At 42.4% G+C, this 72,089-nt stretch overlaps 1 protein-coding gene across 1 annotated transcript; it reads right to left on the bottom strand.

Moving 5' to 3' along the window:
• Window positions 1–5,205: 5,205 nt before the first annotated feature.
• DUSP16 (dual specificity phosphatase 16) lies at window positions 5,206–54,840 on the bottom strand. Its single transcript, XM_063447632.1, has 7 exons — window positions 54,740–54,840; window positions 11,913–12,463; window positions 11,493–11,634; window positions 10,449–10,612; window positions 9,717–9,876; window positions 9,327–9,450; window positions 5,206–8,116 (listed from the first exon to the last, which is right to left on the bottom strand). The coding sequence occupies exons 2-7, from the start codon at window positions 12,141–12,143 to the stop codon at window positions 6,997–6,999; spliced, it is 1,941 nt and encodes a 646-aa protein (XP_063303702.1). The 5' UTR covers window positions 12,144–12,463; window positions 54,740–54,840; the 3' UTR covers window positions 5,206–6,996.
• Between the last annotated feature and the right edge of the window lie 17,249 nt (window positions 54,841–72,089).

The raw sequence follows: 72,089 nt of genomic DNA on the forward strand, positions 1-72,089 counted from the left end.
CCATACACAGCGCCGGTATTTCACTGTATTTTCACTCTCACACAAAAAATAGCAGAACAAGCTGCAAAATCCAGTGGGGGTGGAAGGGGCAAGGGCCCCCCCTTGCGGACGCCCATGCGCTTAACTCTGGGGTTTGCATGTAAGGGTATCCAAACTTGATATAGAGAATCATTACCCCAGTGCTTCCCTACCAGAAGATCTATCAGAGTTTGGCATCATAATGCAGAACATGAATGTTTTCAGTTATTGAAGTCTTTACATGGAAGTATTATGGATTAACAAATGTAAAAACATCACTGATTCTCACAAAACAGCTTGGTGGTGTTGTTATGGGGTGTCAAACACACCTCCCATTTTAAGCAAGCTGGTTTAGAACAGTTTGACACCTTACCTGTGATCACCGGGCGCTGGTCCCTGCCTCTAATACAGACAATGGAGTTCTGGAAACTCATAAGAAGGAGCTTCTACTAGCTCTCCTAAGATAGCACTGACTCATTCGCTGAGAGCAATAACTTAATATAATATCTTCCGGTTCTCTGTTGGTTTGAGTGGTGGTACCCAGTGTACAACTGTAAAGAAATCAAACAATTCCCAAATTGTTTGACTCCTTACAATGAGGTTGGGGGGGTTCCAGGTCACTCTTGGCATCATAAGCACTGCAATGAGATATAGTGGTTATGGTGCATGGAGTGTTCCTCTAATCACATTAATCCTATCACTTTATGTATGGAACGGGACAAGGGAACAAGAATATTGTATTGATCACATTTAAATACATTGCAACTTGAGTGAAAGTATTCCTAACTAGGAATATAGTATTCAAGTAGAGATTGTAGCCGTATCACTCCAGTGAGGCAGATGTAAAAAAATAAAATAAAAAAAACACCCCATAAAATTCATATCTTTCAATATCTTTTTTTTTTTTGGACTAACATAATCTAAGTAATTAATGTTACTTTTCACTCTCCTCTTCTAGCACCAGCTTTTGCACTGTTTGAAGTATGAAAATATTGGGAGACACACTCAATATTTTATTTATTTATAGGTTGGGCCAAAATTCAGAGTAGAGTGTAACTTTTTTTTTATTAATGATCCAATTTCAATGAGATTACATACATTAAATGCTTAAAGAATGGAGATTAGTTTGAGTAGGTATGGAAGATGACATCTTTTAAATGAGCTCCATTTGCCACCTTACAAAGTCAGGCTCTTTAGATTGCATTGTTAATAACATCAGTATAATGTTTGAAGCTATAGCGCTCAAATTTCTGCATGGATATTCTCCTTAGGGTGCACAAGTGTGTGCGGTTTGTTCACATACACCTGCTCCGTCAAGATATCCCCTCAGGAAGTAATCGGGAGATACAGTTGCATAAAGTATGTGAACCCTTTGGAATTATATGGATTTCTGCACAAATTGGTCATAAAATGTGATCTGATCATCATCATCTAAGTCATAACAATAGACAATCACAGTCTGCTTAAACTAATAACACACAAAGAATGAAATGTTGCCATGTTTTTATTGAACACACCATGTAAACATTCACAGTGCAGGTGGAAAAAGTATGTGAATCCCTAGACTAATGACATCTCCAAGAGCTAATTAGAGTGAGATGTCAGCCAACTGGAGTCCAATCAATGAGATGAGATTGGAGGTGTTGGTTTCAGCTACCCTGCCCTATAAAACACACACACCAGTTCTGGGTTTGCTTTTCACAGGAAGCATTGCCTGATGTGAATTATGCCTCGCACAAAAGAGCTCTCAGAAGACCTACGATTAAGAATTGTTGACTTGCATAAAGCTGGAAAGGGTTATAAAAGTATTTCCAAAAGCCTTGCTGTTCATCAGTCCACGGTAAGACAAATTGTCTATAAATGGAGAAAGTTCAGCACTGCTGCTACTCTCCCTAGGAGTGGCCGTCCTGTAAAGATGACTGCAAGAGCACAGCGCAGACTGCTCAATGAGGTGAAGAAGAATTCTAGAGTGTCAGCTAAAGACTTACAAAAGTCACTGGCAAATGCTAACATCCCTGTTAGCGAATCTACAATAAAGTAAAACACTAAACAAGAATGGATTTCATGGGAGGATACAACAAAGGAAGCCACTGCTGTCCAAACAAAACATTGCTGCACATTTACAGTTTGCACAAGAGAACCTGGATGTTCCATAGCAGTACTGGCAAAATATTCTGTGGAGAGATTAAACCAAAGTTGAGTTTTTTGGAAGAAACACACAACACTATGTGTTGAGAAAAAGAGGCACAGCACACCAACATCAAAACCTCATCCCAACTGTGAAGTATGGTGGTGGGGGCATCATGGTTTGGGGCTGCTTTGCTGTGTCAGGGCCTGGATGGATTGCTATCATCGAAGGAAAAATGAATTCCCAAGTTTATCAAGACATTCTGCAGGAGAACTTAAGGCCATCTGTCTACCAGCGGAAGTTCAACCGAAGATGGGTGTTGCAACAGGACAATGACCCAAAGCATAGAAGTAAATCAACAACAGAATGGCTTAAACAGAAGAAAATACGCCTTCTGAAGTGGCCCAGTCAGAGTCCTGACCTCAACCCGATTGAGATGCTGTGGCATGACCTCAAGAAAGCGATTCACACCAGACATCCTAAGAATATTGCTGAACTGAAACAGTTCTGTAAAGAGGAATGGTCAAGAATTACTCCTGACTGTTGTGCACGTCTAATCTGCAACTACAGGAAACGTTTGGTTGAAGTTATTGCTACCAAAGGAGGTTCAACCAGTTATTAAATCCAAGGGTTCACATACTTTTCCCACCTGCACTGTGAATGTTTACATGGTGTGTTCAATAAAAACATGGCAACATTTCATTCTTTGTGTGTTATTAGTTTAAGCAGACTGTAATTGTCTATTGTTGTGACTTAGATGATGATCAGATCACATGTTATGACCAATTTGTGCAGAAATCCATATCATTCCAAAGGGTTCACATACTTTTTCTTGCAACTGTAAAAGGTCGGGCAAATTTGGCTGTCAATTGGCGGGAATTTAAAAAAAAATAAAAAAAATTGTAAATCTGATCGGAGACCAATGATGGTGGGAGGAGGTCCATTGTGGTCCTGGCTGTATGGGCAGTAGTCCCATCCTGATGAAACCACATTTTCTCCATGTGTAAAAATAACGGACCTGCCATTTTAAAAATACAATTTCACTATTTTTACTCGTTCCTTTGTGAAATTACCCATAATGAATCTCCCAAGACTCCGTTATATGTGCCTGCAACAATACAAACTATTTATTTACCTGTCAAATGAAATTTGGCCCATATATATATATATGCACACACAGATTTTTTTTCCCCCTGTATTTTTTTTTTTTTTACCTCTGAATTAAGCATCCACCCTGTCCTATTGATGTTGTTCAAAGAGGACTGTAACATATATCCAAAAGTGTTTATGCAATTTAATCTCTGCTAAAAGAAACAAAAGGGCAAGAAGAATCTGAGTTCATTCAGACTAGATAAGTCTAAGCACCAAAACCACATTACCGTAATAGTTGTGGCGTATAGCTCATGCCAATGCAGACTCTGTGCTAAATTCTCTGCCATAAAGGAGTAAAATCGACTAAATTTATACAGCCCTATCCCCAATAAATTAACAATGTATATTAAAAACAATATGTGGAATTGGTCTTAAAAAAACACTGTAGAAGTGAACACTGTGTTAATGGCCTGCTAGTAAAAGACAACCTCTAATGTAAAAGTCTAAAAGAAGAAATTAAAGGCTCCAGGCCTGCATATCTGAGTATTTTATTTCAATTATAGAATGTATGAATTTGATATTATATATATTCCTAATATTTGCTGGGTAGTTTGTAATAAAAAAGCTTTTAAATAAGTTAGTGCTTGGCAAAAAAAAAAAATGGATGGATCAGCACAGCTGCAGAACTTGCAAAAAGACGTTTAATTTTTAGGGATATGGCCTTTTACATTTCTCACACTATTCCTTTTGATTTATTTAAAATGTCCTTTTTGGTACATTAAACAAACATGCATTTTTTTTTTTTAAACCAACACCTTCCCTATAAGTTATGAATTATACTAGGTTACAATTTGCCCGAACAGCAATGCTTTGATGCATGGGTTAGATAAGCAAATTATGGCTTTATTGTAATGTAAATCATCATTTAATATTTGATATCAGGGATTGTATTTAGCTTTATCTTCCATGTGTGGGCGAGTGTGGATCTAAATAAATACACACAATTACACCAGCAAGATGATATGAAAGAAGTTTGCGCACAGTGTTTGGAAGCATTTTTTTTTTTTTTAAATCTCCTGTTTCTCTGACACTGTAGTCTCCTGAAAAGGTACAATTGGGGTATTTAGTGTATATAAGCTTGCTTTATATGTTTCCTATTCCCTGCAAAGTCCCTTTAAAAAAAATCAACACCTCTAAGTATTGGGAGGCATAATATAGACCGCTATTCAAGTCAGTCAACTATAGCTACCTATGTGTACATTAGTCCTAAAGACCTCTCTCAGAAGGGTAGAAATTGTGCACTGTGACACACTTTCAGTGGTTTACCATGTGTTCACAGAAACATGACACTGGGGGAGAGATGAAGAGGTCCCTAATAGGATAGGCAAACAGGATTTAGGACAATTGACCGGTTTAAAAAAGCTCTGAGTACCGCAGAGTGAAGTTCATGTGGACTTATTTTACAGTGTTAACACAACTTTGAAGTAGAATGGGAATCATGGGAAAGTGAGTAGATTATATATATATATATATATATATAATCAAAAAATTACCGGCACTCATGGGCTTCTTTCATCCAGTTTATTTTAGGTGAAGGTAGTCAGGTCGACGTTTCAGCTCCCGATCGGAGCTTTCATCAGGTTTTGGTGTCCTGATGAAAGCTCCGATCGGGAGCTGAAACGTCGACCTGACTACCTTCACCTAAAATAAACTGGATGAAAGAAGCCCATGAGTGCCGGTAATTTTTTGATTTTTTATGAATTTGGGACTTGGCACCTGGCAGTATTACTATTTAGAGTTGGAGTGCAAGAGTTTTTTCTATTTGCTTATATATATATATATATATATATATATATATATATATATATATATATATATATATATATATATATATATATATAATAAAAAAGAGAAGAGTAAAACATACGTTACTCAAAAATGGGCAGCTTACATTACTTGGTTTAAGCAGCAGACGCAATTTGGTTGTATAAACATTACTTTCTATCCACAAAACCACATATCAATAGTATTTACTTGAGCAAATTCACCATAAATCATCACAAATAAAAATGTGAGAGTTCCTCTTTACTGCTTTTTTTTTCTTCTTTTCACATATTCTTCAATATATTGATGTTTAAATCCCCAACAGGTCTTGTGTCTACAACGTACATACAATCACCGCTTATATTTAAATTAATTAGATCTAAAAAGACAAATTGTTTTAATGATTTCTCAGAGTGCATAAGTCTTGCTACATCCATTCTGATAATTTTCTCAAAAAAAAGAAAAAGGATCTGGTGAAGGTAAAAATATGAAAACTGGTCCAATTGTAGGCAGACAAAAAAAACTCTAGAATATAGTTATTGGATTTTTAGTGTACATCACAAAACAAATACTTAAATTACATTTATCCTCTCAGATTTACAATGTCAATGATCAGAGTGTTAACTGCAGATTATTCCGGCAAACATTAATAAAGTAACTAAATAAACCTGTTACATCAGCAAGAGCCAATTCACTCAACCATCATTAAGTATATTATAGGAAAAGATTGAACTCCGGTAAAACTTTACAAAACTGTTATCTAAAATAAAAAAAATAGCTCATAGGTAGATTTTGTGTTAAGGTGGCTCTGTCATCCAATAAAATTGAGCAAATCAGAATGATAAAATCTTTGCTTATAAAGACTTTGTTGGAATTTCATTGAAATTTCAACGCAGTCAAAAGATACAAAAGAAAATAGAGACTAGCTTATGGTTTATGGTAAATCCTTTGATAAAAAAAAGGCAGAGCTACCACTATAAAGTTTTTTAATTCCCACAGCCATCACTTGAGACGGCTAGGAGAATAAGGCCTTGTCTTGCTCATCTTGAGATAACATTTACAGAGGTTCCAGCGTGACCCCCCCACAGACATCAGTGTTGTACTCTTGTGCATGTCCCGAGACATTGGCTCCTGGCCAATTAAGTGCCAGGAGTTAAGGATCGAAGATCAGGTAAGTATAACTCGTCTACTGCAACTCTGGGCCCAAGCGGCATTTTTAAAGGTGATCAAGCAACTTTAAAAGTATGATTCCAGAGAAGCAGATGCAAATATTAAGGCTTGTGCTTATTAACACCTAACTCCAAAAATATGGAGGTGTTTTTAAATGTGTTTAGTAAAAAACTCTATTTTGTCATAATAGATTCCACACAGAGGAAAAAAGTTCCAGGAAAATCTTGCATCAGAAATCTAGGACATATACTGAACATTTAGCAAGTCTGTCATCATAATATTGTAATAAGGGATACATTTCATGTATATTCATGTAAAGAACCATTGAGGTGACAGAGCCACTTTAAGATTAGCCGGGGTTCAAATTTTATTATACGCAAACAAACACACAATCTGTCTCATGACAAGGCACACTGCATTTCTCACTACATTTATGAAAACTGTGGTTGGCATATGAGCTCAAGTTGAGGTGTGAAATTTATGGGGGTATTCCCTTGAGGAAAGAGGCCTCGGCTGTGCCGGCAGACAGAGGTAAGTGTGCAGAGTTGTGATGTGCTGCCTTGCAGCAAAGTACTGTAAATAAAAAATATATATAAATTGATGGTGGCTGATATTACAGCAAAATTGTTAAGTGAATCCTTGATTCAGATTTACAGGGAACATAAATGATAGAACAAAAAAAGAATGAAAAAAAAAAAAAAAACACAACAGACCAGAGAAGCGCAGCTTGCTGGCTTCAATTCCATCAAACCCTGTCTTTAGGCTCAAGACACCTCTATGATTTCCATGCTGCCAGAAAAGTTAGACTGGCTGCCCACTTTTCCTAGATCTTCTCGTGACCTACTGTCCACCAGCCCTTCCCCAAACTCCATCTGACAGCTGCGGCGCTTGAACTGTTTTTCAAAGGGACTTTCCTCGTGCCAGCTACGCCTAGAATCCCCACGGACACTAGGTTTTGCTCTCCTGCGCACTGCGCAAGAGGGTTCTGTGGGCAACTGTCCGCAGCTATAAGCTGTGAAGGCTCCTCCCCCATACAAGGCAGATGCAGAATAGAAATGGGTGGAAGAATCGGAAGTGAAGTACCAGCTGCCTGTCAATGATGTGGCCTGTGTTGCCAAGATGTCAGAATGCCAGTCTTTTAGGCCCATGCCAGACTTGGCCAAGTGCTGCTGGCTACTGGACAATCCAAACAAATAGTTTGTTTTACGGTTGTCCTCCATGCTCCCACTCCGGAACAGAGGGCTTGTCAATGACCTTTGGGAGAGGACACTACTCTGTACTGCATGTTGCGGCTTCTGCCTATGCTTGCTCTCCGATTGAACACATACAGTGGGTTTCTCTGCAACATTCTTTGCTTCTTCACGGTCAGGGCTTGTCTCAGGAGTCTGCTCCGACACCTCCTCCACCGGAGAGAACTGGCACATTTTGCTGCCACTGTCTATGGATGCAGAAGATTTGTAGAGTTCTTTTTTCTCCTCTGCAGTGGAAGATATAGAGACAACGCTAGCTAATCCACAATAAGGCACAGATTTGATATCCAGCGAAAAAGAACGCTTGATCTTATTGCTGTCCTCAAGTTTCTCTCCCGGTGATACATGAAGTCCATTGAGGCCCAAAAGAAGGGGAGCCTCTTCTGTATATACTGGCTGCTTCCTGGAGCAATGAGGCTGCAGCTCTGAGGTAGGGTGCATTAGCAGCGGGCTTGGAGGTTGGACGGTCTCAGCAGAGCTCAACTGCTCACCGTTACCCATATCCAGCTGTAGCTTTAGTTTACAGGCAGGAGTTGCCTGCACCGTCTGTGCTTTGATTTTCTTCTCAAAGTCTAAAAGCTGTCCAAGGAAGTTGAAATTTGGAGAGATAGTTGGCCTTTTCTCCTTCACAAACCTGTGGGCAAAGACAACATTCAGTTAATTTTCAAACTTGCAATGGGTCTTCACCTTTAGTAACATTGGATCATCTACACACAGCAATACAGGCTAAAGGAAAAAAAAAAAAAAAACCTCAAGTAACAACTTACCTCCGTAGCCAAGTTATCCCTCAGCCTGATCTTCCCGGGTTGGCTAATGATGCCCAATGACACTTATGGATGTGGAATTAAACATCCAGCAGCAGAGGGGTTAATCTCCATATGTGTAGTGTTTGATATCAAAACACTGCAAATCCTGACTCCAGGCACCAAGATCACTGAAGTGGTCATGGTGTTTAGAGTACCACTAACTCCAAACTGACAATCCAGTTTCTCAGTGGTTTAACAAACTTATTCCCTACAAATTAAGAGGACTAGTGTAAGCACCGTTAACATGACAAGCCTCTGACTAAGGGTGTAGACCAACTCTTCTGGGTTACACCATTTTTAAGTGGTTTGCCCAAAACAAGGGTTCTCAAGGTACCTGCAGCCCAGGACCCCACTTGCCTATTGTAAATGCAGAAGCATCATTTCAGCATTAGCAATATCCCACACCTGTGACATTATGCCTGCAGCCTAAAAGCTCCATCACTGCTACAACAGCATGTAGTGGTTATGGTGCCTAGACTGCCCTTTTACCCTTCATATGCTCTATCTAAAACAAAGATTGCATATATTGTTTAAAAATCTGTATACAATCTCAGAAAAGCAGCTCTTTAGTAAGATAATTTCACATATGTTTTACTGTAAAGAACCCTCTTCCTTGCCCTAGGTGAAATCTCCCCTTTCAAAGTCTAAATGTGTGACCTTATGTGCTTTGCTGTTAATATACAGGTTATAATAGAGTTTTGTGTACTGGCCCTGCATGTGTTTGTATACTGTTAACATATCAATCTGAATAAAAAAAAAAACACAAAAAAACAGTTGATCTTTTATAAATTATATTTTCATCACATGAATTCGTATTTTTTTGTTTCTTTTACATAACAGTAACTCACTGGCCTATGTAACTCTACATATCTCACACGGTATAATTCTTCCCATTATATTTACTGTGTTCCCCAACTCTGCCCCTTTCAGGGTATACATTGATTGCATGCTCTTCTTCTGGAAGGATTGCAAGAAAAATAATGCACATTACATTTTTAGATAGATAAAATATTTCAGCATGCTGTCAAGCTATTTTACCTATAGGCCTCGTCCAGGGACATATCCATCCTTTTCATGATGTATGCAATCGCTATGGTTGCAGAGCGAGAGATACCGGCCAAACAGTGGACTAAAACACGGCCATTAGAGGCTTTGGCTTTTTCTGCAAGGACAGACAACCAAAAGGATCAGGCGGACAGGAAGAAAGAAGCATTCCTGTTCATAAACCACCAAAAATAGCTAATAGCCAAATCACTAACAACAGTAATTTCAGACATTTTGTGCTGGTAAGTCATGAAAATAAACTCTAGGTTTTTTCTTCAGTTGACCAGTTTGTATTACAATTTATGTGCATAAACAAAAAAAAGAAAAATAAGACAGATAGACAGATAGATAAATGGGATTGTATAAACAACGAGTTGCCCTCACCTATAAAGTCAACGGATTTGTCCAGCCACGGCAGGATTTTCTCACAGAAGCTGTCATTTACTGGCACACGTAGAAAATGTGAATCACAGATGAAGTCGGGTTTGGGGCAAGTGTTACTGGCATTCAGTACAAAGCCAATTTCATTCTGCTGCATCAGCTCCTGCATACACAGAACAGATTTGGAAATGGTTAATCTTCAGGAAATAAAATAAAGAAAAGGTTAAGCAGTTAAAACCAATGCTTAGCCTTTTCCTTATTTAATTAACATAAAGCATTAGCCGGAAATCAAAGGATTTGACATGTTTTAATGTGCACATGCTTAAAGTAATCCCTTAAATAAAGAGATTCATGTTATTCATCATAAGGTCCATTCGCTAACTGGCTATATTTACCAGGTATTCTGCACTGTAAATTATAGTGTTATAAGAGGAATTTCAGATAATTTTCTATGAAGGTGCCCCTTGCAATATTTGCTCAGGTTGTAATAAGCTTTTTCTGAGGTCAGCTGCGATGGCTTTTATTCTTAGAGAGAATTGTGGGTTTATTGTCACTAACAAGCACATTTTCACAAAGCAGGAACACTAGAAAGTTTGCTACAAACTCTGAGAAAAACAAAATGTTAGAGATTCCGTTATTTCCATGCATGCAAAATAAATACAGAATACTGCTAAACTAATCAGTTATAAAAGGTCTACACGTGTGGCACTGTATGGAAACATCAGGATGCCTTACCTTATTTAGAACATCACGTTGGCAGCCTAAGTAGAGATGAGGAAGAATTCGTGTTGGACCAACACTGGACACAGGAAGGCAGGGCTGGGAGATACATGTGGGTACAATGGAAGCCTTGCCTTCACACAGCCCAGGGAAACAGGACGAAAACTCAAAGAATCCCCCTGTAGAAACAGATTATTAAAATATAACGAAACAGACAACCCCCCCCCCCCCCCCCACGCATCTACATATAGTCAAAGGTGGACTGAAACGTCAACTACTGGGTTTATTACTGCTGTGGATACAAAAAGGCAACACTGCAAGCAATTGAAAAGAAGACCAGTGAGTGCACATTTATTTTTTGGTTTTACCCATTATAGAATCTATATTTTATTTTTTGATGCACCATAACATTTGTTGTATATGTAATGTTGAATTTTCTGTATTTACCAGATTGAAATTGATATAAGAGGATACAGGTTTCTAAATTATGACTCAAATTTTCTTACATTATTTTTTAATACAGCCAAATAAGGTACTTTAAAAAAAATAAAAAAATAAATGTAATAGTTTTAACTAATAGACATTGGATGAGGGATCGCAATAAGGATGAAAAGGGAAATCTTTTCATCCATTTCAATCATGGAATTCAGTCAGCAAGCACTTTGCATGCTATCTGCTGGTGGAAAACATCACTTACGCCTGCATTTCATTTCAGTGTTCCCCTTTCTTGTTTGAATAGTGGGATAATGTTCTCTTTATAAACCAATCAGTTCTATTGAAAATTGGTTGGATACAACTAAATAAGGTACACTAAAGACAGGGATGTTTAGACAGACAGTGTACTGATCACCGGTCCTATTACAAGAGCTTAATCGGTCAGCTCTTTAATTATCCAAAAGGATCTGTTCCTCTTGTGTTCAGCAAAAGTTAACACCAGTACTCAAGCTTCCTTAGTTACATTTAAAGACTAATGTGATTTACCTAGAGCCTGCCTAGGACCTCCTTAGCCACGAGATCAATGAAATACAGGAGACGGCCCAGGCGGGCAATTTATTTTACCTGACAGAAGATGCACATTGCAAAACATCTTCTCCAGTTTTCCCAGCAGCACTGAGAGGAAACATTCAGGTGGTAGGGATGAGGCATCTACAGACGTCTGATCATATACTACTATCTGCTGAGTTTGCCAGTCCAGCTCCACCTGCAAGAAATAAATCTTTAAAAACGATTGATCTTCCAAACAATGCACCGAAGAGTAAAAAGGAGCAATTACGACCGTTGACCACAATTTTCAAATGGTACAAAACGTTTAAATTAAGCAACTTTTTTGAATGAAAACTCTTATTTTCCCAAGGGCCGGAGTAGTGGCAATTTATTTAGAATATCAGTATGTTATTAGAATTTTGGCATCTGCTATATGCCTGGCGGTCTCCATCTTTTCTAAAAACTATCAAATACACTTTTTGATCTTTCACTCACCTTTTGCTTGGCAGAGTGCTGGATCAGCTCTGCAATTTGGACTTTATCCTGCTGTAGCCTTCTTTTCATCAGTTTGGAGCAATTGATGTTGATGGCATACAGGATATGAGCAGTGTTGTACTCTACAAATGGCCGGCTGTCAATAAGAAGAACCTTTTCTGCTCCTCCTTCCATCCAGGTCACCAGCTTTTCAGCTGTTAGTAACCGACATCGGGGGGTTTCCGTGGCCATCACGGCACCTCTGCCCTATCCACTGATGCTGGGATGAAGTGATGGAGGCTCTTACAGCATTGTTCAGTTCATGGTGTCATCAAGTTATCAGGGCATCCTGCTCATAACATGTAGGCAATAGAATCACCAAAAAGAAAAATTTTCTGGTATGGAATTTCTCAGAGTAGCGCAGATAATTTCTTCTCACTCATTGGGAGGGAACTGAAGGGTCACAGATCCAACGTAAAAAAAAAAAAAAAAAAAAAAAAGTTGGTCCTTAGAAGGGGCAGCCTTAGTTCAGGTCTTCATAATTTCCTTTGTTTTTTTTTTTTAATCAGACTCTGCATAGGAGACAAAAGCAGAGGGGATATTTAAATAAAGTCTGATAAATATGAAAACAAGAGAAGAAAGGTAAAAAAGCCAAAAAGAGAGAAACCAAGATGTAAAAAAAAATAAATAAATAAAAAGTGTGACAAACCGAAAGAGGGAGAGACAAAAATAAAATAAAAATACACACGAAAGCAAAACAGAAATAGAATGAGGTCATAGTTATGTTTAGCCACAAGGGGTAAGCCCAGAACAACTTGAGAATTTACTTGCTCACGCGACTTTAACTCATTAGTCCTTGGAGCATGGTACAAATCTGACGGGGAGTATGGCAAGTTACTGAATAATTCATAGAGCAAGAGAATTTGCAGCCCTCTAACTATAAACCACAACTCCCATGACCCCCTGCTAGTCATAGATTATCTCTAATGTCTTGGTTACCTGTATCCACATCTTATGAAAACTTAGCAGACTCCATTCAACTCGCTGTCTTGAAACCACCAGCATTTTGTGTAATTAATCCCTCTGCCTGCCTCACCCCCGTTCAAATTTTGAAACAGGAAGTGACTTCTGGCTGGAGTTTGCTTCAAACTGCGGGGAATTTTTTTTACCAATCACACAAGTAGTGAATAATGTCCCCTACCTTTTAGCTGTAAAAGTTCAAATATACTTTACTGGAACAAGAAAATTTAATGGAAGATCTGCTCTTTTAGAGTGAGTGGGGAAAAAAATGAAAGTAATAAATTCAACATCCACTAAAATGTATAGGTTGATGCGTGTTGAGTTAACAAATTGAATAAGTGCTGTAAATGCAAGATTGTGCGCTTTACAGGCAGAGTTCTCTTTTTTACTGGTACACCTATATTGTATTGTGTGCATTTCCAAAATTATAGTGTTACAGCAGAATGTTTACATTTTACAATTAATAAAGAATTCTCAGCACTCACCACAAAAAGCTAGATTTATAAAATTGTACTGTAACCCATTGCAAACGTCTTTACATGTTCTTAATGGTTATATTGCCAAGTCCTCTGGCAGTGTCCATTTAGTGTTAAACCATTTTCAATAAGTTACAATTGAATGAGGGTCACTGGCCACCAACAGCCCTGGCCCCTCGTGGATGTATAGCTAAGGGAAATTTCCTTCTAGTCATACCAATTCATCCCAATAATGAACACTAGGCTGAAAGCAGTAAGCCCACACTCCAAATACAGCTGCCCAAGCAGAAAATAGGTGATTCATGTTTAGCATTAAAATATTAAAAATAGTTTAAAAATGAATGAAAGCTTCACGCCAGGGGACGCCAGACATTATAACCACTTTAATGAGACGACTCAGTTACAGGGTTTCTTTAATGGTGCAAAAGAGGGTAAAACTTGCTTTACACATCTAGTTGCACAAACTTGCTCTACACATCTAGTTGGATGGTCCCATATTGGGACCTGTTCCTCCATCTTGAGGTTTCCCGCCTTTGCTTTTGTACTTCTGATAACATGATGAAAATATATCACAAAGTGCATCTATACTGCAAAGTCACTGCTTAGCATCTATGCTTGTGTGTATGAGCTTCTACTAAGGTCATGGCACAGGCAGTATGAGTTGTCTGAATGGTATGTCACATGTGCCAGGTTGGCACTTCTTTTCAGGGTACCTGCCACCAGTGATGGTGCAAGGACTTTTGGCTGCACAGACAAATATGCATTTTGCTGCCCCCATTACCTGTGTAGGCCTGTGTTTCTCATAAACCACTTTTGTGTCTCTGTTCCTCAATTTGCATATCGTATCCCCTTTTGTCCCTCTTATTTCTTCTTTTGCATTTCTTAGCCCCTCATTTGTGTTACCCCCCCCCCTTTTAAATATCCAATTTCCCCCCTTCTGTGTATTTTATTCCTTCATTTGGTCTTACCCCAAACCCCTTTTGTGGCACTTGCCCCTGGCAGTAGAGGACCTCTTTTATTCTCTACCCAGTCTGTCAAACCGAGTACAGGACAAGAAGATACTCTATCACAGTGCGCAAGGCCACCCAACACAAGAATGACCTGTAGGGGTGGGTGCACATTTCTCCTGCCTATCACCCTCTGGCTAATACTCGACAGAGAGGAGGCAGTATCCTGCCTGCCACTGCTCTTCATCAGGCATGTGCACTGCTTCACAGGCAAGCCGCTGACCCAGCCAGCTTAAGCCCACTCCTTTCTGGATTTCATATATTTAGTGCTATGTATTTGAACAGACTGATTGTGTGATAACGCATCACTATATAAACAAAACTAGAAACTATTCTAATGGGATGGGCTAAAAAACCCTAGTCTCCAATGTACCAGATACTTTTCAGTAAAAGAATGTATGACAGGTAGGTGTTTCGATGAAAGCCGTTTAACCCCTTAAGGACACATGACATATGTGGCATGTCATGATTCCCTTTTATTCCAGAAGTTTGGTCCTTAAGGGGTTAGGACACTTACAAACCTTATCAGCATAATGTAATGTAATGGCTTTGTTTTACGATACAAAAGGTTGTTACTTTGCACAGGAAAACAAAACTACAGTGACTAGATTTACTAAACAGATCACCACAAGAATAAAAGATACTCTTTAAAGGTGTAACACAAACAAAGGCTGTGGTCACATGGCATCAGGATTGTCAAGAGTGCCAGATACCAAGTGAAAAAACAGAGGCAAGAAGATGTGAGTGAAAAAAAGTGTTTGAGGAGTCTATAAAATACAGATTTGACTACTCCTTTAAAAGATCAATAAAATGTTAAGGTTTCAGGGGTCAGGCTTGTTGTTTGTTATTACTGATCTATGCAGAGCAACAGAATGCAATAGATGTGGATCCCTTTAACTGTAGAGGGTTATGCTCATTTCTGCTTCTGGCTATAAACATTTACAACCGAAACTTAAAAAGCTATTAAAACCTTATTAACAAGTGTTTACTTTTGTTTTGAATCAACACAAGAGGTGACTTGAATGGCTTCCACTCAAAGCTGGCCTCTTCATATTTATTACCATGTAAAACAGGATGGCCACATGTCCTCTTTAAGTGGGAGAGATAATTGACAGTATGTACCAAAGAGCTGTATAACAAGAGATGCTGACATTGAAAATTTTAAAATGTAAAACCTCAGACTGCTTATGTACACGAAGGGTTAAAGGAAGAGAGAGAGAGAGAGAAAAAACAAAAAAAAAAACAAATGAGGACAAATGATCTGGAATCCAGCAGTGTGAAACATAAAAATCTTTAAAATTTAATTAAAAGAATCAGGCAGCTGTAACAGCAGGTGCAACAAACACTGTAAATCAAATATACAGCAACTGCTGCGTCAGAACAGCCCGACACATTTCGTACTAGGAGTACAGTAGCATGCTTATTAAAACAGGTTTAATGACTAAACAGCACAAAGAAAATTATTTTGTTAAAGTTAGAGTGTGTGTGTATGTGGGCGAATCTCTGTTATAGTAAAAATTTTAGCGTGCATTTAGCAATTTCAAACCATAATTGACCAAATTAAGTTTTCTACTTTGTTGTAAGGTCCTTAATCTATCGCAGGAGTGCAACACTCAAACTTAAGGTGGCTAAGTTAACCGGTGCCCCCCGAAAAAATATAAAACTTATCAAAATACCCACAGACTGAAATTCCAAGTCCGTTAAAAAGACAAAAGTAAAAAGTTTGTCTTATGTATTTTTTCTACTCTTGACAAAAATGCAACAAAAAACGCAGAGCTACTGGTGTCAAGCCCTCGGCCGTCTCTATTAAGAAAAAAAACAAAACTCCTATGATCTCTTGGCATCCTCCATAGATATTTATTTATTACTGGCATTTATAAAGCGCCAACAAATTCCGCAGCGCTGTACAAGTTGGAAAAAGACGAACACAATAAGAACAGACCGATATCAGTGTAGTACTCTTGCACATGCGCGAGAGTACAGCACTGATGTCGACTCCTGGCAAATGAGTTGTCCAGAACTGAAGAGTATCCCATGGAAGAAGATGGTTGTGGCAAGGGACAGGCTAATGTACTTACAAATCATCTTTCCCTGCACCCCTGCAGCCACTGCACTGCCAGCAGCAAAGTCACCATGTGGAGCTATTGCAAAATAAGCCCAAAAAAAAGTCAGCCAATTAAACTCAGCCAACAGTAAGAATCTCAAAGCAGATTCAGTGCAATGTATTTACTCTGAGAAGGAACTGCAACTTACAGAGCATAAAATACTGGTACCAGCATCTCCGTCAATTGCACAATGTGGTTATCTCTACAGTTGCTGTCAAAGGAGTTTACAGGACCAACGCCACTGCAACAGATCATGCTGAGCTCACAGTGCCAGGTTATAGATAAAGTTATATCCTGCATACTGATGAACTCATAAACCATTTCTCTCTTTTTCAGGAACTGAGGACAAGTAGAACGTGTTTCCTGAGCCGGTTGAGTTGGTACACTGAACAAGAGGGGCTTCTCGATGAGGAGGAGCTGGAGAGGCTCATTCCTTGCCCTCCTACATAAAGAATCTGTGGCCAGCCAACCACAGTTCTCACTCTTTTCCTCCACTACCAAGAACATCACTGTAAGATTGTATGTTTGTATGTGTGTCTATGCCTGTGTGCACCTATCTGTGCCTGTGTATGTCTGCCCGTGTCTATGTGTGTGTATGTGTCCCTACGTAACAGAGTGTGCCAAGAGGAAGGAAATAATATTTTGGGCTAAAGCCCCCATTGTTTTCTGACCAATAAGGTTTTAGATCAGTCAGAAACCATTCACCAAGTACAACTTAGTGGCTCCGATAGAGAATAATAGGAGTCATTAGTTGCTTCTTAGTGAACGGCCTTTACAAACAGCTGGTAACTTCCTGTCATTACTTGTGAAATTTGGCATTTGGTAAACAAGCTGCTACTCGCCAACAAGTGACAGGTTTGGAAACAAGGCCTAAGTTTAAAGTTTGACAAAGTTCTCAATTTGTATTTATTTTTTTACAATATTTCATTTTCAGGCTGGCTTAGCATCATGCTGGTGTTTGTTCTATATGGCTAAAAGGAGGATTGGTCTTCTCAATACTCCCCCTAAAGCAGGCACCAGCTAGTATATAGTTTAGGATTCTATGTTTCTTTCCGTGGCTTGGTGCTCACATTGAAATCTGCTACATGATCTACAATATGGACTGCATCAAACAGCTATCCAATGGGTTGCCATTCCTAATGAATATAGATAAATATTCTCCTATAAACCTACGGTAAGCGCAATTTTAATGTTTGCAATTTCAATGGCCATTTGATTTAAAGGATCACTATAGAGTCAGGAGCACAAACATGTATTCCTGACCCTATAGTGTTAACACCACCATCTAGCCCCCCTGGGCCCCTCATGCCTCCATAAATATAGTAACAATCTTATTGTATTCAAGCCTGAAGCTGTAAATCTGCATGCTGTTAGTCTCGGAAAAACAAGCAGTCTGCTGACGTCAGACGTGGTAGCCTGATCCAATCACAACGCTTCCCCATAGGATTGGCTGAGACTGACAAGGAGGCAGATCAGGGGCAGAGCCAGCATGATTCAAACACAGCCCTGGCCAATAGGCATCTCCTCATAGAGATGAATTGAATCAATAAATCTCTATGAGGAAAGTTCAGTGTCTGCATGCAGAGGGAGGAGATACTGAATGTTTGGATGCATTTTATCCAGGAAGGATCTCTAACATCCATCTGAGTAGTGGCCAGTGAAGTGAACACTAGGCTGTAATGTAAATACTGCATTTTCTCTGAAGGCAATTATTCTACTCACCAGAACAAATTCAATAAGCTGTAGTTGTTCTGGTGACTATAGTGTCCCTTTAAGAGATGAATGGCATAAGAAAAAAACAAAACAAAAAAAAATGTCATCATATTAGGAGTCCATTAGAGTGAAGGCTGATATTAGAATACTCTTCAAAAGACTCATACAATACGAAATGGTTTTAGACATTGACTTTTTACCCATGTCTTGACCATAGAAAAGAGGTTGTCCCAGGGCTTGCTGCCCTGATCATCTAAGTACAAGACAAACACTCATATTGTGCAGCAGTGCCTGCTGGGACATATTGTATAGGAAGGAGGCTACATTAATGAAACGCGGGGTAAAGGGACTTTATCCAGTAAACAACCTGATTGCCGGAACCAGTAGGTAGTATTTTGTCGCAGTAGAAGGAAGGATTAATGTAAGTGCATATGACAGTGATGTCTAACCTTAGCCAAAAACATGTGGGGAGTCACCACTTGTCCAGAAGGAATGGGAGCAGGATAGAGTTGTTGTTTTTTGCTCCCTTTACTATGGACAAATATATAGTTAGCTTACTTATAGAAAGGAGGCTGTTAGGAATAGTTTCTAAACACCAAGAAGGGAAAAAGAATAAAATGAAGCAGGTCTGCGCTGAATCTTGACATTAGTATTGTGGTAAGATGGTGAGGTAGATAAATAGAACGTTACACCCATGCATGTGCTAGCAATCTAATGCCATATAAAATAGCATCGTCATTTTGAGAGGGTATGAGCACTTTAGAGTTTGGATGGCAATCCAGTGTGCTAAACAGTCCTTTTCCATCTGCATTTTGGTAAATCTATGGGAGAAAAAGTGCAGATGGGAACACGCCTTTATACAGTGGCTAGCAATCAACATGTTATTAATAAGTATATGTTGCAAAGACCCCTGATGGTGACTGCTCTGCATGCTGTGCAGTGGGGTGTATGGAAAGGGGAGTTTTTTTTTTTACCCGAACCTGTCCCTCACGGCTGTCACCATCCTCATCCGGTCGGCCTTCTTCAGCTCTTGGTGCTTTATCTGCCAGGTGCCCACATAAGTGCTGTAACTCTTGCACATGAGTGACAGTAGAGTAGGGAGGTCTATGGAGGATTCTGCGAGACTGTCCATATAGAAGTATTTTACCTTACAGCGTTCACTAGTGTCAATTTTTGTCAGAAACAGGGAATGTACAGAAGACAAAGTGCCTCCCTCTCCCTGTTAGGTGTGAAGTAAAAGACCATTTTGACTTGTTAGCTAGGACCTGCCAGGTGCTGCTTCCCACCACCACCACCACCACCACCACCAACTCTAGAGAGCTGGGAGTTCCTCAGCAGGGACTTGTTAGTTCTCCTGAGGTATACGCGTAGCTCACTGGTGGAGAGCATCAGCTGATCGCATTTAGGGTGGTTGGAGTGTACCTTTAAAAACAAAAAAACAACCAGTATTCCTGAAATGGTGGAACAGATGTTTATCATAACTAAAGCTACATCTATTCTAGGGTGTACACAATGGCCAATTGATAAAGTTTTGCACATTCAAATCAAATACCATGGAAGAAAGCACTACCTAATGCACACAAATTGGAATGGCAGGGAACTCAATATGAAGATTATGTAAAAAAATAAAATAATGAGCACATTACTAAACATGCTCGGTCTTAAATAAAATGAATAATATGCAATTTAGGCGCAGCGATTGCTTGCCAAGTGTTATAGAACAAACCTAAAATACACAAGCTGTAGGTCTACAGATGTTCTAGATCACACAGTTTCAAACACTCCGTTTTTGATAGTACAGTTATATGCTGCACAGATGTATACATATTTTACAGATTAAGTAATTGCTGTAAATCAATTAGCTAATAACCTTTATTATGCAGTTAAAAGTACATATTGCAACAGGCTTTAAACTGCAGGAAAACAAGACTATGTTTAATATTAACTGGATGACATCAGCAGTGCTATCTATAAATGTCTTTCAGTTAGGTGAAAGATTAAACCAGTGACTGTTAAGAAACGCATAGTAATAGAAGCATTTCATGACAATTTTATTTTTAAACCTTGCTTGAAGCAGATTTACTAAAAGTGAAAGTAGCTACCCTCACCACCCCTTTTCCCCCATTAAAGATCCTGTATCATATAGCAAAATTCAGAGTGGGTTTAATGTCTTACTCCTAAAAGCTACAACCGTCTTGACAAATCTTGGCACTGTATGGCTGAGCAGCATGATAAGTGTAGTTCATAGATACCCGCAGTGCCATTATTATACCAAGTCAAGTTTGAGGTCACTGGTTCACTAAGCAACAGCATTAGCTTACGTGCAAATAAAGACATACGTGTACGATAATAGATACCTATTACTTGTGGGAGGCGTACACAGTACACATGGGAGGAATGGTGGTTTTTATTACTAGCACACTTTTATGGCTCACATTTTAATCTCCCCCCCCCCCCCCCCCCCTCCCCTCTTAACAGAGAAACAATAACAGTTTGAATTAAACATATTTCTATATTCACAAATATCAACAATTAGTATTGTCATGTCATAGAGGGAATGTTAGAATTTACTTTTTAACATATGTAATTTTATCACCATTGAGCCTAATAGTAGGATGCTCTACCCAAATAGCCAATGACTAATACCCGCAATACGTTTAATTTTTATGCAATAGAGGAGATCATAAATGCAATCTGAGTGGTTGTGATATGAATTGGCAAGATAATATGACAAGTTTAGTTGACTTAAAGATGCAGAAAACTTTAGACTAAAGTACTTGATTACTTACACATAGGGAAACAGAGCACTCCTGGCACCATTACCATATAATGTGCTCTTTAGGACCACTGAAAGGCACCCAGAACGCTATCTCAATGAAGTAGTCTGGGTGCTCTGGCCCTTTAGTTTTAACCCTGCAAGCTAAAATATTGCCGTTTTGCACGGTTAACACACTTCTAGTGGCAGTCTGACAGCCACTGGAGGTGCTTCCTCTCCGAGAGCCAAATAAGTGTGTTCTAAATCAAATGCCACTCAAACTCATAAAGAGCCTTTGATTGGCACAGCATGGTGATATGCCAGAGTGTTATTTCAAGGTATACTATAGCAAAGTTACAGCTGAAATATGCCAAGTATATAAAAAATATATAAATGTATATATAATAATAGTTGGCAATAACTGAACAGTAAGAATAAAAAAAAAAAAAAAAAAAAAAAACACACCAAGGAATTTTTAAAAACAAAAAGGGGGGGGGGGGGGGCGGAGCTAACGGCACAGCAAGGCAGTCGCCATTTGCAAAAGCTCCACACGGCCGGCGCATAAAATGGGGAACGGCACACCCGCAGCCCATCGCCTAAAACTACCGCCCGGAACAGCTTCCTAACACCCTGCTGAACACGCAGATGCCTTTCTTACAGCCGTCGGGCACGAGCCAAGGGGCCTACCGCACACGCGACCAGTACCTAACCAGGGAGCTGACAGCGTGGCTCGGACAGAGCCCACAACTCATAGAGGCAGACTCCCACACAGCGGAAGAGATGGGTCGGAGGTCCAACAAACCTGCAGCGAGTACCTCCACGCCTAACCGGAGTATTGGCAGCATGCTGCAGCACCCTCCACCCGCACAGGCCCGCGCGAACACAGCAGCCTCACCTGTAAGATCTGAGGAAGAAGGCTCAGAACATAGCCCAGCAAAGGCAGACACAGGCAACATAAAGGCACAGGCAGCTGATGGATTAGCCCCAGCGACAAAAAGGGACATCCAATCCATGCTAGCAGGACTCCAAGGTAACCTACAACTAATGTGGCAAGCAGACCTGAAGGGGTTAGCAGCAGAGGTACAGGCAGTATCAGCCCGAACACAGGCCACGGCACAAGAGGTGACAGACCTGAGCCAGGCCCTAAACTTACTTAAAGACACAGTTACCCAGATACAGACAATACAGGATAACGTCTCCAGGCAAGTCAACATCTTAGACGACAGGGGTAGAAGAAAGAACGTCAAGATCAGGGGGGGTATCAGAAACGGTGCCGCTGGAGGAACTACCCCACTTCGTGAGGCGCCTAGTGGCCTCACTCATTCCCAACAGGCTGGCAAAACACTTTACGTTTGATGGCGTTTATCGTATAGCTAAACCCCTAAGGGCACCCAAGTCAGCCCCACGAGATATAATCCTACGATGCCAAACCTTGACAGACAAAATAGCCCTGATAACAGCCATGAAAGGGAAAGCGCCCTATGACTTTGAAACACACCAAATTACATTCTTCCAGGACTTAAGCAGAGACACATTATCTTGGCGCAAGAGCATGCAGCCCGTGACCACCATCCTGCAGGCAGCGGGTCTAACTTACAGATGGGCGACCCCCAGAGCGCTATGGGTGACCAAAGACGAACAACACTACAAAATTACCAACGTGGAAGAAGGACCGGCCTTGCTGTCCACACTGGGACTCTCTAACAATGCCACAAGGGCGGACTCTCCGCACCCAGGACCCGCGATGTGAACCCTGGACTGACCAATCCAAAGACCTCCAATCCTTGCTATATTGTTATATTAATGTTTAATGCTTGTATGTCCTGCTCACTACACCAATTATATATCTCACCTGTCTTTCTATTTAGGTTCTCATCTCTTACACAGACGTGGCATGCACTGCCCGGTGCCTTTAAGGCAGTACAACTGCACACTGCCCATGCCTCCCCCCCTCCCCCTCCCCGAATGCCTCAGGGTCAAGAGGCATAGCAACCGATGGAACACACGTTCACTTCGACCCAACCTTTTTATTTCACATAGACCTTCTCCACAGTCTTAAGAACCCAGCCCTAACACGGCACAGACACTTATCCTCTGATACATACGCAATCCCCAAGTAGACGGCTCTCACACTCCAGATCCTCACCCATGTATCCATCTTTCTACAAAACGCACAGCCGCACGGTTCCAACCTTATGCCACCGCCAGTGCAACCCTCTAAGTCCACCCTAGCTATGGCACCTACAGCCACCACTGGCATAGGCAATCACATCGTTACTACTGCCTAGTCCTACATACGAAAATGTGCACTGCTCTTCTTAGCCCCAAAGGCGGGAGGCTTAGCTCACTGATTCATTTTATTTTATGTACTTGCTGATAAGACGTACCCATACCAAGTCTATATCATTACACCAACACTGAAAGTAAAGGCTCTTAAAGGGACTCGTTCACTCCCTATAGCCCAGAGCTGTTATGCGCGACTCACCTATGCACTATATGGAGACTAGCCATAGATATGAGACATACTGTATCACCACTACACATGTATAAGCAACCCAGCGAAACTCACAGATTATCCTGCTTGGTGAGAATTAGTCGAATCCATAATAGCGACAGTCTAACATTTTACTCTAAGGTGTGTGTAAATTAAGCATGTAACTAATAGTCCTTATCTTGCAATTCATATACGTAATCCGCTAATGCATACCTATACGTTATAGAACAGTTTATAGTTGTCTGTTTCTCATGTTAAAACATTTTAAAGCTGTGCTAGCCAACCACATGACAGAATAAGTTAATGTTCATGACAGGCCTGCAGATGCTGTTGTGGCGCTGCAAGACTAAAACGGTACTTATACTCGAGTATAAGCAGAGTTTTTCAGCACATTTTTTGTGCTGAAAAACCCCAACTCGGCTTATACTCGAGTCACTGTCTGTATTATGGCAATTTACATTGCCATAATACAGACTGGGGGCTGTGTGCGGTTACTTACCTCTCCTGCAGCTCCTGTCAGCTCCCTCCTCCTCCGCGCCGGTCCGTTCAGCACCTCTGTCAGCTCCCAGTGTAAGTCTTGCGAGAGCCGCGGGGTCATAGTGCGGCTCTCGCGAGACTTACAGTGTGAGCTGACAGAAGAGCTGCACGGACCGGAGCGGAGGAGGAGGGAGCTGACAGGAGCTGCAGGAGAGGTAAGTGCTTCCTGCCAGCCCCCCTCCCCCCACTGAACTGCCAATGCCACTGGACCACCAGGGAAGGAGAGCCCCCCTCCCTGACATGTATCAAGCAGGGAGGGGGGACGAAAAAAAAATTAATAATAATAATAAAAATAATAATAAAAATAAATAAATAATAATAACAAAAAAAAATTAAAATAATAATAATAATAAAAATTATTAAAAATGCCCACCCCCCACCAAGGCTCTGCATCACACTCTGCATCACACACACACACTGCACTCATTAGAGGTGTCTATTAGAGGTGCAGTGTGTGTATTGTGTATATATTGTTAATTGTTTGTGTGCTCGCCTGTCCTGCTGATGCTTCCAACCAACTAGGTCAGGGGTTCCCAACCCAGTCCTCAGGTACCCCCTGCCATTTAGGGATTACCCTATTGTGTCTAAAGTGTTTTTTTCTTCTAAAAACACCTAGACACAACTGGGAAATTCCTAAATATTGGACTGTTAGGGGGTACTTGAGGACTGGGTCACTGAAATAGGTGGATCTAGCTATGGAGTCTATATAGTGCCCTCTGTTGGTAGCAACAGCTATATGCACTACCTGAATAGCAAGGCTAGTTAATTTTCATATTTAGGTAGACTTGCAGGTTGCTAATTTTGGAGGCAGGAGAGATATTTTGTGTTCATTATTGTCTTTCCTACACATTTATAACTACCGTATTTTTCGCTCCATAAGACGCACCTAGTTTTTAGAGGAAGAAACCCAGAAAAAAAATATTCTGAACAAACTGTCCCATAGTGTTTCTTACTATGGGACAGTTTGTACAGAATATTTTTTTTCTCCCCTGTCCCATAGTGTCCCCCCCTCCCATAGACTTCATCTCCCCCCCTCCCCATAGACTTCATTCCCCCCCTCCCCATAGACTTCATTCCCCCCCCCTCCCCATAGACTTCATTCCCCCCCCCCCCCATAGACTTCATTCCCCCCCCCCCCATAGACTTCATTCCCCCCCCCTCCCCATAGACTTCATTCCCCCCCCCTCCCCATAGACTTCATTCCCCCCCCCTCCCCATAGACTTCATTCCCCCCCCCTCCCCATAGACTTCATTCCCCCCCCCTCCCCATAGACTTCATTCCCCCCCCCTCCCCATAGACTTCATTCCACCCCCTCCCCATAGACTTCATTCCCCCCCTCCCCATAGACTTCATTCCACCCCCTCCCCATAGACTTCATTCCCCCCCTCCCCATAGACTTCTCTCCCATACTGCCCCCCTCCCCTTGTCCCATAATTACTTACCTGTCTTGTAGCGTTGGCCGGCAGCACAGGGCGCACCGCTGTAGTGGAACTTGAATTTCATGTTCCGGTTTCCGGCGGGACTGAAAGGAAGTGCGCACTCAGCTTGTGCACACTTCCTTTCAGTCCCGCCGGAAACCGGAACATGAAATTCAAGTTCCAGTACCGCGGTGCGCCCTGTGCTGCTGGCCAACGCTACAAGACAGGTAAGTATTCGCTCCATAAGACGCACAGACATTTCCCTCACTTTTGAGGGGGAAAAAAGTGCGTCTTATGGAGCGTAAAATACGGTATGTCATTTTGTTAGAAGTTGCTGTATATTGTCTTCTATGATTTGAATATTTGTATTTTATTGAAGTTGTCACAGCAATCTAACGAACAAATGGGCTAGTCCCAAGTTAAAGTATTGCATGTTAGTTCCTTTTGGAACTGGGTGTCCTGTGTGGATTTTTAGGGATCCCAGTCACAGAGATGTTGTACCAGTTTGCTGGATGCACGATTCGTCTAGCCCTATGATGAATCAAGAGAGCTAGGCCTGAGAGCGGCAAGTGCCTTTGCAAAAGGCAATTAAAATCACATTGCAGACAGAGGTGGTTACCTGCCTGGAAGAATGACTGCAGTGGAGTAGGCAGAGGGGACGATACCTGCCTTGTAGGAGAGAAGGACCCCAGTCAAGCTGCGGTGACTGGGGCAGAAGCGTTTCAGGTTTCCCGGTTCCAGCTAGGAAGCAAGACTAGTAGAGGTACCCAGCCGGGGTACAGGGAGCTCTGTCACAGTGGTCAATCAGGAAGAGGAGCCTAGGTGCAGCATTTATTACAGACTGAAGAGGAGCAATGCAGGTATTTGGAAGGTCGATGAGTAGTGCAGGAAATGATCAGTGTAAGTTACAGGATTTGGAGGCAGACTGGATATGAAGAGAAAAGTAATTCCAAGGCAGAGAGCATGCAGGGTTGGGGGTAATATGTGTCCCATTAACTTGCAGGGAGATTGATGGATGAGAACTATTTGAAGGTTGAAAAGATAAGGAGTTCGGTCTTAGATTAAGTTTTAAAAAAACAAGACAACATCCAGTTAGAGATGGAGGAGAGGTAGTTTGTGACATGCTCCAGGAGAGCAGGAGAAAGATCAGGTTAGGAGAGGTAAATCTGAGTATTGTCAGCATATAGTACTGAAATCCAAACAACAATAATGTTACCGAGAGTGGCAGTGTAGATGGAGAATAAAAGAGGACCAAGAACAGATAAATTACTGTTGTAGGACTTGTTTCCTCAGGTAACTTATATTAGGCACATGTCACTCTTCTCCTCCAGGTCAGAGACATATGTCCTCAGCATTTTCCTATCCATACAGATGGAATCCATCTCCTTCTTAGAAATGCCTCTAAATTTCACATATCTTACTAGTAGGGAGTTGCCAGTGGAAGGTATTGCTCCCAAGAGGTCCTCCAAAGCTGCTGACACAGACATGTTGATCCTCAAGGAGGGACACCATTTTGTATTCTAATGTTGTCCATGGTGCACTTTACTGCAGTGGGTTTCAATCTGCAATTGTTTCATTTTGGAGGATTGATGGTCTTTATGGGTAGAAGACTTACATTTTGGTAGCATAGCTGGCCTAGATGTAGCTTTTGGAAGAGTTAAAGATGCCCCTCTGTCATGAGATCTGCTCTCAAGCATCCATCATGCTGTGCAGCTAGTGCCCCCTAACAACCTCTATTAAGAAACCATAAGCGTGCCATGTAATCAATGCAGAGGTTTATTTGGCTATATGATACAACACTACAAAAGTTAATACCTGCAATCAGTGTGGGAGGCATAATTAAAGAAATGTATGTTACATAACCCAGTCATACACAGTACTTTTGAGGCTGTTCCTGAATTTAAAATGATACGTTCAGGCAGAACACCTGCTCAATGTCGAAGTAAACATCTACGGAGGATTTTTGTATCTCAGGTGGCACAGCTTAAATTGTATTATGGAGAGGACACATGAGATGCCAACGCATGACTCATTTCTCCTTCAGTATTTCGGGGTCCGAGTTACCCGATTATATTTTTGTTAAACAGAAATATTCACAGATTATGGCCTGTTTCAAAATTTTTGAGGTCTGAGATTGCCCTTAACTAACCTACAGAACATACATCAGCACTGATCTTACCACAGATCCCTACAGGTGAACTCAAACGCCTATTGCACTCACTCAGCAGAATAATAAAAGAGTTACAAACACACAATATCCATTACATGCAATAAGGGTAAAGCCCTGAGTGCACATGCAGAAAGGATTAAGTCATTCGATCTTTGGCCTTGTAATAAAATGTCTCCATTCAGTATATGTCCTGTTCTTTTATCCCACAGATAACAGTGAAGGGTGATCTCATAGTTACATAGTGTGCTGGGCGGGGCAGCTTGCCCCTATCACAGGAGCGGTGCCTCAAATAAAAAGTACTTTACAAGGTCACTTTTAATTTTAGCTCCTGCCGACATCACCAGTTTGTCACATAACCTGTTTTCTGCCAGGGCCCTGCAAGCTAAGACGTTTATTAAGGTTCATTACCCTTCACTCCCCAGAAGTATTGGTTAAAACCATATCTATGCATGTGACGGAGTTGCAGATTCTTAAAGTGGAAATTTTTGTTTCCACAGAATTTTAACGTTGGGCTTACTTATGCTCTAAGCAGCATAGATATGCTTTTGTGAGACTTCAAAAATAAAACCAAAATGCCTGCTATGGCTTTGCCTAGACTAAACGCTTATATGACTAATATATTATTTTAAAAGAAAGACAGTATCACATGAATTAAGGTTGACACGAGATATAGGTGATTTGCCATGTTTTATTCAATTTAGTATGCGGAAAAGTAACAGCTCCACTTCAAAAAAGTTTAAAAACAAAATGTCAAGGACATGGATTAAGTGCTCTTATCCTAGAACAACCAATGCATGTTTTTGCAGGACAAGTTATTTTTTTCTTCTTGTCACCTCAAGTTTACCTTTCTCCTATTGTTTTCTCTTGGACTTTCAGAACCTGTCTTATGTTGTAAAGAGAAATAGATCAAAAAATGAATAAAAGAAGAACAAATTAGGGGCTTTGTGCATCTTTCTTACACTTGGCAATCTTGACAAACTCTGGAGCTTAATTCAAGCTTCACTCTTCATTAGAGTGATAAAAGGGAAGCTTGCCTAAAGCTCCACCCTTTGGTCAAGATTTGTCAGGCGAAGGAAAAATACATAAGACAAAAGTAGTTCCTACTTTGTCTTATGTTTTAAAGAGAAATAGACCATAAATGAAGAAAATAAGAACGGATTCTGAGAGAGGAAGAGAATAATAAACAATAGGAGAAATGTAAATTTGAAGTGGCAGAGCCACTTTAATGAAGTTAAAAAAAGTCCTGCCCTTGCAGTCAAGAAGTTAACATAGATCACTGGTTTATTTTTCCCTAAGCACACCCCAGTAGATAATAGATTAGTTAAAGCTTTCTTGTAGAATATATGTTTGGTCACTATTTTTTACGCTTACAGTCAGTACATATAGCTCTATAAGGTTAAAAAGGTGTGCTGTACCTTTAAAATACTGTACAGTGTGTATATAAAGAGCAACACAGTGCGAATATCAGTGCACTATAAGGTGCTGAAAATATGTGTAAGATAAATTAAGATAATGTGCAAAAGTGGTAAGTATAATAAAAACGTACTAGTAGTCTCCTAAAATTGGAGTTTCCTAATATTCTTCCAGAGATATGTTGAAACATAATACATAAAAACAAAAAATATATAGTGTGATACTGTAGCACTTATAATAATAGAGTAAGTGAAGGAGAGAGCAGTAAAAGTCTGCTCTAACTGGCATCGCTTGGGTCCTAAGCTCAGGACTGTAGTATAAAATATGACCAGGACGGCAAATGGATATGAAAAAATTATTTATTTCCACACAATAATAAAAGATCACATATCAGTGATGCAGCTCTTTCTCCCTGATTTAGTCCATACCCCACGGTTTTACAGTCTTTCAAACTCCCAGCTAGCACTTGCGGTTTTTAACTTTCCGGCACATTGGGGAGTTCTTCCGGGAACCTGATTAAACGCTTCTTAGGGATGGGAGTCGCCGTGGCCTTGCAGTCGACTGGTGGGCCGCAGCTCTCAGCTGCAGATGGCAGGTGATGATCCGCAGGCTTCGCTGTGAACAGGAAGACACCGCAGCAACACCTGCGGATTATCACCGGCCATCTGCAGCTGGGAGCTGCGGCCCACATCGCCTCCAGCGACTGCAAGGCCCCGGCGATTCCCGCTGTACCTTTAAAATACTGTACACAGTGTGAATATCAGTGCACTATAAGGTGCTGAAATTTTTTTTAGTTTTTATGGTGTATTTGGGCTATTTCGCTGTAAAGGTGCAGCTTCCATTTTTAATACTTACAAATATTAACATTTTATCTAATTATTAGCGTCTTCTTTGCCTGTATTTTTGGTATATTTCAAGTACATATAGCATGCTGATGCTAAACGATGGCTTTAATACTTGCAGGTGCCTTGCTGTGAGCACTCTGTATGTCCTAGAATAAACCTTAACCAGAGCTGTGTACTCCTTGGAGCGTGTCCACATCTCTGTTACATGCTGGCAGCGGCATCTTTCACCCTGCCAGGTAGGGCAATGCTTCAGAGATGGTGCAGTGCAGGGTTTGTTTGTTTTTTGACTGGCAGTTAAGCAGGCATGAACAGTGAGCTGAATAGTCATTCAACTTGACGTTCATAAAATAATCTCACTGCACACATGGACAGTTGAACATTAAGTGCTTTTAGTGCACTGGAAAGACATATCACAGTGATAGACATGCATGCTCATAGGTGTTCATAAGGCTGCTCTATGAGAAGCATTTGGCTGGACACTGCCAAGCACAAGGAAGTTTCTCTTAGCTGCAGAAGCAAGTTCTGCTACAAAAGGAACACTCCACACACCTAAAATACATCAGCCTGCTAAAATGTTTTAGGTGTCCTCTCACAATACAAAAAGTGCAGATGTCAATACAAATTGGAATTTGTATAAGTTTACCTGGTTACACCCACCCCACACGTGCCTTGCAAAGACTTCTCACTGAGCTGCATTGGGAAGTCTGTGATTGGACAACCACAGAAAGTCTAGGTAGGGTTAGAAGGGGAGGGTTTGCAAAGGCAGCAGACAAGAGAACGGTAGCTTTTGCAAGTTTTTTAAGATATCCAAGAATAAAATTATTATTATTATTTATTTTTTTTTAAAAGCATTATTAAATGCATGCATGTTTTCATTGGGAGTACATCTACACAGTCATTTTTATTTATTTATTTTAAATCGATTTTGTTTTCAGAAGACAGTGGTGTCCCCCCCGTCTTTTCAACTGCGTTAAAAAAATATACACACCTCGTAACCTAGATTTTCACTTGATCAATAGGGTGCAGGTTTAGCTCCATTACTTAAAACCAAACACAAGTAAAAGGAAGGGGGAACCGAGATCCAAATGGAACTTTCACAGATAATGTAATTATTGTATTTTCTGTCAACTACTAGAATTTCCAAAGTGATGTTGCACATGGCTGCTGACAATGGGTTAAAAAGTATAGTTGCTAATGAAGATGAAACATGACCCCCCCCCCCCCCCTTAAATTATTTGGAATGTACATACACACAGAACTAGAATAAAAAGAACACAGGCTTTAACATTCAGGCACTGGCTGGGGAAAGAGTTAAGTATGTACCACAGCCTCTTCTGACTCATGCTGGCTGGTGTTCAACAGGAGTCCTCATCCAGGCTTGAGAAATCCCAAAATGAACACACAAGTGTTTTCAAGAGCAATGGATAGTCGGAGCAGTTCCATGTCTGTTTAACTCACAGTGTGAGTCATGTCACAATAGGATATAATGGTGTTGGAAGCATCCACCATTTGCAGAAAAATGTGTGCATCCCCAAATGAGTTTAAAGCTTCAACCAAACTTCCCAATGGCAATGCTACCTTAAGTAAATGAGCAGTACAATGACCTTGTTCCGTGTATATTACATAGCAGCACAGTAATGTCACACCTAGTCCCATTTAAAAATAGGCACTGCACGTACGTGCAGTTGTAGCCATATGTAGCCCATGGATCAGCGCAGCTAGGGGAGTGGGCCTTGACAGAGCCTGGAGGTAGGCATAGCAGCTAAAGGAAGTTGAGTAAAAGCTAGCAAGATGAGTGGGGCGGAGTTACGATGGGAGTATTTATACCGTCCATTTTGTGAAGTGGCCATCTTCACTAAACCTAAACTTACCTGTCAGTTGTCGCTCAGGTTTGGGTAGACTTTTTATCTTTTTCAGATGGATCCTGTAGAAGAATTTCTTTCTGGTGTTCGTGTGGCGGTGAAGGAGCGCAGTATCACGTGGCTGCAGGAGCTGCTCCCGCGACAGACTGTTCCGGAGCAGGCTGTGTGGGACATCACCGAGGTGTCGGCCATGGAGGACCCTGGCAGGCAGTCCACGTCGGGCGGCAGGAAGGAGTCTGGTACGGCCCCGACTGGGGCCTGGTCAGCTGCAGTGGAAGCCAACCAGGCCAGGATTTGAGGAGTGTTCCAAGGATAGGACCAGGCGCAGCGAGGATAGACGGTCCATGGTGGATCGGCGCAGCAGAGACAGGAGCCATCGAGGATACACAGGAGGGCTGTTGAGGATAAACAGGAGGCGCATTTTAGTCGGGTGTGGGGTTCGCTGACAGGCGGGAGTGTGGTGGCATCAACTGCTCCGGTGGCTGCGTCGGGCAGTGTTCAGGGCAGGACTACGGTGACTTCACTCGGGGAGTGAAGTTTAAGCACGAATGTTCGGGCTGCAGGGGTGCCCACAGCCTCAACAGGTGCCTTGAGTGGGGAAAGTCTGCATTTACTGGTGGAGCCGGGGATGCGGTGGCGCCATCCACTTCCACTGGGGGCAACCCCGGTGAAGGTTGGTGCGATGTTGCCTTGGCTAAGCCGTTGCGGTAACCAGGGTGATGCAGTTATTGTTAGACAGGTTTTCAAAGGGGTTTTGTATTCCTTTCAAGGAACGGGTCTTGGGTCGATTGCGTGACAACTTTAAATCGTTGCGGAGCATCCGGAGGTGGTTCGGGATAAATTGGCTAAGGAGGTTCAGCTGGGTAGGATGGCGGGGCTGTTCTCACAACCTCCGTTGACAGACTTACGGGTTTCGCCCTTGGGCGTGGTGCCTAAGAAAGACCCAGGTACGTTTCGCCTGATCCATCATTTGTCATATCCGAAAGGTTCATCGGTGAATAATGACATTGATGAGGCACTGTGTTCTGTCTCCTATGCATCATTTGACCAGGCGGTTGAGTTGGTTCGGAAGGCAGGACGCAGGGCTTTGTTATGTATATGGGGGGGGGGGGTGGCTTTAATAATATTCGTTGGCAGTGACCCCATTTGTTATTCCTTAATTAATTAATAAAGCTGTGGACTAATGTTTCCAATAGTACAACCTGTGTCCGTGTCTTAATGGGGTTTGGGGTTAGCGCATATGCCGGTAAATCTGACTGTGCGCCTGTCATGCTTTCACTGGACAACCTAGTGTCTCAGGTCTATCAGTAAGCTAAGTCAGCAAAATTAGGAACATAAAAAGTCTATACATAAACAGCAAGTAAACATGTACGCCAAGATTAATTTTATTTTGGTTTTTAATGGATCATTGGTAGTACATATATGAACCACATTTTGTACTAGAGGAAAAAATAAAAACAAAAATAAACAACCTCCTAAAGCCCCACTTCAAAGTAGGATTAACTATCATTCTTACCTCCCACACCTTGAATGTCCGCCTGTCTGATTTTCAAATATTTTACTATTAATTATAGTGTGTCAACATATTTTATACAATGCCTATTTGCATCACATTATACTGCTTGGCAGAAGCATAACTAATATTAATTCATGTATATTCATTAACATTTCTCAACTGGTCCTGGCATGCCTATTGTTGCCAAAGGAAAGGCTGGGCATTTCAGACATGGAGGATAGTTTCTTCCAGATCAAAAAAAAAAAAAAAAAACACCAAAAACTACTGCACCACAGCTTCTGACTATTACAGGACCTCTCTCCTCTCACCCTAAAATGCCTGCTCAGAGCCAAGCCTGATGCTCATTGGCTGAGAGCACCCTTCTGACAGAGCAATGGCAGGGCTAAGCACGACAGGGTTTAGCTCAGGAACTAACAAGCTCCTAGCAGGAATCTCAGGCAGAGCCCAGGTAAGTTGTCAAACCATTTTCTCAAATGTCAGCTGTAGTAGTTATGGTACCTAGAGTATTCCTTCTAGAGGAGGACGAAAAGACTAGTTACCATTTCTTTTTTTAGGCCCATGTGTTAATTGTGTGTTAATGGTAAGTGTAACTAGATTGCTACAATTTATATATTTTAGCCATTTCACATATTAAATCAGTTTCAGAGACCTGCCTATTGAACACACACCTCAAAATTAGTACTCATCCACTAGCTATTGGTGAGTGTAACATGGACCCTCCAGCTTTGTAGTTCTAACTTTGAGGCACATCTTTTAAAATTCACTGAATTCCTAGCAATTCTCACTTGGTGAATAACACTGTGTTTGCTTAGCCCCTATATTTAAACAAAATATGCATTTCTAAGGTGTGAAAAACAAAATGATATTTAGAAATCCACGTTTGACCTGTAACTTGGCACTTTTACCTTGGCTCACTGTCTGTTAAAGGCACCATAGCAACTTCATCTAGATTAAGTTATAATGGTGCCAGGAGGCCCCTGGGCGCAATCTTACCTCAAGGGGTTAAACCATTCTCAAACGACTGAACTCCCAAGTTGTCTCCAGTGCCAACCTCAACTCCCACCAGGCAGCATCCGGCTCCTGAAATTTCAGTTTCAGGAAGTGCCCACTGGTAGGGGAGCTGCTGATTGACTCTCAGCCAATCAGTGACTCCCCATTCACAAATCTGGCTTGGAAGAGGTAAGTTTCTTTCCAAGCCAGTTTTGTAAATGGGGAGACACTGATTGGATGAGAGCACCAGCTGGTGCTCTCATCCAATCAGCAGAGTCCCTATCCAGCGCCACTCCGCACTTCCTGAAACGGAAATTTCAGAAGGTGGATTCCACCTGGGAGGAGCGGAGATCGGCGCTGGAGGCAACTTGGGGATAAACCATTTAGACTTGGTTGTTATGGTGCCTGGAGTGTTTGTTTAAAATTGTAAGCTTTGTTCTGTCCATCTATCATGCAGCATAGAGAAAGCATATAACCAGTGGCGTACGTACCGCAGTCGCAGGGGGTCGCAGCTGCGACCGGGCCCGGCCGCCCTGCGGACCCACGCGACCGTGTACCAGCTGCCACGTTTTTTGCAGCCCTGGCCCGTGCGGCAAACCCTCCGGGGCCGCATGTTATGGGGTCCATCGAGTGGCCCATGCTGCCAGGGCCACCGAATGGAGATGGATTATCAGGGGGCCCGGTCAGCGCTGGGCGCATTAACAGCGCGACCGGGCCTCCTGTGATTACATCACTGCTGGGAGGAAGGGACTGCCCGGTCACTCCTCCCAGCATACAGAAAGCCGTGCGGGAGGAAACAGGAAGGAGGAGGGAGTCAGAGTGGGAACTCTGACTCCCATCAGGCTGAGCCACCACTGGACCCCAGGGAAAGTCACACAAGGTAGGAAACATTTGTGTATGTACGTATGTATGTGTGTCTCTGTATTTTCTCTTTTTCATTCAATGGTGTAATTTACAGATAAGTGATGGATCCCCTTTACAGGGACACTATAGGCACCCAGACCACTTCAGCTCATTAAAGTAGTCTGGATGCATATACCCAGGTCCCTTAACCCAGCCAAGGTAATTATTGCAGTTATTAATTAATGGCAATATTTACCTTTCAGGGTTAACTCCACCTTTAGTGGCGGTCTACCAGATAGACGGGTAAGGCGACTTTTGGTCGCCTGAGGCTGGATGCCCTCACGCTATGCATGAGGATGTCCACTGTCACCCAAATCCCTGTAGGAAAGCATTGTATAACATTGACGCTGGACTGAGGTAAGTGAAAGAATTAGTTTTTAACCCTTCCCATACTCTGAGGGAAGGGACACCAAAGGAAGCTATAGTGCCAAGAAAAAAAACTTTTTTTCCTAGCACTATAGTTTCGCCTTTAAGTAAGAGTTTAGACGCTTGTTTGCCTACAACACTTACCACCTCTTCTCAGAGCTAGGTATTTATAGAGTCCTAGAAAAACAGGATGAACAAGTCACATATAGCGAAGAAGCCTCTCAATTTAACATGTTTCTTATATACCACCCTTATGCTGGATGCGTAGCATAGATTATGGAAAATAGAGTACAAAATAGAGACTGATAATACGGAGTACAAAAATACTGTAATATAAAAAATAAAAAAATCTAACAAAGCATGTAAAATCTTACAATCAGGTGGAAGGAATGTATATAAAAAGGCACAAGAGTGCTTTTATTGTGAAATTCAAGGGAACATAGCATGACAGGAAATAAAATGAGTCTGTATTGAGGATTCTAGAAGGTGATTGGATGACAAAGTTAGTGGCACAACAGAAATTTGCTCCTAAAAAAAAAAAAGGAATACTCATCAATAAAAACCATTCATAAAAAAGCAGGTCCTTGTATATGCTGTAAGACTTTAACTACACAACAGTTTGACAACATTAAAGCAGGTTCCTTTAAAATGACAATCACAGTTATTGCCATCTCACCTTAATATATAAAAAACTGTTTTTGAAGATGCTCCCCAGGCTTCAATCCACATACTTTTTACGTTTTTATATCCCGTTAAACTAAGCAGAGAAGGGAAGCATTCAGTGCAGGTGAATGGCTGGCTGCCTACTGCGAGTAAAGTAAGACTCTGCCCAGAGACTCTAGCCCGCAAAACAACATCATTGAGATGAAGTACAAGTACTAGTAGTGTAGTTACTGCAGTAGTTTTCAATCAGTGTGTCTGGGTATTCTGGTGTATTTTAAGACATGTCAAATTGTGACATGAACATACTAACTTCAGATCTATAATAGACAGGTCTCATTGAAGTAGGCTGGGTACAGTGTCCCTATTGCACCTAGTGCTGCCTTGTAAAACACTGCGGTTCCAGAGAAACTAGCTCTAACTCTCCCTCCAGAGGCGCTTCCTGGATATTAACAGACTTTTGGTCCACTGACCGTGAACATGAGGACATCCAGCGTCAGCTAGTTCCCAATAGGAAAGCATTGATTCAATGCTTTCCAATGGGGAGGCTTAATGCGTTTGCGGCACTTGCCGCACATGCGCATTAGCGTCCACTCGTCAAGGTATGCTGGAGGAGGTGGAGAATAAATAGATAAATAAATGTAGGAGTGATTTGGTGAAATGGAGTTGCCTGTTAGCAATGTGGATACAATCGAACAGTGGCGTCTATTTAGAAGGCGCGACTTGGGAAAACAGAGGCCCAGTGCACAACAACAGAACAGTTCAAGATAGGTTTAAAACCGGTTTCTGCCACTGTATTTAGTAAGGTCACTATTTTATAGTATATTTTGTGTATTAAAAAAAAAAAAATTTACCCAACTACACCACTATCCACAACAAATACTACCAATGGTTCTCATGTTTAAAGTGGTTATGTTAAACCTATGCACCTGTTTCTCTTTTTGTCCACAAAATTCAGAATGTTGAAATGATGCCACATACATTTCTGCACTCTGTAAAGAATTTTGCATACAAACTCATCTCTAACCTATAGCATATTAGACCTCTCTCTCACTGCATAATCTGTTAGAACTAGGACTCCACTGTTTTCCCACCATTTCCAAGACTATGTTCTGATGTTTCTCTTCCCATCGCAAAAAAAAAAATAAAAAAAAAATTAAACATAAAAAGTGTGTAGGTGATACACATGCCAAGACAATGGCCAATTATGTCAAATCGCATGGGTCAACATCTGCCAATGTGGCACCGTCTGCGTGCATGTTATTTTGATTTACACAAGAAAAATTAAGGATTGTCAAAAACAAAACAAGACGTTTTTAAATGGAGGGGTTGTTTTGAAAGAGAGTGAAACTCTTTACAACTTGTTACAGCCTACGTAAGCTACACTCTGACAAGAATACATTAATCAAAACCAAAAAGCGTTTGTGTTTGTAATTTGTTCTTTACAAATCTGTACGGTTATGTAATTGATCTGTGAGGAAGATATTGGGCTAGGCTTTGTTAGTTAAAGTACTGTGGATGCACATAACCCAGCTTGCTCTGGAGCTGGACTTTAATGCCAGGAGGTATAGAGCCAATGATTGCTCACTGAAAAGTACAAATGCGATGGAAGGGGAGAGGGAAGCGTCCAAACTTGCTGAAATTGGACTACCGCAGAGGGACACGCTGCAGCCAGCGCCTGGAAATTATCCAGATTGTCTGAATTCAGACAATCCACATCCTTCCTGGACAAGGATCGCAGGAGAGAAGAAGAAGTTATTATTGAGCACACCATGAAGAAGGAACAGCACGATTACAATAAAACGCAAAATGAAGACATACTGCATTTTGGTCAGAAAAGCTTCAAGAGGGATAGAGGGTGTCTTTCTCCTTTTCCAATAAAGCAAAGAGAGGTAGCTGCATGAAAAACATGCCCTGCAAAAAGTCTGGTGCCTGTATGCAAAAGAGAAGTGTATAAAGGCTTGATATAAACAAGCAACTGTACAAAAAAAATTAAATAAAAGTAAAATAAAAAAGCATCTAAATATAAGAATGTGACTGATAAAAAGGCCTGGTTGTTTCTTTTTCCTACAGAGAGCTATGTAAAATATTGTTGTTTCATTGTTGAACATGGTCCAAAGAAGTCACTTTACAGTCGACAGAGCTAAATATGCACATTAGGATTCCAATAGAAGGCCAGGCCAAGACATTTAGAAAAAAATATTATTCATGTTTACATTTAGTGCAGCTTTCCAATGTATGACTCATATGTTAACGTCCATTCGCACTATGCAGAAGGACTTGACAGGGCAATTAGAGTTAAGAACCAAAGGTATTTTGGGGGAAATCATTGGTATCTAGGACCTCTGCTTTGGCCCGGTGCCAATCATGGGTGCTTAAATAGTCTTTGTTAGACAGTAGCAACTATCTCCAGCAAAGTATGGCTCTTCTAGCGATATAAATAGATTATATATTATACATACACAATATACATATATATTATATATACACACACACACACACACACACAGCAGCCAAAACACAAGAGGTTAAATATGGACTAGCTTTGACCTCAAGTCTTAGAATTCAGTCACATGAGATTAACCATAGCAGCCTCTGAATGCAGGTCTAAAGCTGTAATATTTCCTGCATGGAGAGACAGCTGGGCCAATTTAACCATTACCCTTCCCATATTCCTGGGAATGGTCTGCAACCGGTAAAAGGAAAGAGGGAATACACACACACATACACTTCTATACCATTCATATTTTTCAAGTGTTTTGCTTAAGTTGGCCAGAGTTCATTGAAAACAACTAGCAAAGTTCACACACACCGGATATTTACAAGAGCGGTATCCAGCAAATGTACTAACCCTTTCAGTATTACAAAATCTTCTGGCAGGTTTAGGAGACAGCGTTAACTGGGCTAATTTTAACGCTAAATATGAACCATTTGATTCTACTTATGGACCTGTGTTCATCCGTATTAAAAAAGAAAAAATTATATAAATAATAATTTTAGCACAACACATAGCAAAAAGTGGTCCTAAAAGTAAGGTCACCGTTCTTATTTAAGGTTAAAAATCAATGGTGGCAACTGTGAGGAGAGAAAGTACATACTTACTAGACCTCTCGGTCCTGTCTTCAGCTGCTGGTGGCTTATGTAGAACCACGAGTACAAAATAGGGATCAATGGAAGATTCCACAAAACTGCCATAGTCACGTAATGTGCATGTACTTCTAATTCTACATTTCAGAACTTCCCATAAAAGGTTCAATGTGGTAATGGAGGGTCATGGAAGTGTTCGACTATATCCAGGTGGTCAGAAACCAGTTATCATTCTGGGATATGGGGATGTCATGGACACTAAATGCTTGCACCACAACACTCAAATGTCTCAGTAAAAGGGCTCTGGGTATAACACACAGTCCAGAGGATCAAAGCTAGTATCTATACATGACCCCAGCACATTTAACAGTTGGCAATAAGAATAGTGGGTTGAGGGCACCCTTCAGGCACTCAAAAAAGGTATTCCCACCAGGATGTAGAAAATAACAATGAAAAGTCAACTTGTTCCCATTGCTTTCAGGTCAAGGTTTTTAGTTTCTAGCACTAGTTATTAGTCGAGTGGAAGCCATGCCGTAAATTACAGCTTTGTGAAGATCATAACACAGTGGTTTTGTCACGAAGGCTTTAATTCAGCATTATTTTTTTTTTACATTTTTTGTGTGCAATTTAATGTTGCCAAAGCAAAGAGCATTTGTGTGGTAATTTTTTTAAGCTGTTCTTTCCACATAATTCCAATTGTCACAACTCTTATTGCTGACACACGGTACTACTTGAAATGTCTCAACTGTCCTACATAAAAAAGGGGGCATTGCCTGCTTTCCTTCTTTGATATGCTACACTGAAGAAAATTCCCCATAAAGCTTTGTGCAAGTGCATCATTAAAGGTCTGTTAATCTGCAAAAATGCCATGGCTGGATATTTCTGGTCTTGTAGAATCCAACATTGTAGGTTACCATGGACTTGGCCTGCTACCTTGACTCACCCCATTAGATAGTTGATACTTGAAAAAGCATTATTGGTGACGTGTGTTGGATTATTTTATTATTTATTTTATATTTAATATATCAATAAAGAATTGAGGTTTCTCTATTTTTGAATCTGCTAGCCTTTATTGTTGTTTATTTTATCATTTTATTCTACCATTGTTCCTGGCCTTACCTGAAGCACACCTTCCTGGGTTTCTACCTTTAAATCGTTGGCGGTGATTGTTTCACCCACACTACAAAGCAAATTCATTAAAAAAAATAAAAATTAAAAATTAAAAGGAGGTATGTTTTCAGTTCTATCCATATATAATATTACGCAGAGAAGACTTTATTCGGTCTCCTCTCATATCTGTGAACACCGCAGTAGGACACATATCTATCCAACCTCAAAGATGGGATAATGGAGTGCGACTTTACCTGGAAAAAAAATTACAAAAATACACCACTGGGCCATGTGTCAGTCTTTCAACCAAGTATACACATAATGAAAGTAAACCTAAACACAACTGGGAAAAGTTCACACAAATGGCATATTTTTGGCATCCTTAAAAGACAAACCCTTTGACTCTTATGGTTACATAATTAACACTGACTGAAGTACATCAAGTTAAACCTTTTTTTTTCCTCTCGTCTAATTATGCTGTTGATATAAAATAAGAAGGCAAACCCCCTACAAGTTTAGATACTTTGCAGTTCCCTAAATAATTATGTGGATAAAGAATTAAAGAAAATAAAAACTTCTGAAATTCCTTTGCTTGCAGCAAATAAACAGCTCATTCAGAGACCAGGAAATGGCATTTATACAATACAGATTTCAGCACATTGTAGTAGTATATTCCTGCACGAGCTAATAGAATCTCGAATAGTACACAGATTTCATTCAACTGTTTTAATGAATGAAGTTGGTCGCTGCACAGTAGAGGCAGAGAAAACTTTGAGACAGCCTTTCTATAAACATTAGTGATGACTAATAGAGCCCAACTATATTGTAAATTTAATTACTTGTAGAGACAGTGGTGGAGTCAAGCAAGAGTGGGACATGTATAGCACAGAAACAAACACAAGCCACATATGTGATTATGGTGCTTGAATCTGTTCACTCATGCAAGGTAGATTGCATATAAAATTTTCTCACCCCTCCTGGATGGCATACGTATTCCTCATTCTCGGGTCCTCTGCCAGAGGCCTGGGAGTCTGAGCCCTCTGCGCAGTATCTTAGCTGTTCCTAGAACTGCACTCTTCTAGACAGCGATCTCAGATGTCCCACATGGAATCTGTTGAAGCCACTCCCCCAACTTCGGAGTCACAGCCCCGAGTGCTACCATCATAACTGGGACTACTACTGCCTTACCAAGGACTGAATATATATATATATATATATATATATATATATATATATATATATATATATATATACACACACACATATATATATATATATATATATACATACATATACATATACATATACATATACATATACACACACACACACACACACACCCCTACTTCCTACTTCAGCACATTGCAGTAGTACACATTCCTGCATAAGCCAATAGTACACAGATTTCATTCATTCAAAATGTTAGTATTAATCTTATCATACAGGCAAACCAGCACAATACTTTGTCTTATTGATAAGTGATTGGCTTGCAACTATAAAACTATAACTATGCAGAACACAGTTTTGTTGAGAGCTTATGATCCAACCCCAAGATAATTTTCCTAATTTTTTAAAATAACCCTTCAATGCCTAGTTTTACGATGGCAAATCTTTAACTATTTGGAGAACAATCACAGAGAGAAACTGGTACCAAAGAACAAAACAAGGGGGGTTGGGGGGGGTGTAAAACTTTTGCTGCTTCTCTCAAGATTTATAGTGAAGGTCTTTTTGTGCAATCTCTATTATTTACTATTCAGCTGCTCCTTTGCATGGCCCTCCATGGGAAAGGAGGTTCCCCTCCTTTTCATATAACATTGCTACAACATGACATCAGCCCCTCTGAAGCCTGCCACAGTGAGGGGTTCAATCCCCCTTCCTCTCAGAAACTGCAGCTGTGTTCACAAAATGATATGATGTCATCCAGGCCCATGCATTAACCCCTCACATATCCAGGGCAATATGCACACTCCAGTCTGAATAAAAGGCCAAGAGAAAGTCAGAAGAATACAGGCCTTATAACTAGTTATTTGAAAGAAAAGAGGCAAGCAGTGAATTACCATCATTTTTGTATTTCCAATGCTGCTGTTCCAAACAACATTGTCTGTCTGCACTAAGGAGGCTGGGTAAACTAAACATAAGCAAGGGGACGAATGTACCATTAAGGGGGAAAAGTGAATTCTAGATATTATAGGTGAGGTGAAGACTGGAATAGGCATCTGAAAAATAATATATTATAGACTAGTGAAGTACTAACAGGCACGAACAATGTCCCTGGTGAAATGGAAAGTTCTCCTGCTTGGTGTGTCCTTGACGAGTCTCTTATATCGCTGATACCATGGAAATGTCACTCTGTGGCATTCTTGTTAAAGGAAAGGTTGTTTTGATCACTTGTTATCAATTACAATCTGAAAATAAAAAAAAACATAAGGCAGTTCATACATGGCTCTTCTTTCCATGTAACTTTGCAAAACGTTCTGAAGTCTGCCACACTCAATGGTTCAAGATCACCTTCTCCCTGAAGGTCAGACCTACAAAAATACAAAAACATCCAAGATAGACACATATTCATACCTGAACCAACAAGGTCCAGCACAAATTCATTTGGGACTCACATTCTACATAAAATATCCAAATAATTCACACTGACACACAAGCATTCACATACAGAATGAACTCTGCAATGTTCTTGGCGAAAAGTGGAGGGTAGACAGAAGAAGACTGTCCCTGCATTGACTGATCGCAGAAACAGCTTCAGGTCTCACCTTGCTAATTAGTGAAGCTCTCTCATTTGCAGTGCTAGGACGATGTGATGTCATATTACTTCCCACCAGCCCCATAAGTCAGGAATGTCACGCGGAAGGAAGTGCAAAAGGAAGATTTGAAGCATGCTCTGCTATAGCAAATTATTAAGCAGTCTATTGCCTTGAAGACCATGGAGGCCTGTCAGAAAAGATTTTAGTTTCTCAATGGTAACATGGCACTAGGAATTTTCCAACCCTATAGTAGACTACAGACCTGCAGCTTTCCCTGCATCATGCTTCAGTATACTGCTCCGGACTCCTCTTTTACACTAAAAGCTGTAAGCCTCAGTCTCTTGTACACAAGTCTTGTAACAATACACTGAGAAGGGCTTCTGAGAACTTTACTCATCAAGACTGCAGCACCCATAAATTAATGTTTCAGAGACAGCCTTAACCGAAGAGCTGCAAGTAACACCTGGGATACTCCATCTACTCATCACCCCCTTATATCTGCTGTAGTATCTTTTTTTTTTTTTTTTTTAATTCTTTATTTTTGGTTGTGCATGGGTAACAAAACATCATATGATGCCACAACAGCATATTTAAGCACAGTAATATCACAGTAAATACATATATGGCATTGAAGTAGCGGCATATTTTTAAGGTGTAGGTATTATAAACAGGCGTATTTAGCCATGTCAGTGGATTGACATTAATACATGAAAATTAACAGGCGCTAGCTGACATTATGCTTAGATGCAAGTACATGGTTAAAAAAAAAAATTAACTAAAGCTCGTTGTGTATGCCATGAGCAAATGTAAGTTAGCTAGAGTAAACAGTAACATGTCATATTTTGTAACGGCACATTTACCTTAATGGCAGAAGCATGGCTAGGAGTAAGGGAAACCGGAGCTACCAACTAAAAGTACTAACTGCCATGCTTATGAAACTTTGCGAGTGGGTTATTACATGCTGACAATTATAGTGAAATCAGAATAAGTATGCCACTGGGGCCGACTTTATGTAAAAGAGTATATGTCAAGCTAACACAAAAAGGAACATATTTAAAAAAAAAAAAAAAAAGTAAGAGAGTGCACATATTTATAACATTAGCTTATACGAAACACCAACCGGAGACCCAGGAGAGCGGCCGTCTCTTCCCGGCTCAAGCTCCAGCACGCCTCAGGCCTTTGTCGGGTTACTGTAGGTGCCAGACAGGATCTTGAGGGGTATCTCCTCGTACCCCAGGATCTGGGGCTCAGTTTAGTCTCCGTTACCAATAGCTACAAAGATTTGCGCCGATTTTCCGTCCCCAAAGCGGGAGCTCAGACAGAGCACGTCTGATCCCATTGGCGGTCCGGCCCCACCCCCTGTAGTATCTTTTTGGCCATCTGCTATTTCTTCTGTTATATTTTTGTATTCGAATTTAATGTTGTATGCCAAGAGTATTTTAACTCTTATCTCCACCTACTCTTGCAATTGCCTTTTTCATACCACTAACTCAATTTTTCACCCCACTGCAACCCTGCCAGTAACAGAGTTAGTAATTTGGCATGTCACTTTATTAAAAGGATTAACCAATTTAGGAATGCAATCTCCCCTCCAATACTTGTCTTCCAATCTGTACCTTATTCCACTTTCCCCCCGCCTCTGATCTAGGGGTCTCTAAACTTCTCCTGTCCTTTCACCCCCACCACATGCCCTCTTGATCCCCTCCCACATTGTCCAAGATCTATCCCCTAGTTTAGTCCCATCCCTAATGCATATTTTCAACCTCTCTTTGTTTACTGGCATTTTACCCTATTCCATCAAACATTTGTTAATCCTATGCTTTAAAAAAGAAATGTAAAAAAAAAAAAAAAAAAAAAAAAAATCACCTGGCCCTACCTCTTATTGCTTCCACAGATCACTACTCTCACTTAATTCTCCTTGACCTCTCGCTACCTTTGAAACTGGTGGCCACTCTTTTCTTCAAATCCTCCACAACCTCAGACCCCCCCTAATTTTTATTTTTCGCCTCCAATTAGGACATCATTCTGATATTTTATTTTGATTTCATTTTTGTATCCCCCCCCCCCCCCCCCCATTTTTTAAAAAATGTTTTAATTCTTTATTTTTCGTTGTGCAAGTGATAACAATGCATCTTACCTTGCCACAACAGCATATGCAAGTACAGTTTGGTCTCGGCACAATTTTTATATTATAAAAGATAGTCAAGCTATTTTAACAAGTTTGATGCGGGTCTCGACATTTTTAGCATTCAGAGCTACACGAGTAAGAGAGGCAAGAGACGTGACCCACTTAAAATAATGATAAGCACTCTATGTAGCATGTTTAAGTTTCATGGGATTAAGTCCCCGGCCATAGGTCTCCATGGGTTCTGCCAGTACGTTAATATATTAGCTGGGGCAAAATAGGCTTAGGTAGAACATACATGTTGGTAGGGCCATAATCATTATGCACGTTAAGCAGTGTTATTAGTACAGTACCCTATCTCCCGGAGTGCATGGTCAGGTAACATACAATTCTAGTATAGGAGATAGGTATTGTGCAATTGTGGGTGCTTTAGTTGTTATTTGTGAGTTATGCTCACATTCACTAAAGATACAACATGTTTATAACGCAGGAGAAAATGATAAGTGATGAGAAACAGGATAGCGTTCGTTTTTATGTGAGCATAGGCCATAGCCCATAGTTATGGTGGGTGGCCATATAGTCTTACAGTATACCCTTTACCCGATGCCTGCCTGTGGGTGTACAGTGGCCCGTAGCCATGTTACTTGCCGCAGGGTCTCCCGGCTCTCAGTGGGTCGGCAGGTGGAAGCCACTGCTTGAGGGGTTCCATCGGGTACCTTCTTGGTGATGTGCCTTCTGTTGTTTCCCCACCGAAATCGCAGCAGAAAGGTCTTAGAAAGGTTCCCTACCCCAGCTCTGTAAGTGCGTGCAGGGTTGCGAGCAGGCTGGAGGCGTCGTCGTCTCCGGCGCCATTTTCCAATACTCCTCTGCTTGGGGGCTGTTTGTCGATGGCGGGAGCTGGGTCATCACCCAGCTCCCGCCATCGACAAACAGCCTCCAAGCAGAGGTGTGTCGGGCAGGGAGACCTCTGGCTTGCAGGGCTGTACCTGTTCCAGTTTGTCGACTAGGTTTTTCCCAAAAGGCTGCAAAGGTGCGTTCTAGCTGTTTCAGGATATCAGGCTCTTCTGTGCTGTGGCTTGTTATCCATGTGGCGTCCGCCATTGTGGTTTGCCTAGTTGTTGCGGGCTGTCCGCGTGGTCTGGTTGTCTGCCCATGAGTGGACCAGGATAACCCCCACCGGTCTCATGAGTGGACCGGACCTATGAAGGACCAAAGTTATCCGCAAGCGTATCCGCTTTCGGTTCTTTCACCTCATGCTGCCAGGAAGCCTCACCTACCATATCTGCTGATTGCAGGAATCCAGCATTCCGACGCCATTAAACAGAAGAACTCTTCTGATGCTCGAACAGACCTCGCTGTGGCACATACAATTAGAACCAGAGGAGACTCTACAAATACTTCTCAGTATTGGGTTATATCTACCCTTATCTTTCATATGGCAAAATGTTTCAGTGATAAGCTAATACTGGACTTGATGTTAGTATTATAAGAAAACCCCTTCTTTTCTACTTTGCATTTTTTTGGCTTAATTTTTCTTTTTCGTTTTGTGCATATAATAAAAACACGGTCTTTTTAGCTACTTGTGAGTGGGCAGACTTTTATGTAGAATTATTTCTATAGTCTTCCTGAGTAGTGATGTCCCGACCAGTTCGCCGGGAACCGTTCGCCGGCGAACATAGCATGTTCGCGGTCGCAAACATGTGCAATGTTCGGTCCGCCCCCTATTCGTCATCATTGAGTAAACTTTGACCCTGTACCTTACAGTCAGCAGACACATTCCAGCCAATCAGCAGCAGACCCTCCCACCTCCATGACGAATAGGGGGCGGACCGAACACGCTATGTTCGCCGGCGAACTGTTCGGGACATCACTATTCCTGAGGAAGTTTTTTTGTAAATAATAATTCTTACAGTTTGTGTTAATAGATTGAGTTGTCATTTTTTTTTTTTTAAGCGATCATCAATACAGCATTTCAACATTATTTGACAACACTACTGCTTGTACTTTAACCCCTTAAGAACCAAACTTCTGGAATAAAAGGGAATCATGACATGTCACACATGTCCTGTGTCCTTAAGGGGTTAAATGTGTTATGATAATTGGCACGTTATATCCAATATATATATATATATATATATATATATATTACACACACACACACACACACACACACTGCTGATTTCACAATTGTTTGAGCTGTGTGTACGTACTTTTTCTTTGATTCACGTACATTGGTATTCCCTACGCACTTCATTTATTATAGTATCCTTTACTCTTTTCAACCATTATTCGCATATAAGGAAAACATATCTAAAATGAAAAAGTTAGAGGATCTCTAATTTTAGATACTCTGGATTTTATGCACCTGCTCACAATCAGTGAGGCTTCAACATCTGAACGCAATATGAAGGGGTTGTCCACATACGTTTCACCATATAGTGCAAGTATCTGAACCTCCCGTATCTCAACACCACAAACCTCATCTTCATCCAGGTCTTTAGCTGCTGAGGGTTCATCTGCGAGAAGCCACTGTTGATTACTGCCTGTTCCAACCAGCCATCATAATGATAGCATGGGGCAGCAGAAACTTAATTAACTGCCACAATTAGTCAAACAAACATTTACTTACTTGTACTTAGACAAGTAAATCAGCAGTTTTCCAAAAGGGAGATTCCTAGATGTTGGAAAGAGGCAACATTATATTTGGATCACTTCAAGATCCCTACTAGCTTTTGCAACTGCAGACCGGCATTGCATACTGCTGCCTAGTTTAATTGTGATCTATAATTATTCCCAAGTTCTTTTCATTTAAAAATTGTATCCCTAAGTCTACCCAATTTAATGAATAAGGGACTTGTGGACCCATTCAAAAATACAAGACTTTGCATTTATCTGTATTGAATCTCAACTGCCACTTGCCTGTCCAGTTCCCTAATTTATCCAAATTCCTCTGTAGAGAAGTTACCGGTATATAATGTTCAGACTGAGACTGAGCTAGTTTTGTGCCATCATATGACTTAATGCCCATTTCAAGATCATATATAAATAGATTAAAAAGAGAAGTGGACCTAGGACAGAAACCTGAGGCACTCCACTTACTACTTTTGTCCAATTTGGATATTTTCTATTTACAACTAATCTCTGCATCCTATTAAAAACACAGTTTTGCATGTAAATCAACTGATTTCAGCTTTACTAGTAACGTTTAGTGTTGAACTGATCAAATTATTTAGCAAAACTTTGCGATCACATGGCCCAGGGGGCCGGAATTGAAGGAGGGGGGACTCCCTGGAATGCCCCCGCACCGCGATCGCCGGCGACCGGGTAAGTACAAAGGACGGTGGGGACATGCTATGCCACCCCCGGCGTTTACAGCTGCGTCCCCAAGGCCGGGATAGCACGCCTGCCGTCCTTAAGAGGTTAACCAATCACCTGTTTGCTATAAGGCTTTTGTCACAGGGATTTGCAAATCTCAGGCCATAGATTATCCTTCCCTATATACAAAATAATTATTTAGAATTTCTGATTTGTCCTGATCCTCCTTGATTAACTTACCAATCTCACTTTCCAATGGACCAACACTTTCACTCTTAACCTTTTTAGTATTAACGTACTGAAGAAGAAGAAAAAAAACAAAAATAAAAAACAACCCACTGGTCTTGCTCTCTTTGGCCATTGACTTTTCATTTTCAAATTTAGCTAATCTAATAACTCTATTGCAAGTCCTATCGGCATGCTTATTATAGGATGCAATCAAGCCCCCTGATTTATAGGTTTTGAATGCGTTTTTCTTATTTCATTATTTGACAGACACTTGAACTAAGCCACATTTTAATTTGCTTCCTTCACATTTGTTTCCTAATGGTATGTATTGAGAAATGTACTTTTGTAGAATTTGTTTAAATACATTGCATTTATCCTCTGCTTTTGCCAGTGAATAATTCCAGCCAGTCAATTAGTTGTAGAGATGTCATTATTCTATTGAATTTACCCTAATTAAAATGGTTTTGTACAGCCTATATAAATTATTTTTTTTAGTTAATATCAAATGATACCATATTATGAACACTATTTCCCAAGGGCTCTCCCCAACTTGAATGTTTGAAAATAACATAATTTCATGTCTCAGTAGTAGAAATAATCGTTTATCAGGTTTAAAAACCTGATTTCCTTAACTGTACCCATAAATGAGAATTTGGTGTACATTGTAAACCAAATAGAAAAAAAACAAAAAACTAAATATATAACATTTCATTGATCAATTCACAAGGCCGAAATGTTGGGTGGTTTGGTATCTTAACGCCATTCCTGAACTACTGCTCCTTGAGATATTGGTACAGATGATTTGTATAAACCTTTTTTATTGTATTTTTTTAATATCCATTTTGAGCACTGTCTATTACCTATCTATACATCCATTATATTTGCTCTTGGGCCACATGAATTATGCTTGAGAATGTTGTTATCTATTCATATCTCTGTAATTTTGTATATATGCATTGATAAATAAAGTGTTATTTTTTTCCCCCCACTCTGGTGTGCAATGAATATTCTACTAGTTTCTATGACCACTAGAGAACGTGATATATTCCATATTGCACTTATTACTTATTATTCCTATCAGTACTAGGTCGGGTGCTACTTTAGACACGGGTATCCCTGAGCTGTACTACTAGTCCCTCTTACCCAATTATGTCTGGATAATTAAAATATGCCATGATTAACAAATTACCCTGTTGTGCAGCCTTAAGTAATAAATGAACCGATAGCAGCCATTGCATATGATAACGGATAACTACTCCTAGGAATAAAAACTACTTCTCTCTGAACCGCTATTGGACAGGAGTTATAGAAGAAGCTTAGAACTCATAGTAGCGTGGAAGGGTACTGGTAGTTGCTTACAGACCTACTAAACAGCAATTCTACTGAGAACTCGGAGCAACTTTTTTTGTTTCTTACGCCTTCAAAAAGATTAGTTTTAACCTACACAGATTCCCATTAAAAAGACTAACGGTTTACACACACACAGAAAGAACCATAAAATTTACAAAACTACAGAAACAAATTAAGGATCAAGCAAAATGTTACTTATCCAATACGTACCACAAAAATGAGATCTGCAAAGGTACACACGACACAACCAATAAATACTCCACCTTTCTATTGCCAAACAGAGTAAAAACCTAAAAAATATTTTGCAGGTAGGCATAAAACTAATGTACATTTAGACACAAACAGTACAGAAAGTAATATGGCAATCAGAATGGAAAAAAAATATATACAAAATATACCGATTTTTGCCAATATATTTTTGGAGTTTTGTATACAAATTTGTCCTGTCTGAATTGAAAGGAAAAAAAAAAAAAACAGAATACCCTGCACTCAGGTCCTGCACATATGCTCCGACCTTCCACCAAGGGGACACCGCTGAATCCACCAATGTAGTATCAAAGAAGAAAAACACAGGCAGCACTCCAGGATATAGAAGGTGAATTTATTCGTGGGTTCACCACCTCACCAAAATAAGTGCAACGTTTCTTTAAATTTAAAAAAAAAAAAAAAAAATATCTATGAGAGAGGAAATTTGGGAATTTTATATAAATATCAGAAATGGATTCACCTTTTTTAAAACCTACCTAGCCACAGTTATGTTTATGGACTTTTAAAAAAATAAAAATAAATAAAGTTCTGTGTTTTTCCTAACCTATAATTTTGTTGATTATATAATTATGTTAACTCCAACAGACCTTAGAACGCTTATGGATTTATTAATTTATGTATATGCAATATACAGGCAATTATGAAAAATAGAATTTTATGAAAATAGAATGATGTATTAATTCACAACTATTACATACCAAAGCTGGTTAACCTTGACATGCTAGTAATTATGCCCCCCCCTCCCTTTACAGCCATGTGAAATGTTGGCTTACACAACTGATGTGACAATGGTTACTTATTTCTGATATATGCATACACCAGATTACAAAACAACCTATCGCTGAAAAATTAGAAACGGTTACCACCATGTATGTGAAAACCACCATCCTCTACTGTAAAGCTGTAGAATGGTAAGAAAACCAAAAGCAAACTGACATTATTAAAGAAACACTAGTACAAAGCGGTGTTGCTCACGGGAGCTTACAGTTTGCAGGCAAGCAAATAAGCCACATATGTGTTTGAAATAAATACAAATAACAAGGAAACAAGGTTAAAACAAATAGAATTAGAAACAAAACAAAAATAAATACACTTTTAGCTGTTACTTCTGCTCCTCTAATTATAATGTTTAATATGAAGGCAATACATCCTGATACGTCACTATGAAGTTTCCTCACTCAACACAACGAATGGTAATGAACTGAAACCAAACTGCAATATTTAGGATAAATAAGCTAAGCCGCAACTATAGTGGCAGCAGAGATTCTTCTTCAAAGCTTCCATTTGTACATAAATGCAGCAATTAGTTTTTCAATACACGACAATGCAGTGTTTAATGAATAAGGAAGAAATAACTTATTTTCTCATCAGGTTCAGAGTACCACTCAGGTACTTTGGTAGTCTTAAATGAGGCCAATGGAAAATAATTCTGGCAATCAAAAGGTTAAAAGACAGCATGGACACCAAAAGTCTCAGAAAGAGGTAAATCAGATCATTTGGGCATAATAGCATTTACCCAATGAAGGGCTGTAGAAAATCATATAGCGCATTAAGAAAATTAGAGCTGATCCATGAAGGGGTTTAATAAGTTTAAAGGGCACTTAACCACCACTTCCATTAAAAAGGAAACAAACAAGGCACGCTATCAGGGGTTTATTCACTAAACATCAAACTCAAATCCGATTAACAAAATTGAGACTGAAATAGCTGATCTGGAAACATTGCCCAGCTCAGCCACACTCACAGTGTGGCTACAGTCACAGTGTGGCTACAGTCACAGCTACACTCACACCCACAGTTTGGCTACACTCACAGCCTGGCTAAAGTATCATAGTACAGTTTGGCTACAGTCACAGCCCGGCAACAATTGCTCTCAAAGTTTGACTACACGCACAGCCCAGCTACACTCACAGTTTGATTACAGTCATAGCCACAAGCACAGCCTGAGAACACTCAAAGTTCAGCTACACTCACTCACAAACACTCTGGCTACAGTCACTGCCCAGCTACATTCACAGTTTGGCTAAAGTCACAGCCCGACTACACTCACACTCACAGTTTGGCTATAGTTACAGCCAGGCTACACTCAGTTTGGCTACAGTCACAGCCCGGCTACACTCGCAACCAAACTACACTCACAGCCTGGCTAAAGTATCCTAGTACAGTTCGTCTACAGTCACAGCCCGACAACACGTACTCTCAAAGTTTGACTACACGCACAGCCCAGCTACACTCAGTTTGATTACAGTCATAGCCACAAGCACAGCCTGAGAACACTCAAAGTTCAGCTATACTCACCGCCACAATCTGGCTACAATCACTGCCCAGCTACACTCACACTTTGACATCAGCCACACACACAGCCTGAGAACACTCAAAGTTCAGCTATACTCACCGCCACAATCTGGCTACAATCACTGCCCAGCTACACTCACACTTTGACATCAGCCACACACACAGCCTGAGAACACTCAAAGTTCAGCTATTTTCACAGTATGACTACACCCACACTAAAAGTTTGACTACACTCACAGTCTGGCTACAGTCATAGCTACACTCACAGTTTGATTACCGTCACAACCCAACTAAAGTATCATAGTACAGTTCGGCTACAGTCACAGCCCGGCAATAAGTACTTTCAAAGGTTGACTACACGCATAGCCGAGCTACACTCAGTTTATTTATTTATAAAATATTTTACCAGGAAAGATACATTGAGATTTCTCTATTTTTCAAGTATGTCCTGGGTTTTTAAGTTTGATTACAGTCATAGCCACACGCACAGCCTGAGAACACTCAAAGTTCGGCTACACTCACAGCCACACTCTGGCGACAGTCATTGCCCAGCTTCACTCACAGTTTGGCTACAGTCACTGCTCAGCTACACACACAGTTTGGCTACAGTTACACTCAGGCTATAGTAACAGCCCAGCTACACTCGCACTCAGGTTATAGTCACAGCCCAGCTACACTCAAAGTTCGGCTACAGTCACAGCCACACTCTGGCTACAGTCACTGCCCAGCTTCACTCACAGTTTGGCTACAGTCACAGCCCGGCTACACTCACAGCCACACACACAGCCTGGGAACACTCAAAGTTCGGCTATTCTCACAGCCTGGCTACACTCACAGCACGGCTACAATCATCGCTACACTAACAGTTTGACTACAGTCACAACCAAACTACACTCACAGCCTGGCTACAGTCATAGCTACACTCACAGTTTGATTACAGTCACAACCCAACTACACTCACAGCCCAGCTAAAGTATCATAGTACAGTTCGGCTACAGTCACAGCCCGACAACACGTACTCTCAAAGTTTGACTACACGCACAGCCCAGCTACACTCACAGTTTGATTACAGTCATAGCCACATGCACAGCCTGAGAACACTCAAAGTTCGGCTATACTCACAGTCACACTCTGGCTACAGTCACTGCCCAGCTACACTCAGGCTATATTCATAGCCTGGCTACACTCACATCCTGGCTAGTCACACTCAGGCTATAGTCAGCTTGGCTACACTCACACTCAGGCTACAGTCATAGCCTGGCTACACTCACACTCAGGCTACAGTCATAGCCTGGCTACACTCACACTCAAGTCATAGCCTGGCTACACTCACACTCAAGTCATAGCCTGGCTACACTCACACTCAAGTCATAGCCTGGCTACACTCACACTCAAGTCATAGCCTGGCTACACTCACACTCAAGTCATAGCCTGGCTACACTCACACTCAGGCTACAGTCATAGCCTGACTACACTCACACTCAGGCTACAGTCATAGCCTGACTACACTCACACTCAGGCTACAGTCATAGCCTGGCTACACTCACACTCAGGCTACAGTCACACTCAGGCTATAGTCACAGCATGGCTACACTCAGATCCTGGCTACAGTCACACTCAGGCTATAGTCACAGCCTGGCTACACTCACACTCAGGCTACAGTCATAGCCACACGCACAGACTGGGAACACTCAAAGTTCGGCTATTCTCACAGCCTGACTACACTCACACTAAAAGTTTAACTACACTCACAGTCCGGCTACAGTCATAGCTACACTCACCGTTTGACTACAGTCACAACCGAACTACACTCACAGCCCGGCTACACTCATAGTTGAGCTATTTGGTCCGGGGTTTTGCCAGGGGCAGTATCTGGTGGTTAGTGGGAGGCTTGGTCTCCAGTCAGGCTGTGAGGAGCACTGGGGGAGCTCGGGTCCATCAGGCGATGCTAATCACTGCCCGGGGGCTGCAGCGCTCAGGTGTAAGTGACGTAATATGACAGCCCAGGATAGAATGACGTCATACCAGTCGGTGACAGGTTCCCCCGCACCAATACGGGTTACTTACCCTGGGGCAGGCCTGGTCCGGGGACTCACCGACGGGTCACTGTTCGGGCTGCGGGCGGTGCGGGTGAGAGCCGGCTGCGGTGAGGTCATCCGGGGAAGAAGAACCGCATGACGTCAGTGTCAGCCAATCAGCGACAAGGGGGCGGTGTCAGAGTCAGACAGCGAAGGAAGGACCGAAATGGGCGGGGCGGGGGCAGTGACAATGACCTAAGGGGCGTGTCTGGTTACGTGCGTGCGGTGGGCGTGGCATCAATTAAAGGGACAAGAGCAAACTAAAAAAACATCATATCGCGGATTAGCTGAACAGTACTGTACTCAGGGTGAGCTCAGCGAAACGTCGGCAGACCAGCGGCTACTGTGCAGAGTCATGGAAAACAATTCACACTAGTTGGAGTGCTAAGCTTAGCCTGTACAGCTCTGGAAATGATGAAATAATAGATAAAATAATGTACTCATTTTATCATAATATGTGGCAAAATAAATAATAACGGGTAATATTGTCAGGGCAGGCAGGTGATGGAAACCATGTTAAAGGATAGGATTGTTGAACATCTAAAAAAACATGGATTTCTAGATCAGAGACAACATGGGTTTACTTCAGGGAGATCATGCCAAACTAATCTTATAGATATTTTTTGATTGGGTAACTAAAATAATAGATCAGGGTTGTGCAGTAGACATTGCTTACTTAGATTTCAGTAAGGCTTTTGACACTGTTACACATAGAAGGCTTCATAGGCGTGCGCAGCCTGTTGCATTAGGGTGTGCACCCTAAAGCACAAACACACGCCGCGTGTATATGTATTTTTATATACACATACATACATACACACACACACACACACACACATATATATATATATATATAAATATACGTAGGTGCAGTGTGTGTGTGATTGTGAGCGGTGCAGCGTGTAAGGGGTGCAGTGTGTGTGATTGTGAGGGGTACAGTGTGGTGTAATTGTGAAGGGTGCAGTGTGTGTGATTGTGAGGGGTACAGTGTATGTAATTGTAAGGGGTACAGTTTGTGTAATTGTGAGGGATTCAGTGTGTGTGGGGTACAGTGTGTATGATTGTGAGGGGTGCACTGTGTGGGCGACAGGGGTTAGGAGGGTGGAGGGGCAGCGACAGGGGTTGGGGGGTAGAGGGACAGGAGGTAGGGGGGTGGAGGGGCAGTGACGAGGTAGCGGGGGTAGACGGTTAGTGACAGGTGTTAGGGGGTAAAGGGGTAGTAACAGGTTAGGGGGATAGAGGGGTAGTGACAGGGGTTAGGGGGATAGAGGGGTAGTGACAGGGTTTGGAGTAGAGGGGCAGTGACAGGGGGTTAAGGGGGTGGAGAGGCAGTGACATGGGTTAGGGAGGTAGAGGGGCAGTGACAGGGGTTAGGGGGTAGAGGGGTAGTGACAGGGGTTGGGGGGTAGTGACAGGAGTTAGGGTGGTAGAGGGGCAGTGACAGGGGGTGGGGGGGGAGTGGAGAGGCAGTGACAGGGGTTGGGGGGTGGAGAGGCAGTGACATGGGTTAGGGGGTAGAGGAGCAGGGAGAGGGGGTAGAGGGTAGTGACAGGGGTTAGGTGGGTAGTGACAGGGGTTAGAGGGGTAGTGACAGGGGTTAGAGGGGTAGTGACAGGGGTTAGGAGGGTAGAGGGGTAGTGACAGGGGTTGGGGGGGTAGAGGGGCAGTGACAGGGGGTGTTGGAGTGGAGGGGCAGTAACAGGGGTTAAGGGGGGTGGAGAGGCAGTGACATGGGTTAGGGGGTAGTGGGGTAGTGACAGGGGTTAGAGGGCTAGTGACAGGGGTTAGGGGGTAGTGACAGGGGTTGGGGGGTAGAGGGGTAGTGACAGGGGTTAGGGGAGGTAGTGACAGGAGTTAGGGGGTAGAGGGGCAGTGACAGGGGTTGGGGCGGTGGAGAGGCAGTGACATGGGTTAGGGGGGTAGAGGGGCAGTGACAGGGGTTAGGGTGTAGTGACAGGGGTTAGAGGGGTAGTGACAGTGGCTAGGGGGGTAGTGACAGGGGTTAGGGGGGTAGTGACAGGGGTTAGAGGGGTAGTGACAGGTGTTAGGGGGTAGTGACAAGGGTTAGGGGGTTAGAGGGGTAGTGACAGGGGTTAGGGGGGTAGTGACAGGGGTTAGAGGGCTAGGGACAGGGCTTAGGGGGGTAGTGACAGGGGTAAGGGGGGTAGTGACAGGGGTTAGGGGGGTAGTGACAGGGGTTAGAGGGATAGTGACAGAGATTAGGGGGGTAGAGGGGCAGTGGCAGGGTGGGGGGGCAGTGAGTAACAGGGGGCAGAGGGGGGGTTTAAATACCTGCCCTGGTGGTCCAGTGGGCGCCCTCTCTCTTCAGTCTGCAGCTCCGCCGGGAGTGAGCTGCAGACCACATGGTGAGTCTCGCGATCTCCAGGCAGAGCATTGCCGCGGCAACGCTCTGACAAGCTGGAGATTGCGAGACACCTCAGTCTGCAGCTCACTCCCAGCGGAGCTGCATACTGAGGCTGGATCTCCATCAGGGCAGACGGACAGGAGGGGCCTCTCACCCGGCGGCATTGTGGGCAAGCCGCCGGGCCCCCTCCTGTGTCGGGTCCTCGGTCATAGACAGGTCAGTCTGCCCAGAGGTAGTGCAGCACGGAGGTGTGATTAGGGTGTGCCCAGGCACACCCGGCACACCCCGTGCGCACGCCTATGGAAGGCTTATCAATAAATTGCAATCTTTAAGTTTAGATTCCAATATTGTTGAATGGGTAAGGCAGTGGCTGAGTGACAGGCAACAGAGGGTTGTAGTCAATGGAGTATATTCGTAGTATGGGCTTGTCACCAGTGGATCTCTGCTTGGACCCATTCTCTTTAATATTTTTATTAGTGATATCGCAGAAGGTCTTAAAGGAGTTTAAGCATGTGTGGGATAGGCATAAGGCTATCCTAACTATAAGATAAGGCCAGGGACTAATGAAAGTATTTAGAAAATTGGGCAGACTAGATGGGCTAAATGGTTCTTATCTGCCGTCACATTCTTTGTTTCTATGTAAGGTATGCAGTGGTGTATCTTGGATTTGTGCTGCCCTAGGCGCGACTAAATTCAGGCACCCCCCTAATCTAAATTTGCCCCACCACTTCGTGTCAAGGCCACTTTTTTGAATGACAGACGCATGCCCTCATTGACACATGCACTGACGTACACTCACTGACAGATACATAGTTATTGGCGCACACATACAGTCATTGGCACGCACAATGTTTAAACAACCCATACTTTCAATGACAGACACATACTCACACTGACACGAACATACTCACTAATTTGACAGACACACACATTCACTCACAAACACACCGACAGTACTGGGTAGTCATTAGCTATCTGTAAGAGCAGATTATTACTGTACCCTGGTATGGTAGATAAGGGGTGCTGATGATGCATGCCTGGGATAATTCAAAAACCCCAGTAAGGCAGTTGAGAGGAGGTGGGGGGGAGGAGAAAATGAATGTCCCTGATTAAAAAAAGATTAAGGGAGTATGTACCCCGGCTGCAGCGGGCAGATCCCGCAAGAATGGGGTATATGAACAGAATAGGGTGCAGTGGGGCAGGTTGTGGTATATGGGCAGGTTGGAGGGCAGTAAAGCAGAGGTGCAGATTTGGGGGCAGAATAGTAGACGGGGCAGTAAAGTAGATGGGAGGTAGCTGGGGCAGATTTGGGGGCAGTAGAGTAGATGGGGGTAGCTAGGGCAGATTTGGGGGCAGTAGAGTAGATGGGGGGTAGCTGGGACAGGTTTGGGGGCAGTAGAGTAAATGGGGTAGCTGGGGCAGATTTGGGGGCAGTAGAGTAAATGGGGGTAGCTGGGGCACATATGGGGCAGTAGAGTAGATGGGGTAGCTGGGGCAGATTTGGGGGCAGTAGAGTAAATGGGGGTAGATGGGGCAGTAGAGTAGATGGGGTAGCTGGGGCACATATGGGGCAGTAGAGTAGATGGGGTAGCTGGGGCAGATTAGGGGGCAGAGGAGTAGATGGGGGGTAGCTGGGGCAGATTTTGGGGAAGTGGAGTAGATAGGGGGGTAGCTGGGGCAGATTAGGGGGCAGTTGAGTAGATGGGGGAAGCTGGGGCAGATTAGGAAGTAGTGGAGTCGATGGGGGTAGCTGGGGCAGATTAGGGGGCAGTGGAGTAGATGGGGTAGCTGGGACAGATTAGGGGGCAGTTGAGTAGATGGGGTAGCTGGGGCAGATTAGGAAGTAGTACAGTAGATGGGGTAGCTGGGGCAGATTTGGGGGCAGTGGAGTAGATGGGGGGTAGCTGGGGCAGATTAGGAAGCAGTAGAGTAGGTGGGGGGTAGCTGGGCAGATTAGGGGGCAGTGGAGTAGATGGGGGGTAGCTCACCCAGTAGCAGGTCTGTTTGGTTCTCTCCAGCGCAGCTCTCTCCTCCGCGCTCAGGGTACATCCCATGACTGCTCGAGGGGTCCCGGAACCAGCAAGAGCGGGCAGCAGATGTCCCAGCAGCAGATGTTCCCGGTGGGGAGGTGTCTGGGTGGGTGACTGTGCAGGTGGTCTTTCTATCGGTTGGTGTCTCTATCTGTCTCAAGGGAACTGAGCACTTCCTGCTCCCTCACGCACCGCCGGGGCCGGAGTGATGTCATATTCCGGCTCCTGGCGCGCAAGGGAGCAGGAAGTGCTCAGAGTATTGCGCTCCCTTGCCTCCCCCCCCCCCCCCCCCGTCTAAGCTTTGAGTCAGCTAAATGCCTCGGGAGGATCCAAGGGTGGCCGGCCGGCAACCTCTTGGCCTCCCCAAGACATGAGGCAAACAAGGCACTTGACTAAGCACTTAGGGCGGCGTTTTTTTGCCGCCCCCTGAAAGTGCCGCCCTAGGCAAATGCCTTGTTTGCCTCGCGCAAAATACAGCCCTGAAGGTATGTCTTTTTGCTGATGATACTAAGATATGTAACAGGGTTGATGTTCCAGGAGGGATAAGCCGAATGCCAAATGATTTAGGTAAACTAGTAAAATGGTCAGAGTTGTGGCAACTGACATTTAATGTGGATAAGTGCAAGATAATGCATCTTGGACGTAAAAACCCGTCTGTATGTTATGGTTTTACACTATGTCTATATTTATGTATTTGTAATGAAAGATTATGAAGATCCTCTAAAATATCCTCTAGTGAGGTTTGTGATACAAATCTGTGGCTGTTTTTAGTGTGTGAAGACCACTAAAAGAGTGTTTTATGTTATATTCACTGTTCTATTATATTGGTGTTTGTTTCACTAATAGAGGAATACATATTGTATTTCACATTTGCATGCTTTTTACACCACACATTTTCTGTTGTTGTTTATATGTATGTTTATTATGGTGTTTCAGAGTTAACCTGTGTTTTGGTGTGGTTAGAAGTGATCACAATTGTATCTTGCGTTTTTATTTTTAAAAGTAGCGTCGGTATATAATGGAATTTTGGGGACTTTTTCTAGTGCTGAAAAACATATTAAGAAGAATTCTGAGGATAAGTAAGTTTTTTTTTTATATTAGAGGTATTAGATTTATAGCCGCACTCACTATTATTAGGGTATGAGGGGTAGAGAGGACACTTTTTTATTGGGGGAGGGTGGTGAGGGGCTTGGGGACCCCTAGCCACCAGGTCGGTGGGGGAGACTGTCCATAGCTTTCGTGGGTGAACATGCCTATTGTCTTCAATAGACCCCTCACCCAAAGTCTATAGGTGGTGGGGTGAGGGTATGGACAAAAGCATGTCAGCCCCCCATTCCCTAATTTCAAATTAGCTGCCATGAGGTGAGTGCTGGGGGGCACGAGGTCTCCCCATTTGTAATATTAATCGCCACCACCCCCTACTCAGGATGGAGGCTTCGGGCTAGGATAACCCCCACTTTTTAATTTAGATTCCTGTACCAGCTCCCCTCTACGTATTTGTTTTAGCAACTGGGCAGCTGTTAGGGGCAAGCAACCAGACAGAGACAGAACTAGATGCAAAAACACCTTTATTAATAAATAACAAATAAAGAAAAAACAAAAGCAAAGTCCAGGAGGCAAGCAGGGGTCAGTCACCAGAGCGGGTAGTCAGACTAGCCAGGATCAGGAGAACGGAGAGCAGCGGAGTCAGGGACAAGGCCAGAGTCAGGAACCAGGAACAAACAGGAAACACAGGAACAAGAAGACTTCTGGGGTACAAAAACCACGCAAGGGCAAGGAGGTACCGGGATTTGCTACTTAAATAGGCTGCACTGATTAGCAGCAGTGTTGGTTACTACTATCAGGTGAGTAACCGTGGCAATATACTGAAGGAGCTGATCGTTAATATCAGCTGAAAACTCAGCCACAGAAAAAGGAAGGGTTGCTGTTTAAAACAGCATAGAAACCCTGACAGTACCTCCCCCTCAACAACTCTCCCAATATCTGCTAGTGGGACCAGGCTTCATGGGGAAGCGGGTGTGATAGGAACGAAGGAGGGATGGTGCATGGACATCAGAGGCTGGAACCCAGGAGCGTTCCTCTTGACCGTACCCTTTCCAGTGCACCAAGTATTGGATCTGTCCTTGTCAGACCTTCCGGCATTCGCTAACCGTGGACTTCCGGGTTCTCGGAGCGCGGCCACTCCCCCTCCTATGACGTGGTCGTTCCCAGGGTTCATAGAGAGTCCGCGTCAACACCACAGTGCTGGATCAACTCGGAAGCTCCCGCGAATTTCAAACTGAATATTTACTTCTACTGTGTATCGGACCCGGACTGTTTAATCATTTACCCTCCTTCTCCTCTCCTACGACCTCGGACTGTTTTTTGGATATTCTCTTGCCTGCTGCAACCTCGATTCTCTGTGGAATCTCCATCACCAATTTGGATTATCACTCCTTCATAAGTTAAGTAAACCAGATTGGCTCAAACTTAATATATAACCATCCTAAATCTAAGTGGTTCGCTATCTGCTCCACATCAACTCATAATCTTGTTTCCAACACCTACTTATTAATTATCTGCATCCTAATTTGGAACTTCTCGCTGGTTGTGTTAAATTTACCTTATCCTAAAAACAACTTCAAACACCGCTGCTGGTTATAACCTGCCAGGAATTAAAGAGACAGTTCAATTTGATTATCTTTTTTTATTTAAAGTAATAAACATTATCAACCTCAGAAATCTGCAGTTGTTTCCATCTTATCAACAATTGAGCGTTACAGATTGATCCAGCCTAATTAATGGATACAGCAGATCTCACTTCTGAAATCACCAGATTAAACCAAAGGGTGGATACTCTCACTCAAGGCATGCAAGATCTACAGATCACCAATGAAAGAATCCTTACTTATGTAAGGGACTTGCAAACCCATACTCCTCACACAGTTACACACTCGGCTAGTGACCCTGCTGTCTCCAACCCCGAAAAATTCTCTGGAGACAGGTCCCAATACCGAGAGTTCATCAATTCTTGCAAGTTGTTGATTGCATTAAAACCCCGATCATATCCCACTGAAAGATCTAAAGTCTGTTCTGTTATTTCATTTCTGAGAGGTGAACCCATGGCCTGGGCTCATTCCTTTCTTGAGAATGATGATCCCATATTGGATTCTCTGGATGAATTCTTTGAAGCCATGTCTCTCCTTTACGAAGACCCAAACAAACAAGCGACTGCAGATTTAACCATTAGAACACTGCAGCAAAGAAACCGGCCTGTTGAAGATTACATTGCTGAATTCAAACGATGGGCACCTGATACTCAGTGGAATGACATAACTCTACGTAACCAGTTCCGTATTGGGTTATCTGAAGCTGTCAAAGATGAGCTCTCCAGAACTGAACTACCTACTACACTAAATACACTTATTCAACTGTCAATCAGTATCGACCGAAGACTTAGGGAAAGAAAAGCTGAGAAATCACTCACTAGCTCTCTATGGAAAAAACCCTTCACCTCTTCAAAGGCACCGGAGAAACCTATAACTCCCGCTGAACCTATGGAAATAGGGGTTGTGAGAAGTCCTCTTACTCCAGAAGAGAGAACCAGAAGAAGACAACTGAACCTCTGCATGTACTGTGCTTCGCAAGAACATGTTGTCCCAGACTGTCCCCTATTGAAACGTCCAAGAGGCGGTAAGCATGGTTCTACCACGACTATAATGAGTGTACTTCCTTCTAAACCAACCTCTCATTTTTCCTCTGTCTCTCTCATATTACAGTGGGACAAAGAAAGAATTACGACTAAGGCCATTATTGACTCCGGTGCTAATGGGGTGTTCCTGGACTCATCCTTTGTTACAAAAAATAAAATTCCTTGCGTTCAAAAACGTAATTCCGTCTCTGTCAGAGTTATTGATGGCTCCTTAATCTCCTCGGGGCCCATTCGCCTTGAAACTGTCCCTTTAAGGACTACTACTAATTATCTCCATTCTGAATTTCTTGTTTTTGATGTCATAAATTCTCCTCTTTATCCTATAATATTAGGGATAGACTGGTTACGGACTCACAACCCACTTATTACCTGGGCTCCTTTCTCTCTCACGTTTAACTCTGCATATTGCCAGAGAACATGTCTACAGCACATCCCCATTTTGCATGTTACTAGGGAATCCACTATACCTTCCATCTATTCAGAGTTCGCTGATGTGTTCAGTAAAAAGGAAGCAGAGACACTTCCTCCTCATCGACCCTATGATTGTCCGATTGACCTTGTTCCTGGTGCTCCTATCCCTTTTGGACACATTTACCCTCTCTCTGAATCAGAGTTAAAAACCCTCAAGGAATACCTGGATGAAAACCTCCGGAAGGGGTTCATTAGACCTTCCTCTTCACCAGCCGCTTCCAGCATGTTTTTTGTAAGAAACAAGGACCAGACTATTCGGCCAATCATCGATTACAGGTCTTTAAATAAAATAACTATCAAGAATCGTTACCCTCTTCCCCTGATCAATGAGTTGATTGAAAGATTAAGAACAGCTACCATCTACACTAAACTTGACCTTCGTGGGGCATATAACCTTGTTAGAATCAAAGCCAATGATGAATGGAAAACGGCGTTCAGAACCCGATATGGTCTTTACGAATATCTTGTCATGCCCTTCGGGCTATGTAACGCCCCTGCAACCTTTCAGCATTTCATTAACGATATCTTCCGAGATCTCCTAGACGTTTGTGTCATCATTTACTTAGATGATATTCTCATCTACTCCAACAACCTTGAAGAACACAGAAAACACGTGAGATGGGTATTATCCAGATTAAGAACACACAAATTATACGCAAAACCAGAAAAATGTATATTTGAAGTCAATGAAATCACTTTTTTGGGATATGTTATCTCCCCTCATTCAATAAGTATGGATACCTCCAAAATAGATTGCATTGTCAACTGGTCTACTCCTACTAATACTAAAGACTTACAACGTTTTCTGGGATTTGCCAACTTCTATAGGAAGTTCATTAAAAATTACTCCAAGGTTGCTCATCCCCTCAACCTGCTCAATAGCAGTAAACGGTCCTTTGCTTGGAACGAAGAGGCTCAAGCAGCCTTTGATGAATTAAAACGGAGATTCACAAGTGCACCCATTCTTCAACTACCTAATCCTGCTTTTCTCTACGTCATGGAAACGGATGCTTCTGATACAGCTATCGGGGCTGTCCTCTCTCAACACCAAACGCCTCAAGATCCTCTCCATCCAGTAGCTTTTTTTTCACGATCCTTGTCTCCTGCTGAACGAAATTATCCTGTAGGAGAAAAAGAGTTATTAAGTATTAAAGCTGCATTCGAAAACTGGCGTCACATACTTGAAGACACACGCACTCCTGTAATTGTTTATACCGACCATAGGAACCTTGAATATCTTCATTCCAACAAAACACTCTCTGCCAGACAAGTACGCTGGAATCTTTTCTTTTCCCGTTTCAATTTTCAAATCATCTACAGACCTGGATCCAGAAATAAAAAGGCAGATGCCCTGTCCAGAATTCACCAAGATCTTCCTGTAAACGAAACTCAACCTCCTAAAATCATAGGTATTATTTCGTCATTAACTGATGATATTAAACATCTCAAAGAAGAAGATCTTGAACTTCCCAAACAAGGCAATCTATCAAAAAAGGACGGTTTGTACTACTTCAAGGACAGGTTATACATTCCTCCCTTGTTTAGGAATAAAATACTCTCCTTGATTCATGATTCCCCTCTGGCTGGTCATCCTGGTACAAGAAAAACACTGGAGCTGTCTAAAAGATATTACTGGTGGCCTCGCCAGGACAGAACCATAGAATCTTATGTAAAAAACTGCCCAACCTGTCTGAGATCAAAATCTGACCATCATCCGCCATTCGGTCAATTACTGAGCCTACCTATTCCAGAAAGACCTTGGCAGTCCATCTCAATGGATTTCTTGGTAGAACTCCCTCCTTCGCAACATCATACCACCATTCTGGTAGTGGTAGACCGTTTCACCAAGATGTCCCATTTTATTCCTTTAAAGAAATTACCCTCTTCATCTGAACTTGCAAAAGTATTCATCAACAACATCGTGAAACTCCATGGTCTTCCTGAAGAAATCATATCAGACAGAGGAACACAGTTCACCTCCAAATTCTGGAATGAGATGTGTTCCTCCCTCAACATTCAACGTAAATTATCTTCAGCCTATCATCCTCAAACCAACGGACAAACAGAGAGAGTTAACCAATGTCTTGAACAATACTTGCGGTGTTATTGCTCTCATTTACAAGATGATTGGATCACGTGGTTACCAATGGCAGAGTTCTCTTACAACAACTCGGTACATACTAGTAGCAAAATGACTCCATTCTTCTCAAATTTTGGATTCCATCCTTCTTCATTCCCCGATCAAGGACTTCCTTCTTCTAATCCATACGTCTCCAACCATAACTCGTTCATGTCTGCCCTCTTCCTCAGGTTACGTGATAACCTTAAAAATGCATCAGCTGCTCAGAAAAAGTTTTTTGATACTGGTAGACGACCTTCCCCTACTTACAAGGTTGGTGATCTAGTATGGCTCTCTTCAAAAAACATTGTTACCAACCGTCCCTCAAAGAAACTAAGTTCACTCTTCCTTGGCCCTTTTCGTATATTGTCACTCATCAACGAAAACGTGGTTAGATTGAAACTTCCACCTACCATGAAACTACATCCAGTCTTCCATGTGTCATTGCTTAAACCACACCACTCCGACCCTTTCCAAAGGGATGTTCTTACTACTCCTGATCCCCTTCTGGTGCAAGGTGAAGAGGAATACGAGGTACAGAGGATTCTCGACTCACGAATCCATCGTGGTTCCTTACAATATCTTGTCCGGTGGAAGGGCTACGGAGTTGACGAAGACTCATGGGTGTCGTCCTCCGCGGTGCATGCTCGTCGACTTATCAACGCGTACCATGCTCGCTACCCATCCAGACCTCGTTGACAGCATCCGGTGGCTGCTTCTTATGAGGGGGGTTCTGTCAGACCTTCCGGCATTCGCTAACCGTGGACTTCCGGGTTCTCGGAGCGCGGCCACTCCCCCTCCTATGACGTGGTCGTTCCCAGGGTTCATAGAGAGTCCGCGTCAACACCACAGTGCTGGATCAACTCGGAAGCTCCCGCGAATTTCAAACTGAATATTTACTTCTACTGTGTATCGGACCCGGACTGTTTAATCATTTACCCTCCTTCTCCTCTCCTACGACCTCGGACTGTTTTTTGGATATTCTCTTGCCTGCTGCAACCTCGATTCTCTGTGGAATCTCCATCACCAATTTGGATTATCACTCCTTCATAAGTTAAGTAAACCAGATTGGCTCAAACTTAATATATAACCATCCTAAATCTAAGTGGTTCGCTATCTGCTCCACATCAACTCATAATCTTGTTTCCAACACCTACTTATTAATTATCTGCATCCTAATTTGGAACTTCTCGCTGGTTGTGTTAAATTTACCTTATCCTAAAAACAACTTCAAACACCGCTGCTGGTTATAACCTGCCAGGAATTAAAGAGACAGTTCAATTTGATTATCTTTTTTTATTTAAAGTAATAAACATTATCAACCTCAGAAATCTGCAGTTGTTTCCATCTTATCAACAATTGAGCGTTACAGTCCTCTGAACAGTCATGAGTCAATGATGCTGCGTATTTCATATTCCTCATGATTGTCAACCAAAACAGGACGTGGACGTGGCACTGAGGTGGTGTAACGATTACATACCAACGGTTTCAAGAGGGAAACATGGAATACATTCGAGATGCGCATGCTAGCAGGAAGGTCAAGTGCGTAAGCTACAGGGTTAACCCTTCAAAGTATACGAAATGGCCCAACGTATCGGGGTACCAGTTTTTGTGAGGGAGCACGGAGCCGTAGGTTGCGAGAAGACAGCCAGACCCTCTCTCTGTGACCTGATAGGTAGGTGCAGGAAGGCGTCTGCGGTCGGCCTAGAGTTTGTAGTTCTGCATTGCGCATTACAAAGAGTTCTGAACCTGCACCCAAGTGGAACGGAGTTCCCTGAGATGTTCCTCCAATGCCGGTATCCCTTGTGGCATGAACGTATCAGGCAACATGGACGGTTGAAACCCATAGTTCGCCAAGAACGGGGATAGCTGGGAAGAGGCATTAATCGCACTATTGTGGGCAAACTCCGCCCAGGGTAGCAGATCAGACCAGTTGTTCTGGTGGTCAGAAATGTAGCAACGCAGAAACTGTTCCAGTGTTTGGTTAGCTCGTTCCGCTGCACCATTGGATTGCGGGTGGTAGGCCGAGGAGAAGGAAAGCTGAATTCCCATCTGTGTGCAAAAAGCTCTCCAAAGTCTGGACACAAACTGGCTACCCTTATCTGAGATTATTACTTTGGGTAACCCATGCAAACGAAAGACCTCCCGAGCAAATATTTTGCTAGTTCTTGAGAAGTTGGTAGTTTTTTCAAGGGTATGCAATGCGACATCTTGGAAAATCGGTCAACAACCATGAGAACGACTGTATTGCCACTGGAGACTGGAAGATCTACAATAAAGTCCATGGACAAGTGAGTCCAGGGTCGTTCACCATTAGGTATGGTTTGCAGGAGACCCACTGGAGGGTGTTGTGGGGTTTTATTTTGAGCTCATACAGGACAGGCAGCTACAAAAGCGGTGACATCCGAACGGAGACTAGACCACCAAAATTGCCAAGAGATGGACCAGATTAACTGTTTTTTGCCTGGATGTCCAGCTGCCTTGGGGTTGTGATATGTACTTAATAATTTAGTATGGAGATGAATGGGTACAAAACATAGGCCATTAGGTTTCTCTGGAGGAGCATTAATTTGTGCAGCCAAAATCTCCTCGCCTAAGGGTGAGGTTAGTAGGGATGGCGGCTGTAACGGACCGTTTCACTTACAAGAGGATAAAACCCAGTTTAGGCGATATCCCCCTTTTCCATAGACCAGCAGCTACAGCAATCACCAATCTCCCGAACTGCATACTGTACGAATTCTGGAAACTCCCGAACTGGAAACACACGAACCCTGGAATCAGCCGAACAGGAAAAGCATACAATCCGCTTACACTCCTGGCAATCAGCATACAATCCAATTCCCCCAAAAACGAGACGACACATCGGTTTGAGGGTCAAGCAGAATCTGAGGTCTGGAACACCCAGCCTGCTTTTTATTACAGTTGTGCACATACAGGACACACCCAGGGGGAGGCATAAAACAACCAATCAAGTAACAGTACAACCCACACATCCCCTTCCCTCAGATAAGCAATTAACATAATTATTACATACAGTAAAAATACAGTTTCCACACATACTCTGTAACTTTAAAACCATACATCAAATTCACATAAAAATACATATCCACAATCAATCCATTCAGGGGAACAACATATTAAAAATGGCATGAATCAGACCAGGGGTTCAAAAGTTAGTAAAAGTATCTTTTGTTCCCCCTGGCTGGCAGTATTTTAATCTGGCTCAAACAGTAAAAGTAAAACATCCCCACAATGCATCCTGGCTTCCTCCCTTCTGCCCTGGAGATAATTGGAGAAGTAATCCAATTATCTCCCAGGTCAAAGACAAAACTCCATTACACATGTGGGGACCTAAATACAGGATTATGTTTTAAAATATATAAAGTTACTTTTTATACATTAAACACAGACATGTAACATATCCCCAGATAGCTCAGGTCTGCGTGCACATTATTAGGTGAATGGCACGCAGACCACACAAATACAGTTTAATTGCCATGGAGCCAAAGTCTTTCCCATAGTCTTTCATTATATGAATAGGCTCCATGGCATAGCTATCTGGGGGTATCACTGCTCACACAGGGCAAGTACCGAATGGCCCCACTGTGTTTAAAGGGCCAGAATGAGTGACATGCACTCTGTTAGGGCCGAATACGTTTTGTAAAAGGGCCCAATCTCCCAGGGCCATAGTCCAAAGGCAAGAGGCGGGCAAGCAGCCCCCTCCAAGGACACGTGGCGAGGTCGGTTTCGCCACAGCGGCCAGTATACGGTCCGGAGGAATCACAGCAGTAGGGGTTATCTCCTCTCTAGATGGAGGGGAGAACTGTCGAGACAAGGCATCAGCCCGAATGTTTTTAGTACCGGGCAAGTAAGAAACCACATAATTGAATCTTAATAGGAAGAGAGCCCATCTAGCTTGCCGGGGGGGAAGCCGCTTAGCTTCAGAAAGATATGTAAGATTCTTGTGGTCTGTGAGGATGAGAATTGGCACTGAAGTACCCTCAAGAAGGTGCCTCCATTCTTAAAGAGCTAAAATTATAGCTAGAAGTTCTCGATCACCAATCTGGTAATTGCATGCCGCCGGGTTCAATTTCTTTGAGAAATACCCGCAAGGATGCCTGGAGCTCTCTGGGTTAGGACGTTGAGACAGGAGGGCGCCTACTCCTGTCTCAGACGCATCGACTTCAAGAATGAATGGTAACGCAGGGTTAGGGTGTGCCAGGATAGGAGCAGCAGCAAAGGCGACTTTGAGAGACTCAAAGGCAGTAATGGCCTCCTGTGACCAATGCTGTGGATCAGCATCTCTCCTGGTCATATCCGTGAGAGGTGTAACCAAGGAAGAAAAGTTGCGTATGAACTTCCTATAATAATTGGCAAAGCCAAGGAAACGCTGTATAGACCCGTAGGTCGAGGCCATTGTAGTACAGCAGAAAGTTTCTCTGGATCCATAGAGAATCCAGCATCTGAGATAACAGCCCAAGAATGTGACCTGTTTGCAGTTGAACTCACATTTCTCCAATTTACAGAACAGATTATTTTCTCTGAGTCTCTGTAGAACACGAGAAACCTCTGTGTGATGGTTCTCGAGAGATGTGGAATGGATAAGAATATCATCAAGATAAACCACCACACATTGCTGCAGCATATCTCGCAGGACATCATTTATAAATTCCTGGAAAACCGCCGGAGCATTGCAAAGACCAAAGGGCATTACTAGGTATTCGTAATGCCCGCTCCTGGTGTTAAATGCGGTTTTCCATTCGTGGCATTTTTTTATCCGGACGAGATTATATGCCCCTCTCAGATCAAGTTTAGTGAAGACCGTTGCTCCCTTGAGGCGGTCGAATAACTCTGTGATCAACGGAATGGGGTAGGCATTCTTAATGGTAATGCGATTGAGACCCATATAGTCGATACAGGGTCTCAACTCACCACTCTTCTTTTTCACAAAGAAAAAGCCGGCCCCGGCAGAAGAAGATGACTTCCGAATTAATCCCCTTGACAACACATCGGCAACATACTCCTCCATAGCTCGATTCTCTTCTGCAGACAGCGGGTAAATGCGGCCACGGGGAGGAATGGCACCAGGTGGAGTTCGATACCACAGTCATACCGACGGTGTGGCGGCAGAACGCTGGCTTGACCCTTGTCAAATACATCTTGGAATTCTTGGTACTTAGCGGGTAAGGAAGAGGCAGAAAATGTGCCCAAATCTTTGTCCGGTTTCCGGAGACAAGAAAATGTGCATTGCTGGGACCAAGATAATATCTCAGATTTGCCCCAATCAATTGTGGGGTTATGCTTCTGTAGCCATGGGTATCCCAAAACAACCTGGTAATATGGAGAGGAAATGACCTGGAATTGGATCGTCTCATGATGTAGAGCCCTTATGGCCAGAAATATGGGCACGGTCTCCTGGGTCACGTGGGTTGGCTGTATTGGTCTGCTATTGATGGCTTTGAAAGCTAGTGGAGAGTTGCGAGGCTGTAAGGGTATAGAGTGCTCTGATGCAAATGCACAGTCTATAAACAAGCCTGCGGCCCCAGAATCAAGCAATGCCCGGGTTTTAATGGATGAATCAGGCCAGGAGAGGATAATAGGCACCAGGGGTTTGTCCTCATAAATCTCTGGGTCTGCAGAAAGATCAACATCTGTCAGGGGCAGATCTTGGGTGAGGGCAAAACTTTAACATGTGACCCTGTTGTCCGCAGTATAGGCACAGGCCCTCCCTCCTCCTAAAGGCTCTCTCCTCGACAGAGAAGCGTGAGAAGCCTAACCGCCTCGGCTCCACATCGACAGAGGGCTCAGGACCAGGAGGCATGGGAGGTGAGGGAGGTTTGGGTGGGCAAGAAAAGCTCTGTGCCAAATATACAGGAGGTCTCCGCAGGCGCTCCCTGGATGAGGATCTCTCTCGGAGTCTGATATCAATGAGGGTGACAAAGGAAATCAGTTCCTCGAGATCTTTAGGTAATTCTGTGGCTGCAATATCATTTTTAATAACATCGGAGAGCCCCTGTGCTACGGCAGCCACGAGAGTCTCGTTGTTCCAGCCACCCTCTGCTGCCATGGTACGGAATTCACTGGCATACTTGACAATAGTTCTCGTGCCCTGAGCATTAGACATGAGTTGTTTGGCAGTAGGGGTGGAGCGAGCTGGAATATCAAAAACCCTTTTAAAGGACGCAACAAATTCAGGGTAATTGTAAATAATGGGCCTCTCTGCTTCCCAGAGAGGTTTTGCCCAAGCTAGGGGTTTTTAAGACAGCAAAGAAATCATGAACTGGACTTTGTCTCTATCTGTAGGAAATGTCTGGGGAAGCATTTCAAGGTATCCTCTAACCTGATTTACAAATTCTTTGCAGTGAGCTGGCTTGCCCCCAAAATACTGAGGGAGCGGGACAGACCCAGTCATTCCTCTATCCGCAACAGGTTTGGAGGCTTCACCGGTGCTAGACCAGGAAGTGAGGCAGAGGCGGCCGCAATCGCAGGCTGGCCGGGTGCTGGATCCAGATGAGCATATTGGTCCAAATTGTGGTTTTGCTGGTCCCACCGAGTAACTAGGTTAGGTATAGGTGTCTGTACCATCTGTATTCATGGCCCTTGCGTAATGTTAGGGACCAGGAACCAGACAGAGACAGAACTAGATGCAAAAACACCTTTATT

The sequence above is a fragment of the Pelobates fuscus genome, chromosome 3 (genome assembly GCF_036172605.1).
Source record: "Pelobates fuscus isolate aPelFus1 chromosome 3, aPelFus1.pri, whole genome shotgun sequence".
Lineage (NCBI taxonomy): Eukaryota > Metazoa > Chordata > Amphibia > Anura > Pelobatidae > Pelobates > Pelobates fuscus.

What these genes read in the sequence shown, in the direction of transcription:
- DUSP16 (XM_063447632.1), bottom strand. Translation starts at nt 12,143, where the DNA reads ATGGCCACGGAAACCCCCCGATGTCGGTTACTAACAGCTGAAAAGCTG. An exon ending in AACGTGATGTTCTAAATAAG is followed by an intron (nt 9,877 to 10,448) that starts GTAAGGCATCCT and finishes CTGTGTATGCAG; the next exon opens with GAGCTGATGCAGCAGAATGA. An exon ending in TCCCTGGACGAGGCCTATAG is followed by an intron (nt 8,117 to 9,326) that starts GTAAAATAGCTT and finishes CTTTGCCCACAG; the next exon opens with GTTTGTGAAGGAGAAAAGGC.